At 37.4% G+C, this 72,089-nt stretch overlaps 2 protein-coding genes and 1 long non-coding RNA gene across 4 annotated transcripts; all 3 read left to right on the forward strand.

Annotated features, from left to right (window-relative positions):
• The first annotated feature begins 6,441 nt into the window (after nt 1-6,441).
• On the forward strand, nt 6,442-29,239 carry LOC114824820 (uncharacterized). 2 transcript variants are annotated; one of them, XR_011581315.1, is made up of 5 exons: nt 6,442-6,767; nt 7,323-8,878; nt 9,491-9,570; nt 21,734-21,834; nt 28,852-29,239. It is a non-coding gene; the product is annotated as an uncharacterized lncRNA (long non-coding RNA). The 2 variants fall into 2 exon arrangements; XR_011581314.1 differs by lacking the exons at nt 21,734-21,834; nt 28,852-29,239 and having other exon boundaries at nt 9,491-10,819.
• A 2,459-nt stretch (nt 29,240-31,698) lies between these two features.
• LOC114825089 (UDP-glucose flavonoid 3-O-glucosyltransferase 7-like) lies at nt 31,699-43,467 on the forward strand. The gene is made up of 2 exons (XM_029103429.2): nt 31,699-32,536; nt 42,887-43,467. Exons 1-2 carry the CDS (start codon nt 31,699-31,701, stop codon nt 43,465-43,467), a joined length of 1,419 nt encoding a protein of 472 aa, XP_028959262.2.
• A 20,994-nt stretch (nt 43,468-64,461) lies between these two features.
• On the forward strand, nt 64,462-65,979 carry LOC103436516 (protein IRX15-LIKE-like). Its single transcript, XM_008374949.4, has one exon. It carries the CDS (start codon nt 64,949-64,951, stop codon nt 65,912-65,914), a length of 966 nt encoding a protein of 321 aa, XP_008373171.3. The 5' UTR covers nt 64,462-64,948; the 3' UTR covers nt 65,915-65,979.
• The last annotated feature ends 6,110 nt before the right edge of the window (nt 65,980-72,089 follow it).

Genomic DNA, 72,089 nt, shown 5'->3' on the forward strand with positions numbered 1-72,089 from the left:
AGAGATTGTGATTTTGCACGGATGATGGAGAATAACGAAGATGGGAAATACTTGTGTTGGAAAATTTAATAATAATATTATTATATTAAATTTATTAATTGAATGAAAATTAGAATTGGAGCCTTTTGGAAGAAAGATGTGTCTACTCAAATGAAGAGTTGCAACGTTTTGACTTTTCATGAATAGTCACATGCTTTTCAAAGAGGTATCTCACATTCTATAAATAGAGAAGGCCCCTATAATCACATATGAGAGAGTTTTCAACACAATCGTGGTTCATGGAGAGGTCTCATTGAATTCATATGAGAGAGTTTTCAACACAATCGTGGTTCATGGAGCCTTGTGAATTGGAGTGCTACTATTACAAGGATGTGGTCGTTGTATCTTGGGAGACATGCGCCGATTAACTATGAGTACCGTAGTGGGACGTAAACTTGTCTTAAGCACAAAGTGTCCAAGACTTGCCTCGACCGTATTTTCTAGGTTTTTCTAATCTATTATGTCATGTTCATTTAGCATTGGTTACTCATGTGCATGCATTAATTTTGATATATAATTGCATGAATTATTTCTTAAATTTTTATGTGATTTAATATAGCAATTAGACCCAATTATTCCAACAATCTTAAGACAAGTTTATGGTTTGATTGCTATGCTTGTTTGAGAACAATATTCTATCGTGTACGTTTCTGCGTGGATTTTCCTTTTCATGGTAGAATGTTTTGGTTTCTAATTTTGCATAAAGCAGTACATATGCTAACTGTTTCCAAATGTATTGCAAGTTAAATTTGATTCAAAAGATGCCAACTCGTAACCTTCTTCATTATTTTGTTCGTTTGTCTTATGGTTATAGTTAATTGAACCAATTAACCGTTACATGTTTATTGGTTTACTTTAACGAAAAACCATATTTTTACACTAAAAAGTCAATCCTGGTACTATTCACTTTACCCTTTATTTTGTCCTTATCATTAAAACTCAAAGTTTTCAAGCCCTTTTCATTAGTTTTCCTTTACTTTTATACGTGTTTTAAGTTTGGACAGATAATTTATTTTAGTGCAATGACTGCTGAAAAACACTCTAAATGGAACATATGTCCTGCATATATGTTGAGATATGCATGACACGTGTGTGGTAAATTTTTTGTGTGAAGTGTTCAATTGTATATTATAAAATCTGGGAAATTATTCACATGGGTTCTATATTGGTGATTTGCATATATATCTTTATAACTGATGAAATGACTCACATATTTATAGAAGACTTGTGTTGTGTGTATACACATATTTGTTTAAATTTTAAATTTAAGTTTTTGTGGATTTGTTAACTAACTCATGCATTAAGATTTGGGCCCTGGCTGATAGTAAGCGATATACATGGTGTTCACACAAATCTGTGAATGCACGGTCTCGTGTTCCTTATTGGCAAGCTAACAGCTGCAAGGATTTGAAAGATGGAACTAAAGAGATCCTTGGTCCTGCCTGAAGTCAATCTCTATTTCGAATGGAAAATGACGAAAATTCCAATATTGGATCTAGAGGACCAAAGGACATGACTAAGGTTTTTAAATTTGGTAGAAAGACGTGATCACTTTGCATGGATCATTTAGTCCTTGTCAGGCTGGAACTATTCGGTTACAAAGATGGTGTCATTTGGGAAGAGCTCTGTTGTTTCAGAGTTATGTGAACATCCACTAGAGCAAGCAGGGCAATTAAATAATGCAATGATGCATTCCTTACGAACAGCCATTTTGTTTTTGAAATGAAAATTAAGTCGTTTTGTTATGCATGTGTGTTACTCTAGATCATAGTGCCATCATTTGGCTTTGTTATTTGAGTAGATGCACATATCTCTGGGTGAAAAGTCATGTGATGTTCGTTGCAGAAACTGCAAAGACTTCCACAAATGTTTGAAGCGGTGCTTCATGCATATTACTGTTTCATGTAAGATTATCACAGTGATCACCATTTGGTGGTTGATAGTTATCACAAGGTTATGACTTGGCCAATATCACAGGCATATGCAACTCTTGGTAAAAATGTTACAGTGTTAATTGCCCGCAAGGAAAGAAGCAGAGATTGCATCTTTATTATAGACACTGTCTCCCGCAAAGGGAAGTAAGGTAATGACAACTACTTCCGAGAAGGGAAGTACATGGGAGAATAATGTTTTGACTTCGAGGTGTGACAACTGAAATGGTGTTGTAATTGATCAAAGGAGGTCCTAGCCATGCAAACTTGCTAAGTTTATAGGTTAAAGGCAAAGTGAGAAGACATGTTTCTCCGAAAAGGCTATAGTGATACTTTAGGCCATAACAAGTGAAGATAGATAAAAACAAAATATCTTCATTGATTCCTACTTCTTCAGTATGATGAATGAGTAATTGATAGCATTAAAAAGCAACCACAATGTAAGGGAATTGTGGGGGGTGGCTTAGCTATTTTAAAAAAAAATAATATATACTTAAGAATACTAGAAAAGTAATTTGCGGTGGATTAGTTCACTAGATTGTTTTAAATTATCTCTTAAACTCTTGCAATTTTTTAAAGTATTGAAAGCTTGAAGGCCTTCCTACAAATACCTTAAATGTGGGGGAATGTACCTGAGTATTAGCAAATTACTTTTTAAGTCCTAACATATGTTTTGAAGGACTTAACGTTGGAAAACAACTACTCTCGAATGAAATATAATTTCATAAATGGAAATGCGCACCATAAGTGATAATCATCAACCTAGTGGATCCAATTAATTAAAGGTTTGACTAGAGAGCAAGTTGTATCATGGAGGGAAATGGGTTAAAAGCCTACGTCTTAAGAATCGCCATAATGGCAACCCAACCTAACTGACTGGAGATCCCAAGATCTAGGTTCAATGGGACAACCGAATTGTGGATGATTCAATGGGAGCATTGCGGAGATTACCTCCTACCCATGTCCTATGATGAAACAGTGCTATCTGCAGCGTACTTAGGATAAACTTTGCTCTTAATGATTCCTATACTTGGAAATAACAAGTGGGGTACTGCAGGATACTCTTAAGGAGAAGTCACCTATCTTGAGTGAGGAATGGGGCCGCTCCTGTGAGATTTTTTTGAAGGGCTTAGTTCTCTAAAAGCACTTATGAGAAACCATGAATTGTTCAGAGCCAAAATGAACACAACTGAACAACCACGGGGGTATTTGGAAGGGTATTGTGTGATTATTATTGTCTTGGTTTACAAAAACTACTGAGCAGTTCAAGACATCGCATTTACTAATTAGCCAAGTAAATCCGATAGTAATTCACTATGGAAAGTTCAAAGCCAAAAGCCACCTATCCCCAATGACGTACTTTTCCTACTAAATTCTCTCTCTAGTGTCTGCATTGTCAGTTGCATGGTATTGAGTCAATTTTCATTCATGTGGGCGATTGTTGGAAAATTTAATAATAATATTATTATATTAAATTTATTAATTGAGTGGAAATTAGAATTGGAGCCTTTTGGTAGAAAGATATGTCTACTCAAATGAAGAGTTGCAACTTTTTGACTTTTCATGAATAGTCACATGCTTTCCAAAGTGGTATCTCACATTCTATAAATAGAGAAGCCCCTATAATCACATAATAACTTTTCATCATACATACATATAGTGCATTAAATATTAGAGAGTCTCATTGAGTTCATATGAGAGTTTTCAACACAATCGTGGTTCATGTAACCTTGTGATTTGGAGTGCTACTATTACAAGGACGTGGTCGTTGTATCTTGGGAGACATGCACCGATCAACCATGTGCACCGTAGTAGGGCGTAAACTTGTCTTAAGGACAAAGTGTCCAACACTTGCCTCAATCGTATTTTCTAGGTTTTTCTAATCCATTATGTCATGTTCATTTAGCATTGGTTACTCATGTGCATGCATTAATTTCGATATATAATTGCATGAATTATTTCTTAAATTTTTATGTGATTTAATATAGCAATTAGATCCAATTATTCCAACAAATTAAACCGCCAAGGATTGACTCAAGAAACCGGTTTATAGTGTTGATACATATAAGTACTTGGAAAAAAAAAGTCTATACAATAATTTAATCCGTCAAATTTGACAAAATTGATCTTTGAAATTTTGTGCTCTAAATCTTACATCACTGAATTTTTTAAAAGACTTGGGAGTTGAAAAGAAAAGGCTGATGGAGCTTTATAGAAAATGTGTTCACTTTCTGTCTTGGAGAACTATAATTTTCTGTTTCATTATTCATTTTGATCATTTTTTGCTTCTATTTTTTAGAAGAAATCATTTTGTGAGGTATTTGTCAATTTGCCCCCTGAATTTATATAAAGGTGCCAATTTCTCTCTTAAACTTTAATTTTAACCAATTACCTTCTGAACTTTTTTAATTAGCCAATTTCTCCCCTGAATTTTAACTTTAGCCAATTACAAAATTTTATAAATAACCAATCTCCCCATACAGTTGTCCCCATACAGTTGTCATGTGTTGTCCATATGATCAAAATGGATAAAAAAATGGGATGAAAATTTTTAAAATGGAAAGTTTAGTTGCGATCCCTAGTCCCTAACTGAATAGACTCAAACCTTATGCATTTTAGATTTTTTTCTTGAAGTCTCTCTCCTGCTACATAAATGACATAAAAAAATAATTGCTTATGGGGGGGGGGGGGCATTCTAGATTATAAAAAAAAATGGATTTTATTTTATTTTATAAAATGAGTACATTTATATAATAAAATTTGGCTACATTTTATATATAAAAAATTGGTACATTTACATAAAAACGTGGGTACATTTTATATAGAAAACAATGGCTGCATTTTATATTAAAAAAAACAATGGTACATTTTATATTAAAAAACAAATAGATTTTACATTAAAAAATGGGTACATTTTACATAAAAAAGAGGGACACATTTTACATATAACAAAGTGGTACATTTGTAAAAAAAAATGGGTATATTATAAAAAAAATTAAGGGTACAAAAAAAGTTTAAAAAAATTATGAGTACAAATAAAAGTTTAAAAAATAAGGGACAGAAAAGAAATTAATATATGGGTACAAATTAAAATTTAAAAGAAAATTGGTACAATTTAAAAAAGGTTTGCAAATTAAAAATGGGTACAAATTAGAAATAGAAATATATAATAAAAAGTTTAGCCATAAAAATAATATAGCAATTGTAACGTTTCTAACACTAAATGAATATGTTTAAAAATAAAACTTAATTATCTTGACATGTAAATATTTTTTTTTTGAATAATTAATAGCGTTTATTAAAACCGAAGAACCTTGATCAAAATCTGAAAAGGAAAAAGGTTTTAATCAATGGAGTGTAAAAAATAAGGATGGGAACTTAATTTCTCCTTTTTAAAATCTAGCGTCAGGGGGGAAATTGGCTATTTCTAAAAGTCCAAGGAGGTAATCGGCTAAAATTAAAGTTCAAGGGGGAAATTGGCTAATTATAAATATTCAAGGGGTAATCGGCTAACGTTAAAGTTCAGAATGAAAATTGACAATTCTATACAAGTTTAGGAAGAAAATCGACAAATATGCCCTTTTTATTTTTTCTAATGAAATTAATCTACCATGTTATGAATCTTTGATCACTAGATGTCCAATAACAATCCATCCTACCACCGTTATTATCAAAGTTCTAAAAAACGCTAGGCGCTAGTCAGGCAGCGGGCTGGCACCTAGGCGGCCTAGGCGGATTTAGGTAAATTTCTTGTATATCTTGTAAATAAGTGCATATTGGCACTTACAAAAAATTATACATGTATGAAATCCATGGATAAGATAATAAAATAATGATAAAATGCAAAATGAGCATCCAACAAGTCCAAAATTTAAAAACACATTAAGCATATATGTCAGATAACCATAGTAAGGAGTATTGTAGGATAAACAGATCTCGCAAGATCGTTCTTCACAAGGATTATTAAATAATGCAAAGCAAACCAAATTCTAATTAATTATTGTAAAACAAAAATTTAAGATAATTGATTTTATGTCCTAGTTTAATAAAAACGAACGCCTAAGATAAAGAAACTAAAAGAAAGGAAAAATATAAAATAAACAAATAAATTAAAATAATCAAATAATAAAACAAAAAGAAAAGAAGAAAAAGGAAATGGCTCACCTGGATTGGAAATCAATACCTGGGCGCAGGGTTCGAACTGGAGACCTGGGCGCTTGTAAGGACGCGCTGACCAACACGTCCAAGTCCATACTAGTGAAAAAAAAAAAACCCTAGCATTTGCAACACTCTCTGTCTTGCCTTGAGCCTAGAGCCCCAAACGGCTCTATGTCTCTCTATGTCAGAATGTCCCTTTCAACAGACATGGCATGCCACATGTCATGCATCCATGTGGTGAACTTCTTAAGATTCCAAAATAAAGGCTAAGATGTGCCCCTATTTCTCTCATTTCAGATTGTTTTTAAGAAATCCTAGGCCTCTCTCTCTAGAATATGAGAGATCTCTCTCAATAATAGCAAGACCCCTCTCATTTCACTCGGCCCCCTCTCCCATTTCTCTTAGACCTCTCTCTCCTTAAGATAAAAATAAATAAATAGCTCTCATTTCCCTATAATGAAGAACCCTAGCCGCTCCTCATCTACCATTTTAGCTCTAATGCTTGACCATCCTCTCTCATTTCAAAACACCCACTCACCTTTAGCCGCTCACAATAGTCAATCTTCTCTGCAAAAACCAAAACCAGCGAGTCCTACCATGGAAATGGTGGCACATTGAAGCTCCAATCTTCCCACAGAGGTAAGCATCGCCCTTGCCATTGTTGAATGTGTCCATTTGATGATTTGAGACAGAAAAAGATAAGAAGACTAACACATGCTCTCTTTTTTATTTTTTATTTTATTTTTATGTATGAGGGTGAGGAACCACCTAGGCCGCCTAGCACCGCCTAGAGCCCAGCCAATTTTTCCAATCGATTTGCAAAAAAACGCCTCGGGTCACCACCGTCCAGTGCCTAGGCGGCCGCCTAGGCCGTTTTTTAGAACACTGGTTATTATTATGAAGATTTAGAGAATTTGACAAATTGGATCAAATTACAAGATCACTACCGAGACTAAATTATCCTATTTCTATTTTCTTAACTAATTGCTATCTGTAAGCTAAACCTACAACTGTAGACGGTGACTGAAAATAGTTTTGGCCTTTTGATCGTATTCTTCTTTTCGTTTTTACTTTTTAACCACTCGCTATATCCACCATTTTTCATCTCCGTTTTCCCATGTATAACTTTTCAATATTTGTGTATTTGTATTCTCTCATCACCTAATTTAACTCATCATAATAAATTTTAATTAGGCGTCAACAATCAAGAATCAAAGAATATTAAGTTTAAAAGAGGTGATGTTGCTGCATGTTTAATGCTAGAGGAGTGGGAGAGAGGTTGTATGGTTGCCGATTTCAATTTGGCTCTCTGCAGTATTACTCAAACTGCATATGTTTTTGGTGTAGTAGTGAGGCCTACACTAATTCACAACTTGGTCCAAAACCAAATACATGATGAGGCGCTAAAGGATGTGCTTGCCCAGCTTCGAAGGGGTGAAGAAGTTGATAGGTGGAGCATGCACTTTGATGGAGGGCTTAGATTCCAAGGTTGGTTGGTTGTCCCGAACAATCCACAATTAAAAGAGGAAGTATTGAATGAAGCGCATCGATCGTGGCACTCTATTCATCCAGGAAGTACTAAAATGTACAGAGATTTGAGAAGACATTTCTGGTGGAAAGGTATGAAGAAAGATGTGGCTCAATTTGTGGCCAACTGCACGGTGTATCAACAAGTTAAGGCAGAACATCAAAAACCCGTTGGACCTCTACAATCACTACTTGTTTTTTAGTGGAAGTGGGACAATGTCACCATGGATTTCGTGAGTGGTTTGCCAAAGTCTAAGAAACGGTATGATTCTATTTGGGTGATTGTTGACAGATTAACAAAATCTGCCCATTTCCTTCCAGTGAAAACTACATATTCTTTATCAACCTTGAGTGATCTCTACATAAAGGAAATCATTAAATTGCATGGAATTCCTTTATCAATAATATCTGATAAAGATCCTCAGTTCACGTCTCAATTTTGGAAAAGCTTGCACAACGCGTTGGGAACAAAACTACGGTTTAGTACCGCATACCATCCTCAAACGGATGGACAGTCTGAGAGACTCATCCAGATACTTGAAGATATGCTCAGAGCTTGTGTCTTAGATTTTAAAGGTAACTAGTGTGATTACCTGCCTTTGGTAGAATTTTCGTACAATAATAGTTATCAGTCAAGTATAGGCATGGCTCCTTTTGAGGCTTTGTATGGGAGACCATGTCAATCTCCGTTATGTTGGGCAAAAGTGGAAGATTTAACTCTTCTTGGGCCTGAATTAATTCAAGAAACTTGTGAGAAGATCAAGATTATTAAAGATAGGTTACAATCTGCTCAAAGTAGACAAAAGAGCTATGCTGACCGAAGACGGAGACCGCTGGAATTCCAAGTTGGTGATTTTGTTCTCTTGAAAATCAGTCCTCGCAAGGGAGTTTCAAGATTTGGAAAGAGTGGAAAATTAGCTCCAAGATATATTGGTTCTTTCGAAGTAGTAAAACGAGTTGGCGAAGTTGTCTACGAACTTGCCTTACCTTCTTCGCTAGCACATGTGCACAATGTATTCCATGTGTCGATGCTACGGAAGAGTCAACCCAATGCAGCCCAAGTGATAGAATGGGATGAGGTACCACTTCAAGAGAAAATACCTTGAGAAATCGGGTAATTCCTCTAGTCAAAGTTCTTTGGAAGCATCACGGGATTGAAGATGCCACTTGGGAAGTTGAGTCTGAGATGCTTGGGAAACACCCACATCTATTCCAAAATTAAGGTACTTGCTCTATACAAATTTCAAGGATGAAATTTATTTTAAGGAGGGTGGATTGTAATATCCCCAAAATTTTAGGTGGTGATTAAGAGTGGATTACTTGTGGCCATTAAAAGTTCTCTTACTTTTGAGACCAAGCTTTGGCTTGAAAAGAGAACTAAATGAAAAGAATATAAAAGGAAAAAAAAAAAAAAAGGGAAAGTTGACGTTAGAAAAAGGGAATAAAAGGGGATGGGGTTTCTAGAAAACCCCCTCATATTTGCTGCTTTCCCTTCTAGCCGAAAGGAATGAAAGGGAAATTGTCAAAAAGAAAATTTAAGGAGGAGGAAATTAGCTTTCTTTTCCTCTATTTGTGAAGATTAGAACAAGTGAGGATCTTTCTTTTGTCTCCATTTAAGGTATCTATTTCTTACCTTTGGGATCTAATTGTTATTTGGTTTGATAACCCATGAATTAGTTTGGGTGGGAGTAGGAAACATGAAAGTATCATAGTTCATGTTATAGTTTTAGAGTTGAGCACCAAGTGTTTGATTAAAGTCCCCAATTAACCTTGAATTAGGGTTCATTGTCTGATATTTTGTATAAGTGGTGTATGATGATTTTTCTTACTTATAGATAAGGAGGAGAAGGCCAAGGTGACTACGGAACAAGTTGACGAACACCCTGGGAGTTGAATATCAAGAAATTGTGTTGAGGTAGGGGAGTTTTAATAAAAAATAAAATATTTTGGTTTTTCATTTTTACTTGATCAAGGATTGTTGGCATTTGAGCATTATTGCAAGCTTACTTAAAATGTTTTTCTTTTTTGATTATGTGAAAGAAGTGAAGAAAATATTTCTCTATGGTTTGATCTTAATGATTCGAATTCCGTTGCTACAACTTTGGTGAGTTTAAAGTGATTGAAATGATTTTTCAAGATTTTGTTTTGATGTGCATGCCTCTTATTTTACTCAATGTTGAATTTTGAAGCATCTTGATACGAATGTTCAAATTGTGAAAGTGGATGGAAAGTAGTATAATACCTGTGCATATGTGAATGTTGAGAAATGTATGAATGGGCACAATGACCCGTGAAGTTGTTGATTTTGGGCACAATGACCCAATGTTTCCTTGGGGAGAGCTCCATGTGTGGGCTATGAGAATGAGTTATAAAAGTGATAAATACGTGTGATATGTAAATTGGCCAAGTATTACTACAGTTCTTTCCAATATGCTAGTCATTTGTTTGGGGATCACGGAAAATCTTTGAGATTAGTTGTGTTTGGGTTTCTTTAAATGATAATGGCTCAGTTATCCTTATGAAAAAGGAAGTGACTCTGAACCTGTGTGTTGTATCGTTGTTATCAAAGCTACTAATGTTCTAAAACTTTGGTTTTTCTATCATATGTTACTTCCAAGCATTTTTTTAGAGCATATTTCAGATTGTTGGTTTTCGTGGTAATGAACATAAATGGTTTTGAATCACTCTTATTACTTTCTGGTGTGCACCATAAATTTTAAATGACTGCGGACTTACTGAAAAACCCCCACTAGGCAATTTATGCTCACCCGTTTTTCTAAACATGTACTTTCAAGTGTGTAGAGTCGATTGGTTGATTTTCAAGTGGCAGTTCTAGTGTGGGCTAGTAGAAGGGAGTCCAGACGTACACTTCTTTTGGGTGAGTTGCCAAAGTGTTTGTAGAGTTAGTCTCTGTTTGTAAATGATCCTTTTGTTGTGTAGTAGACTAAAATGACGTCGACCTCGGTGGGTTGGAGATTCTACTTACCTGGGCTATGAAAACCATGTATATATAATTACTCCTCTTTTGGCTTGTATAGTTTTGCTCATGTACATTTTCCTCAAATGGCCTAAAAATGTTTTCTTGTTAGAAGCCCTGAAGGTCTTTTGTGAACTCATTATAATCTATAAGGTTTTATGAATGGCTCTTGAAGAACCACTATGAACTTGGTTATCTGTAAAAATGTGGGTGTGTATCTATTACCTAAGTGTTGCAAAATTTCAGATTTTTGTTCTTTGGAATATAGACAGTTTTTTTTGCAAAGTAATTTGGTGATGCTGAAGTTGTTTTTACAGGAAAACAGTAGCATGCCTGTTTTAGTTTTAAAATTTTCCTATACTTCCCGAACTCGAAAATCAATGAAATTTTGACACAACTTAGTTTCATGTGTCTACTTTGGATATGCAAATTTTCACTCGTTTTGGTTGAACGAGCTATTTTCGGTGAATTTTACGGTTCAGGTTGCTTTTGTAGTTTGTATTACCATGAGATCTTTAACTATATTTCTTTAAATTGACTTTTGTAGTTTGATTTAATGGAATTGTGGAATTTAAATTTTCGTTGACATAATCTTAAGATGAGATTTGTTTTGCACCCTTGAACAATCGCTTTGTTCTAGTTATTTCTCTTAATCTCACGTCTCTAGTTTTGGGATGTGACATAGCCTCTTGTGGATGCTTCTCCCGGAATGTCTTGAGTGCTTATCCTGCTTCAGGATACCTCGTCTGGGGCGTACTGCATCTTGATGCGCTTGAGGAGTTGGTTCACTAAGGTGGTCTACTGCACGAGGGCGTTCGTCAAATTAGTAACCAGCTGGGGTAGGTGGTGCTTGCCATTTGGATTGGAAGAATTTGGATAGTGGGTGTCTCCATGCGTGGTGGAAGTATAGTGGACTACATGTATAAAACTTGAGCCCAAAGCGAGCATTCTTGTAGAAAAGTCAGGTTAAAGTAACCCTGAATCGATCGAAGGACCTGTGGTCGAAATCTGGATCGCTGGAGGTGGCCTTGGAATGGATTAGGCCGCGGGCCGAGTCACGAGGCTCGTTGGACTGGCGCCTGCTCACCTTGAGCCTGTATGGCCATGGGCCTTCTGGCCGTTGGGCTACCACATCATGGCATGCTTGCTGGGTGGCTTGGCATAGGCCTGTTGTGCTGTCGCGTTCTAGGCTCGGGTTTAGGCCTGCAGTTGCAATTACCTGGGCCTCCTGCCTTGGGCCTGCTATGGCAGTTGCCAAGTTTTGGGCCTCCTGCCCATGGGCTTGGAAATGGACCTGGGCCTCCTGCCAAGGGTTTGGTTGGGTGCGGCACTACAAGGGCAACGACAGTGGGAGTTGTGCCATGGCCTGGTGGCCTTGTTGTGGCTGTTGGGTCACAGTGGTGATGGTTGTGGCGCAGCTCCGCGGTGGTGGGGCTTCTCCTGCCGTCACGTTGAGCCTTGATGACCACCATCGTGGGGCTATGTCCTCGTCTCCACTATTCGGTCCAAATCCTTGCACTACGGGGTTCCGTTCGTCGTAGTTTTTGAATTTCCTACCATTGTATCCTTTCTCTAAGATTTGATCAAGAAACTTTTCTAGAAAAAATTAATTGATGCGACGTGTTCGAAATTCAACGTAATAGAAAATTCAAGAGACAAATGCGAGATGCTTCTTCAAGTATTTTGAATCAGCTCTCAATGAAAGCACCAATTTGTCAATGCAAATTTTTGCCGTCTTCAGTCTTGACAAAAATGCACCTGCAAAACAATCAACACCTTTGATTAGAGACCTAAGCCTCACGCGGCCACGAGGTAGTGATGTGAAAATTTCTTGACACACAAATTAAACCCTCTTTTTGACAATTGTAGTATAGATGTAAGTAGGGTATCGTTCTAGGCCGGGGATTAGGAGGGATTGCTAATCTATTCCAAATTAATTTAAAAATATTAAACAAGACTCAAGGACACAAAACTAGGCTAAAAATTCTAATAACTCGAAACACTCTTAAAATGACTCAAAATAATGGAAACACTCAATTTAAACACTAGGAACTGAAATGGACGGAAATTAAATTAAAAGACTAACAATAAAGAAAACTAACTAAATAATATAATTTAATAATGGATGGGTGTTTGGTTTTGACTAGAAGTAAATTAAACTTAAATAAATTACAGAATTGACAAAAACATAAAATTAAGGTAAAATGATAAATGACGGACTAGCTAGAGGGTTCTTCTCCACACATGACACATAAGCAACCTAAATTGATTTTCAGTTGTTCTTTCAATAAATTGTAAATCTCAACGCCCCAAATTAACCGTGAACAGCACTTTTTTAATCTTCAAGTTTTCCTTAAGTTATTGAATTGGACGGAAAAACGCATACAACAATTCAAAACATTCTTCAAAAGTCCCCTACGTGAAAAGCACAATAGCGATACAATCAAAGATCATTAAACTTTGTGAAAACTATAAGCATTGACGAGGCATTCGTAACTATGAAAAGCATGATACTCTTGCCAAGAATTTACTTAACGTGATTGTGACTAGCAACCTTTACTACTTGTGAAAATAAGTTCATAACGATTAGGTGAAATTCACTTATATTCTAGCATCAAATTCATGCATGTAAATTAAGCGTGCACTCTCAACCAACATACACAAATCAGTTTTTATACGAACGGATAAGTAAATTGAAATCACAACTTATGAAATCACAACCGAAGGTAATCAATTCATATTACAAATATATTCATGGTTTCGAATTAACCTCTAGCCAAAATAAAATTAATTACACATTATTAAAACAAAAATAAAATAGAAGTTTGGAAAGATTAAACCGAAAAAGAAGAAGCTTGCTGCTTCTGTCCACGCTGGTTCTCAAACTCCCGAAGGCAGCTTCTATCCTTCACGCTGCCAAAGGGTAGCGTTCTTCCCCAAGCTCTCAGTCAGTCCGCCTCTCCCTATTGCCCACGCTGCCCAAGGGCAGCCCTCCTGCTTTCCCACGCTGATTCTCAAACTGCCCCCGTGTTTCCCTCCTCTCTGACCTCCTGACCTTCCCAAGCTGCCAAAGGCAGCTTTCCTCCTGATTTTTTTCTATTTCTTTCCTATCTCCCCGTCCTGCGTCTCTGCGAGCTGCCCAAAGGGCAGCTCCCTTCTCCCCTTCCAAGACCCCCCCTTCTGTCCCGTACCTCCTTCCTCTATTTTATTTTATTTTTCTCTCTGGCAGACTCCTTTTTAGCTTTTCAAATGACGCTGCCTTTCCGTCCCTCCAGCTCTGCCTCTTATTTTTATTTTCTTATTCTTCTTTCTCTCTGCACTGTTGTCCACTTCCTCTTCTTTTCTTCTTTTAATCCGTCAGTGTGCACTCCACCTTTTTGACCTACTCTCCTTCTTATTCTTTTCTAACCTTTCCCGTGCTCACCTGTCCTCCTGTCCCTCTTAGCTTCCTCACGTTTTCCACTATGTCCGTCTCCCCATGCTCCTTTTCATCTTTTATTCTTTTTGTCTCTCCAGCTGCCAAGCAGCTGTTTTCATTCTCTTTCAGCTGGTCTTCTATTCGCCTGCCCTCCTCCTAATTATCCTCTTTTATTTCTTATTCCATTTTGACCTTTCAAAGCTGCAAGGGCAGCTTACTCCTCTGCCTTGGATTCTTTTTTCGCTGTCCTCACGTCCCCACCTCTCGGTCCTCACTATTTTATTTCTTCTTTTATTCTTTCACTATATAGACATAGAGAGGGACAAACCTTGTTTACACCATTTGGCAATTGTAATAATAACTTGCTTATAAAATGTAAATTAGTATTATCATGTAACAATAAAGGGTAAATTTGCATAACAGATCCTATAACTACAAAAATAATGTAAATAGCTCAAAAATATAAAGAACTAACTAAGAAAAGACGAGTGAATTCGAAGTAAAAATGTATATAAAAATGATCCGATCAAATACCCCCACACTTAACTTTTGCTAGTCCTCGAGCAAAACAAAGAAAACTAGAACAAGAAGTAACAAGAAAAACATTAGCTTCCCTCTATGTGACCCTCATAGAATTTCATTCAAGAAAACAAATCATCAAGAACCATAGCTAGCATCAAGGAACTAATCTAAGTTCATCTTCCTTATTCAAATATTAGCAGTAATCTTTGAATCATCCTTGAAGTGTAGTGTGTGAGATAGCCATGCTAATGTAATTTCAAGTTCTTATTTTTAAAATCATCATATGCAAACTAGCGACCTTCTCACGGGATATACACTCAATCACATATGTGTTTAGTTTAAATGTGTTTCGCTCAAAGAATCAAATGTGAAAGTTCTACCATAAGCTTGCATAAAGATCACTTCTCCACAGTCATAATTGCAAAACTTAAATCAAGAGGACTTTTATTGGATGTAATGAGGCTTAGGGATAGGGTTATTGAAACGAAAGAATAGGAAAACACAAGTTCCAAGCTACATTGCAAGCAATTCTTTTGTTTAGATTTATAAGAACTCAAGCTTTCCCGCGATTCTTCTCGCACCTCCAACCACACCCTTAAACTGAAACTTTAAAAACTTTTTATTTTCTTTGTATACAATCTTTCTTTTTTTTTTTCTTTTTTTTTTTTTTTTTTTTTTTTTACAAACATGAAATACCCCCACACTTATTCTTTTGCCAAACACCTTCAAAGTACTTCACAAACGTTTCTCATAAGACAATCTTGCATTGCTCGCTAGCTTGCTTGGAAAGGGTAAGGAAAAAAAGTTTCAGGCATAAGGGTAGACATATCTGGTGATAAGAAATAAAAGGCTCAACATACACGGCTCAAATTGGCAATCTAATGATATCATTTTTATTTGGGAAACATGGTTATTTGGGCCATAGTGGTAAACCTAATGCCTCTATCATTTCCAAGTTCATGCAATCAATGACAAACATTTCGAAAGATCGTTACGCAAGTTCTAGAGATGTATCTCACATAAGTTCATCACACATGAAAGAATAGGAGTGTATGAAAAATGCACACACTTTCAATAGGCTCAAAAACTCACATAGGAATTATATATGGTCACTAAATTCACATATGAAGCTTTAATTCATACTTTAGTTTCACATCAACAAGGCTATGTGCATTTGGTTTTTCAAAGATGGTCAAACATGTACAAAACTAACAAGAGAATTAGGAATTTCACAAAATACATGTTAACTAAGTTCTTGATGATCATGGTTCAAATTTGATCCAATTATATCATTGGGTAGGGAAACTAACAAAAAATCTAATTCAAAACAATCAGGGAAACAAGACAATATTTTTGGATTTTTTTAAATTTTCCGATTTTTTTTTTTTTTTTTTTTTTTTTTTTTTTAAGAAAACAAAAAGCAAAAACATAGAAACAATAGAAATTCTAGAGATTTCTACCCCCACACTTAAACTTGACATTGTCCCCAATGTCAGAAAACACTATAATGCAAATAAAAAATAAAATAAAATAAATAAATAATAAGAAACAAAATAAAACAATTGGACTGAAAACTTCCCTAATTTGCAGTAAAATCAAGCGATGACCCCCAAGCTAAAATTCTGCAATCAACTTCAAGGGTGGAAATAACCAAAAGTTCCTGCAAAGAAAAGGAAAAATTCAGTTAAGTACGCAAGAAAATTAATTAAAAAAAAAATTGCAAACGAAAAATTGAAAATTACGATAAAAGATAATGAATAAAACTAATAAGTAATCATTGGTCGTGCTTGTTGACTTTCCACAGCTTTCCTCTTGAACAGGGTGACACTTAGCTTTTCACTTGCAAGTGATGATTTTATGCTATTGTACTGCAAGGCTTTGCTCTTTGGGAATGTTGCAGTTCCTTATTTGTTCTCCAAGCAGATGTGGCAGCTTCTCTTGTTCTTCATCTCAGACTCCTTACGCTGGGATGATTGCGCAAGCTGCATTCTTCTCTGCTTGTTTCCTCTGCATGGCGGGCAGGCACGAGGTAGAGGTGTTGGTCTGTTTCTTTCTTCAATCTTTCCAAGTGCCCACCTCTTGCTCTCTTTCTCCTTGTCCTTAGTTGAGGATGAATCAGCACGTTGTCTCCACATGCTTCGAGGTATCATCTTCACTTCCCTTATACGTAAGAGACGAAGAGGAAACACAAGATGATGAGTACTCGAGAGCAAGTGCTGGCTGGAGAAAGGACAGGGAGAAAGCATGATATGAGATACTCTTGCTTTCAACCTTCATGATATGAAATACTTTTGCTTTGAATGGGTTGTTCGCAGGAGTATCCCAAGGAATGAGGAACACAGAGTAACTTAGGAGGATTCTTTGGGAATGCATTTTCGGAGATGAAGAAGTGTTGAGAGGGTGTGCTGAGAGAGTGTGCTTTTGCTGTGGAATGCGAAGGTAGAAACTTATAGGACTTGTCTTCACAACCGGAATTGTTCTCTCACTTAGTGTCGGCAGCCGGTAGATGGATGAATAGTACAAATTACGCGCTTTCTGACAAAGCTGCCCGTAATTTCCGCAAAGCAGATTCCTCATTGATATCTGGAATCGGCGCTTCGAGCTCTGAGCATCGTCGATTGTAGAGGTAGCATGTGACACGTGCGGATAAATCTGGAAAAGAAGATTTGCCCGTGGGTTGAAGCCCAGCTTTTGAGAAAGCTAGCGTGTCATTGACTGTTGAATTTCCCTCTTTGATTTCTGAATTGGTGCTTCGACAAACTACCCGAGAATTTCGCAAAGCAATTTGCGTGTGACAAGTGACGACACGTCTGGACAAATTGATCTTTTGAAATCCGGGGTTCAGCTCGTGGTTTCTGAGCAAGCCCAGCCTTTAAGAAATGAAACGCCTCTTTTGAGAAAAGAATCCGGCTTTTGAGAAAGGAGCCCCGACTCTTCGATTTGCGAGAGGACGCCTCTCTGAGGAACGCCTCTTTGATTTCTTCTTTTTATAGAGGCGTTAAGCTTGTTCCACAACACACTTGAGCACCCTCCTGTAAACACTCCCTTCTTGCACTTGTTTAATCTTGATCATTCCGACTCTCTTCTTTCTTCACCACCTCTGAAAAATGTCTGGCCCTTCCGATCGTCGTTTTGACTTGAACATTGGTGAAGAGGCAGCTCCGCCTTCACCAGACAATATATGGCGCCCATCCTTCATATCCCCTACCGGTCCTCTTACCGTGGGGGATTCGGTGATGAAAAATGACATGACTGCCGCGGTGGTGGCCCGGAACCTTGTCACCCCCAGAGATAACAGACTGCTCGCTAGGCGGTCTGATGAATTGGCGGTTAAGGAGTCTCTGGCTCTTAGCGTGCAGTGCGCCGGTTCCGTATCCAACATGGCCCAACGCCTATTTGCTCGAACCCGTCACGTTGAATCGTTGGTGGCTGAAATACAGAGTCTCAAAGAGGAGATTAGAGGACTCAAGCATGAAAATAAACAATTGCACAAGCTTGCACACAACTATGCCACAACCATGAAGAGGAAGATTGACCAGATGCAGGACACCGATGGTCAAATTTTACTTGATCATCGGAGGTTTGTGGGTTTGTTCCAACCGCATCTGCCTTCGTCTTCTGGAGCGGCACCGCGTAGTGAAGCTCCAACTGATCAACCTCTGCCGCCTCCTCCTTCTGTGGCCCCGCCGACTGCTGAAGCCCCGCCTACTACTGAAGCACCACCCGACCAATGAATACTATTAGTTTACATTATTGTAAAATATTTGTACTTTTTTTTATTTTATTTTTTATTTTTTTTTATTTTTTTTTTTAATTTAATTACTTTTTTTTTTTTTTTTTTTTTATGTAATATTTTTTTTTTTTCATTAATTTTAAATTTTATCTTCTTTTTTTTTTTTTTTTTTTTTTTTTTTTTATATAAGTAAATTAATGTAAAGAGACTTTGGTTAACCTTCCCCCACACTTAAACTAAATAACACAAACTCACAGAAATCAACCAAATAACACAACTAACTAAACAAAACAAAATGAAAGCAGTAAAGATAAGGGTGGAAGAATGCAAAGCTGATTGGGTTAGTGATTCCAAAGTCTCCCTTCGTTGAATGCTTGGGTTGCCTCCCAAGAAGCGCTTGATTTAACGTCTTTAGCCGGGCGCATCTTTCCTTTAAATTTCCCTCGGCACCATTTGAACCTAAAATCAAAGAAAGAAAAATAAATCAAATATCAAAAGTAAAATACACAAACACCAATATAAACATAAACAAAAACAAAAATAAAGGGATTAGCAAAGTTACTAATCCCCGGCAACGGCGCCAAAATTTGATGTGAAAATTTCTTGACACACAAATTAAACCCTCTTTTTGACAATTGTAGTATAGATGTAAGTAGGGTATCGTTCTAGGCCGGGGATTAGGAGGGATTGCTAATCTATTCCAAATTAATTTAAAAATATTAAACAAGACTCAAGGACACAAAACTAGGCTAAAAATTCTAATAACTCGAAACACTCTTAAAATGACTCAAAATAATGGAAACACTCAATTTAAACACTAGGAACTGAAATGGACGGAAATTAAATTAAAAGACTAACAATAAAGAAAACTAACTAAATAATATAATTTAATAATGGATGGGTGTTTGGTTTTGACTAGAAGTAAATTAAACTTAAATAAATTACAGAATTGACAAAAACATAAAATTAAGGTAAAATGATAAATGACGGACTAGCTAGAGGGTTCTTCTCCACACATGACACATAAGCAACCTAAATTGATTTTCAGTTGTTCTTTCAATAAATTGTAAATCTCAACGCCCCAAATTAACCGTGAACAGCACTTTTTTAATCTTCAAGTTTTCCTTAAGTTATTGAATTGGACGGAAAAACGCATACAACAATTCAAAACATTCTTCAAAAGTCCCCTACGTGAAAAGCACAATAGCGATACAATCAAAGATCATTAAACTTTGTGAAAACTATAAGCATTGACGAGGCATTCGTAACTATGAAAAGCATGATACTCTTGCCAAGAATTTACTTAACGTGATTGTGACTAGCAACCTTTACTACTTGTGAAAATAAGTTCATAACGATTAGGTGAAATTCACTTATATTCTAGCATCAAATTCATGCATGTAAATTAAGCGTGCACTCTCAACCAACATACACAAATCAGTTTTTATACGAACGGATAAGTAAATTGAAATCACAACTTATGAAATCACAACCGAAGGTAATCAATTCATATTACAAATATATTCATGGTTTCGAATTAACCTCTAGCCAAAATAAAATTAATTACACATTATTAAAACAAAAATAAAATAGAAGTTTGGAAAGATTAAACCGAAAAAGAAGAAGCTTGCTGCTTCTGTCCACGCTGGTTCTCAAACTCCCGAAGGCAGCTTCTATCCTTCACGCTGCCAAAGGGTAGCGTTCTTCCCCAAGCTCTCAGTCAGTCCGCCTCTCCCTATTGCCCACGCTGCCCAAGGGCAGCCCTCCTGCTTTCCCACGCTGATTCTCAAACTGCCCCCGTGTTTCCCTCCTCTCTGACCTCCTGACCTTCCCAAGCTGCCAAAGGCAGCTTTCCTCCTGATTTTTTTCTATTTCTTTCCTATCTCCCCGTCCTGCGTCTCTGCGAGCTGCCCAAAGGGCAGCTCCCTTCTCCCCTTCCAAGACCCCCCCTTCTGTCCCGTACCTCCTTCCTCTATTTTATTTTATTTTTCTCTCTGGCAGACTCCTTTTTAGCTTTTCAAATGACGCTGCCTTTCCGTCCCTCCAGCTCTGCCTCTTATTTTTATTTTCTTATTCTTCTTTCTCTCTGCACTGTTGTCCACTTCCTCTTCTTTTCTTCTTTTAATCCGTCAGTGTGCACTCCACCTTTTTGACCTACTCTCCTTCTTATTCTTTTCTAACCTTTCCCGTGCTCACCTGTCCTCCTGTCCCTCTTAGCTTCCTCACGTTTTCCACTATGTCCGTCTCCCCATGCTCCTTTTCATCTTTTATTCTTTTTGTCTCTCCAGCTGCCAAGCAGCTGTTTTCATTCTCTTTCAGCTGGTCTTCTATTCGCCTGCCCTCCTCCTAATTATCCTCTTTTATTTCTTATTCCATTTTGACCTTTCAAAGCTGCAAGGGCAGCTTACTCCTCTGCCTTGGATTCTTTTTTCGCTGTCCTCACGTCCCCACCTCTCGGTCCTCACTATTTTATTTCTTCTTTTATTCTTTCACTATATAGACATAGAGAGGGACAAACCTTGTTTACACCATTTGGCAATTGTAATAATAACTTGCTTATAAAATGTAAATTAGTATTATCATGTAACAATAAAGGGTAAATTTGCATAACAGATCCTATAACTACAAAAATAATGTAAATAGCTCAAAAATATAAAGAACTAACTAAGAAAAGACGAGTGAATTCGAAGTAAAAATGTATATAAAAATGATCCGATCAGGTAGAGGGGGTTAGGTCAACGGATCTTTGATGGGTAAGTTAGTTGCTCTGAGAGAGTAAAGTGTTTAGGGCTTTTTTAGGGTTGCAAAAGCTCTGAAAATTTGGTAGAATATGGGGTATTTATAGGGATAGGGCCGGCCATATAGTGTTTAATGGAGAGATATTCTCTAAATATTCTCAAGATATTTAATAGGAAATAATATCTTGAGATAATGGAGTAATTATCCCTAATTGATTTAAATTAGGATTACTTACTTGATTGGAGTCAACCTTCAATTGGGAATGTATTAAAGATAGGATTTGGGTAATTAATCCTTATCTTTAATTCCTTGCCAATGGCAAGTGAGCTGTGGGTAGTTGTGTTTAGCTACAGAGTCCTCCAGGGATGTGAGCTGCGCGTGGTAGCATCTGAGAAGCCTACCCATCTACTGAGGGCAATCTTGTCTTTCTTGAATAAAAGTCCATGTGTCGCCTCTAGAATTTTTGGGATTATTTTAGGCTCCACAATAAATTACCACTGTAGGAGCGATTGGGAGAACCAAAACAAAAATAAAAAGTAATTATTTACTTATGAATTCAGAAGTAAATCTAAAATTAAAATTTAAAAAAATTCCAAAACCACTACTCTTCTCTTGAAAGCTTCTAGTCGAGTTTATGAGGCCAGATATAACTGTTTTTTTGCTGACGGTTTATTTCCTCTTTGTAACAGTTCAACTATGTTTGCAAAGTTAGAGACGTAGAGGAAATACTAATGTGGGAGTGGGAAGTTGGGGGAAAAGGCAATGCTATGCGTGCGAAGGAAACGTTGAGGTTTGAATCCCACATTCAATTTTTTTCCTTTTTTTTTTCTCTTTTATTTATTATATATAGCATTTGCCTACACACTTTGTGTGTATAAACATTTTTTAGAAAAATGAGAAGGAGAGAGGGAGAGTGATAGAACGTGGGGAGTCAGCGGTTTTTTTTTTTTTAAATATCGAAGGTATTTTAACATCACTTGTAGGTGAGGCTTCGATAAAAAATAGTAAAATTTGGACCTGTGAAATGACATTATTGCCCATCATTTTTTTATGTGATAGACGACTAAGTAGTCTTTTGATTAACAGAAAGGGTTTCATTAATTAATGGAGATTTTACCTTTTAGTTTGAGAAAAATAACCATCCTAAAGTATTCATAAATTCCACGTAGCTTTTGTATCTGAGGTAGTTGTATTTATCATTTGTTTTTCTTCTTTATTTTCTATTTGATCATATTATCACTTTTTTTATTTGGACAAATCTATCCCTTATCAAATTTCTTTATAATTTATTGCATGTTGTGGTCTTTTTTTATTTGGACAAATCTATCCCTTATCCCTTATCAAAAGAGAGAGATGTGTTTGTAGAATTGTAAGGGAATGTGTGTGTTGTTATCCCTCCTACATTGTGCCTTTATTTATAGAAGTAAAAGGAGAGAAGATATTCCTTCATCCCCAAGGAATACAAGATACAATAGGAAAAGATAACTAGAATCAAATCTAATCTTGGATTTACACAATCACACTTAAACTAGGAATGTTTACAACACTCCCCCTTGAGTGTGTAAATACTCAAGGTACATTTAGCATCATGTAGAAGTTGAGGAAGTTGACTCATCGGCACTGATTCTAAGGAACAACGCTTATTCTCAATAAGGTAGGAACTTACATAAGTAGTAAGTCTCACTAAAAAACCCTAAGGCTATTGCAAAAACCCGAGGAGGGACAAAATCATAGTCTAAGGAAAATGCGTGAGAAATGAAAAAATCAAAGAAACGTCTACAGGACGTCATTAGGGATATGACCAGCCCAAGGTGGGTGCCTCATTAAAACCTAGTTAGGTAGCAAAAATCCAGTGGGAAAAATGCTCCAAATCGTAAGGAAAAAGAGTACATTAAGATCAAGCAAGTATCTACATGATACTCCCTCTGAGTTTGAAATAATTCCAAAGAGAAATAGCAAAGTTACAACTCAGAAAGTTTACGCATACCAATTCCATGAACAAGCATTTGAAATGTTGTCTTCGGCAAGGATTTGGTGAAAAGATCGGCCAGATTGTCTTGTGAATGGATTTGCGTGACTTTAATCTTTTGATGCTCTTGTTGTTGATATGAAAAGAAAAACTTCAGCGCAATGTGCTTGGTGTTGTCTCCTTTGATGTAACCCTTCTTGAGTTGTTCGATACAAGCTGCGTTGTCTTCAAAGATCGTCATTGAGACATCAATGATGGGATGAAGACCGCAGGAGCTTCGAATATGGGCCATTACTGCTCTCAACCAAAAGCATTCCCAAGTTGCTTCATGTAAGGCGAGAATTTTAGCATGGTTAGATGAAGTGGCAACTAAGGTCTGTTTAGTTGACCTCCAAGATATTGCGGTGCCTCTAACAGTAAAGACATTACCTATTTGAGAGCGTGCCTTGTGCGGATCAGATAAGTATCCTGTTTCGGCATAACCAACAAGGCGAGAATCAACTCGAGAAGCATAGGGGTGCGGCACCATTCGAGGATTAATAGGGATAGAACAAGCCCAAATCCGTAGTACACTTAATGTAACATAATATGTCTTTCAAGCCAGTCCAGTGTCTGTGTGTATGTGCATTACTGTATCTTGCCAAAAGATTAACAGCGAAGGAGATATCGGGTATAGTGCATTGAGCCAAGTATAATAAAGCGCCTATCGCACTTAGATAAGGAACTTCAGGTTCCAGAATCTCTTCATCATCCTCCTTCGGACGAAAGGGATCTCATTTTGCACTTTATCCTCATTAAACGGTGCAACACCTTCTGGGTGTAGTTCGATTGATGTACTAGAATTCCATTCGAACAATGCTTTATCTCGAGATCGAGACATTATCGAGTCTTACCTAGATCTTTCATCTTAAATTCCGACTTTAGGTGTGCGGTAGTTTTCGCGAGCTCTTCAGGAGTTTCGATAAGGTTCATGTCATCGACATATACTGCAACAATCGCAAATCCGGAATGTGACTTCTTAATGAACACACAAGGGCATAGTTCATTGTTCACATATCCCTGACTAGTCAAATACTCACTCAGACAGTTATACCACATTCTTCCAGATTGTTTCAAACCGTAGAGTGAACGCCTCAGCCGAATTAAGAGTGTATTTCGGGGTTTGGAAATATTTGAACCAGTCAATGTAAGTCATTCGGGAACTTTCATATAGATTTTCGTATCAAGATTGCCATAGCGATGCACGGTTACTACATCAATCAGCTGCATATCCAGTTTTTCAGAAACTACCAAACTGATAAGGTAGCAAAAAGTAATCACATCCATAACGGGTGAATAAGTTTCTTCATAGTCAATCCTGGGGCTTTGTGAGAAGCATTGTGCAACAAGATGAGCTTTGTAATGCATAATTTTGTTCTTCTCATTACGCTTCCGAACGAAAACCCACTTATAGCCAACGGGCTTCACATGTGGAGTATGAGCTACAGGTCCAAACACCTTACGTTTCGCAAGCGAATCGAGTTAGACTTGGATTGCTTGTTTTAAGTTTGACCAATTAGTTCTACGTCGACATTAATCAACGGAACGTGGTTCAATGTCATCGCTCAACATGATCTCAGTAGCTACTACAAATGCTAATGCATCGTCGACAATCATCTCATTTCTACGCCACACATCATCTAAGCTAGCATAATAGACTGAAATCTCACGATTCTAGGGAAGAGGATTCGTCTCTTCAAGGACGCTTCCATAATCTAGAATTTCCTCATGAGTTGGGTAGAATAAATAAGCGATAGTCGGATTCACGATAGGCTCTTCATGACCTTGTGCCTGGGTTGTCCACTTCTGAGGTTATGAATCCTTTGAACCAAGGGGTCTGCCATGCTTTTGTGTAGGGGCAGATGATTGGCTAGCCGCTAATGTACGTGGATCACCAAAATTGGTTTCCCGGGCTTCTAGGAGGGCAGTCTGTCGTACATTTGGTACATCCATCTTTGCAGGCGTATTCGTAGATGGAATATGTGATTTTATCACGCGCGCTAGATCGGTGAAAGCATCTGGCATGCTCTGAGCTATGCTCTGGAGATCTAATACCCGTTGCACTTTAGTTTCAGATTGAGCGGTGCGAGGATCTAAATGAGACAAAGTGGGAGTCATCCAAGAATTCGTGTCGTTCTTCAGGAACGTTGGCGTTCTTATCTCCCCCTAACAACGGGAAGACTGTCTCATAGAAGTGACAATCAACGAAACGAGTGGTAAATAGATAGCCTGTCAAAGGTTCTAAGTAACGAATAATCGAAAGAGAATCATATCCGACATAGATTCCCATCCTTCGTCGAGGCCCCATTTTTGTACGTAAGGGCGGCGAGATCGGCACATATACCGCACAACCAAAAATGCGCAGATGCGATATGTCGGGTTCGTATTCGGTAACCAACTGAAGGGCACTAAATGGTTGTGTCGCAATAGTCCTCAGGCAGACCAACTTTGTTGTGTGCAATATTGCATGGCCCTAAGCAGTGATCGGGAGCTTGGTACGTATGACCAACGATCGAGCAATCATTTTTAAGCGCTTAATGAAAGCCTCTGCCAAGCTGTTCTAATGTTTTAGATGTGAATTCTCCAACATTATCCAATCGAATAGATTTGATCGGATAATCAGGGTGGTGAGCCCTAAGCTTGATAACCTGAGCCAACAGTTTGGAGAATGCAGTGTTCCTTCTGGACAACAAACACACTTGTGACCAACGTGTAGAAGCATTAACCAAAACCATAAAGTATCTAAATGGTGTGCAGGGAGGGTGAATCGGTCCACAAATGTCCCCCTGAATCCGTTGTAGAAAAATGGGAGGATTCGAACAAATCTTGTCATAAGAAGGCTTAGTAATACGCTTTCCCATCGAACATGTTTGACATGCGATTCCTTGGATCGAACCTAAACTTCGAGTTAGTGGATGACCGTGTGAGGATTTGAGGATACGGCACATCGCTATCCATCCAGGGTGTCCCAAACGATCATGCCAAAGTGTAATTTCGTGTGCGGTCCTAATAGTAGGGTTGGCCACATAGTGGCATTCAATGGGGCGTATTGTTGTAGTATACAGACCACTCGAGATATGCTCCATCTTCTCTAGAATATGCTTTTGGCCATATTCGTAGGAAGTTATGCACAGAAATTCAACTCTGTTTTCTACGTGGGTTTCAGCGTAGTAATTGTTATCTCCAATGTCCTTGAAACTTAACAACGTTCTTCCAGAACGTGGAGAATAGAGTGCCTTAGAAATGGTCAAGATTGTACCATTTGACAACATGATACGTGCCTTACCGTATCCTTCTATCAAGTTGGATGGGCTTGAGAGGGTTGTCAAAGGTGCATTCTTAGGTATAAAGTTAGTGAAATAGATGCGTTCATGCAAAACTGTGTGTGTGGTTGCACTATCTGCCAGACAACTAACTTTCCCACTAGTCATACCTATAATGAAAAATTAATTTGAATCTGTCACATGCATAAAAGTTTATAAAAAAAATGATCAATTCAAAATAATTTTTATTAATCAAGGATTAAAAACTTAATATCTAAAACAAATCACCAACTAATAATCCAAATATAAAGGAAAATTATTGAAAAATCAACCAAAAACAAAGGAGGAGTTCGGCCACTAGGTGGAATTCGGCCCTAATTGTCTTATTTCAACTTAAAAATAAGTCTATGTCTAAGATTCCAATCTTCCATAGGGGTGGTATCCGCCTGAAAATCAGAAACCTCCATCTTTGTAACCTCTAGTTCGTCCACTTGCATGAAGTTTGATTCAAACTTCTTACGACTAGAATGATATTCATCTACAACCTTCTTGGGAGCTCGGCAAATACGAGACCAATGGTCATTTGAACCACAGCAATAGCACATGTCTGCATCCATGGTTTCAGGTGCTTTGCCTTTATTCTTCAAGTTCGAAGCCTTGGGAGCGAGGTTTGGGCACTTCTGGGCTTTGTTTCCTCCTTTGGATAGACCTTGACTCTGTTGACCTTGGTGGGATGGCTTCTGGCCGCCCCTACCACGCCCCCTTTGGCGTTTTGGGCGTTGGTTATTGTTATAATGTGCTTAAGGAACAACAGTCGCCCCAGTAGATCGAGCTTGATGATTCTTTATCACAGTTGGTTTTGCTTTTTAGCGAGAAGTAAAACAGAGATCAAATCTGAGAACTTAGTGAACTTCTAAGCTCTATATTGTTGCTGCATGACAATATTAGAAGCAAAGAAGGTCGAATAGGTCTTCTCCAGGAGATCCTTTTCAGTCAAAGTTTCATTGCAAAACTTGAGAAGTGATCGGATTCAACAAACTTCAGAATTATATTCATTCACAGACTTAAAGTCTTGGAAGCGCAAATACTGCTAGTCGTGTCTTGCTTCAGGTAAGAATATGTCCTTTTGGTGATCAAAGCGATCAGCCAAAGCGACCCAGAGTGCACGTGGATCCTCCTCAGCAAGATATTCAGTTTGCAGAGCGTCATGAATATGTCTTTGGATAAAGATCATAGCAGTGGCTTTTTCAACTTCGCCAATAGGCTCGTCCGTTGCTTCCTCAATGGTAGGACGCAAGTTCTTTGCAGTGAGGTGGAGCTTCACATCTTGGACCTACTTGAGGTAGTTCCTTCCAGAGACCTCTAAAGCGGTGAAATCGAGTTTATTCAAATTTGACATGTTCCTATCACAAAAAAGATGGACAAGATGTGGTTAATGGAGAAAAATCAATCCATTCACGTAAGAGTAGAACATACAGGTTCTAATAGACATGAAAACTTCATGTTTTCAAACAAGGCATGTTTATAAGAAACTTCAGGTTTCAAAATAATTATGAACTTTAGGTTCATATATTCTTCCAGGCAAATACAAATATATATATATATGCAAACAAATATGCAACAAGAATATGCAAACATATAATTTTAGGTTTACAATTATAATTGAATTTTAATTATTTGGACTTTGGGCCAAATTAAAGTGTGGATAAAAAAATATAAAACCCATTGGGCCTAAAATAATTAGGCAAATAAAATTCGGGGCCCAAAAAAAAATGAAGCCACGGGTGGCTAAAAAAAATGTGTCGTGTATCCCAGGCCCAAGAATTGGGCTGGGGGTCTCGGGTAGGGTTGCAGGCCCACAGTGAGTACTGGGCAGGGATTGGGCTGCTACAAGCAGAAAAAAAAAAACTAAAAAAAAGTCTTTTATTTTATTTTATTTTATTATTATTATTATTATTTTATTATGTGGGCCATGAGAAACTATTTGGGCCGAGGGAGCTCCAAAGCCCAACAGGCTGGAGTAGTATGCCAAAAAAAAGAGGGGCCAAGCCCAGTGACTTGGGGCAGACAAAGGGCCAAGCCCAGTGGTTTCGGCTTGGCACAAGCTGCAAGCTTGGCAGCACATGGGAGACAATAGGAGCCCAAGGTGCTCAACTATATTTGCATGGTGTGGCCCATCACCATGAATGGGGTAGGGCAAGACACGGGTTCAAAGAACCCTAACTGTCCTAATCGCAATTTTTTTTTTCAATTATACGCATATTCAAAACAATAAAATGTTAATTGAATTCAATTTGATGCATATACAAATATATTTGATTCAATTCATAGTAAATATCAAATTCACATAATTTCAACAATTATGGTTATGAGGCATACACAATTTATGTAGAATCTAAAATACGTAAAACGTAAAGTTGGGTCATGCATCAGGGTGAATCTTTATGCTATCAGGGCTCCAAAAATATTGAGTTAAAAACCGTTGTTTTGAAATAACCTGATTCCGTGATGATATGGATGAATTGGTTTGATGCAGAAAAAATCTTCAACGTCAGATTCCTAAGCGCAGCGGTAGGAGCGTGCTGATAACGTATTGTGGTCTATTTTATCTGACAAGTTTAGGGTGGCCAGCGGCAAGGAGCAAAGAGAGGGATGTGTTTGTAGAATTGTAGGGGAATGTGTGTGTTGTTATCCCTCCTACATTGTGCCTTTATTTATAGTAGTAAAAGGAGATAAGATATTCCTTCATCCCCAAGGAATACAAGATACAATAGGAAAGGATAACTAGAATCAAATCTAATCTAGGATTTACACAATCACACTTAAACTAGGAATGTTTACAACATTGCATGAGTTAAGTTTTTTTGTTTAAGGGGCTTTTACGGCCAATTATTTTTATTGAAGTTTTGAGACATCAAAATTCACTTCTGGCTTTCTAATATTAGAGATTAGAGATTTACCAGTCTGGACAAAAGCTGCAGGCTCTGTCCACCAATGAATAATACTCCTTTTTTATTTTTATTTTTTTTATTTCTTTTGGTTTGGCCAGCTCCAGTAAGCATGACTCCAGAAATTCCACTATTCAACCAAGGGCCATGTCAAATGAAAACTGAAAACAAAACAATTTTTTTTTCTTTTTTATTTGTCGAAAAAAACAAAAAATTTATCTTCAAAAAAAAAAAAAACTGAAAAAAAAAAGAACTAAAAGTACTCTTGTAGAGGCATCACTTTATCTTGTAGTCTTGTAGATAGTTGAAAACTTGTCAAGTGTTCGAAAATAACTGAAACACTCGTACATCAGTCTTCTTGTAGATAACAAAAAGAGTAATACTAGGAAGATTAAATTTGTAGGCTAAATTTTGTAAGCTATATAACTTAGAAGTTGGTGAATGGATTATTACTTAATCGTTGATAAACGTGCTCATCTTCTATTCATCACACATAATTTGGTTTGTTAATTTAGTCTCCTAACATTACTCTAATAAAAAATTTAGACACGGACAAACGGACACCTCATTGTATTTTGGTACCGCTCGTTTGTGTCTGGTGTCTTATTCAAGGACAAGGATTGTCTGCCCTCTCACTTCCGGTGCCCTCCCGTGACTTCCTGTTTGTGTGGTCACGGTTAAGCCACGTCAACATTTTATCATTGGCTTAACTGTGGCCACACAAAGCAGGAGGGCACCAAAAGTGGGAGGGCAGACAATCATTGTCCCTTATTCAAATGTTTGGAATGAAAAATGCTCCCTCCCATGCAACTATCAAAGACAACTAATATCCACTTGTACTTAGTGGCGAAGCTACGGGAGGGCGAGAAGTGGCGGCCGCCACTCCCCTTGCCGGAAAACACGCCTAGGAGCGCTGGTTCGGCCCCTTTGCTCTTGTCGGAAATGACAATTCCCGCTCCGGTGGGACGGATCTATTAAGGGATCTGGGTGGTCCCGGGACCAACCGGCAGTTTAGATCAATGGCTGTGAGACCTCCATGGACCATCCAAGTCTAGGTATGTGATAGAGGGAAAGAGCAGCGGCGGCTGCTGTGTTATGGCTGTCTGCAAACCCGAAAAAGAAAAAGAAGACGAAGAAGGAGGCTAACCATTTAAGCAAAACGGTGTGCTTTTGGTATAGGTTTGAAAGCACTCTCCCAAGCTATGTGGGAGGCTGAAAGCCTTAACATTTGTTATTAAAAAATTTCAAAAAAGCCACGTGTTGTGCTTTATACGGTCCACTTCCTAATTAACTATTCAATTTATCAAATTCTAATTTTGTTTCTTTTCTACACAACCTAATAATCCCCTCATTTCCAAAATTTAAGTAAGTGTTTGGGTGGAAAGTATTTCCCGCCATAAATATCATTAAGAGTTCACTCTGCAATAAAATGGAGATTCAATGGTTAAATGATAATTTTGTTGTTATTTTCTTGTATTGACAATAAAATTATCATCACACGTTTCCAAGTATAATCTGGTCGTGGATAAATTTAGTCCTTGTAGCTTCTAATGTTGTTTGTACAAATATTATGAATGAAAAACTATAATTCATTGTTTAATTATTCAATGTTGCTTTCGTTTAATTTTTCTGGCGCTTTATATTAGGACCACCCGATGTTAAAATCCTAAATCCGCCACTGGTTGCAGAGTGGTGAACTTGGGAAGAAGATGAAGGATTATGAGTTTGATATTCCCTGTACAAAACGGTGTCATTTGGCAAAAAAAAAAAGAAAAAAAAATCGATTTCATTATGCTGATCATTTGTTTACATTTTTTCTCTCTTAAAACATTGTACTGACCCTGACCCACCACTTCTCTTCTAGTCTTTACCTTTCTGCCCCACTTGTTTGTTTTCCCATCCCCCCACCCCCTTTTTTTTCTCTTCTAACCCCACTTTGCCCATTTCTCTCTTTATTTTTTTTTTTTAATTTTTTATATTCTTGTATGTATTTTTGTTTTCTCTTCAAACACCCCCACCATATTTATCTTAAACTATCACATTATCTATAAATATTGTATTACTTTTTAAAAAATAATGTAAATATTGTTTAATGCGTATTTTACAATAATTTGAATTCATCTAAGCTCCTGCCTAAATCTCGCCTAGGCGCATAGTTGATTGGCCCCACTCTGCTGCCTGACTAGCGCCTAACATTTTTTCGAATCTAATCCTAACCAGTTTAAGCTGTTTATATTGGCTTTGATATAACCGCTTTGGTGGAGAGATTGTTTTCTGCTATGAATATTGACTCAAAACTTTGTACTTTTCAATGTAAAAGCAACCGCTTCGATTGAATTTTGCACTCTTTTGCATTTCGCCCCTCCCCGAGCCAAATCCTAGCTTCGCCACTGCTTGTACTGGTAGGTCTCATAAGTCAAGAGCTCAGAACCACCATGGGAACCAAAAACCAAGAGCTTCACATTGCTTTCTTCCCTTTCATGGCTCAAGGCCACATAATCCCCTTCATGGACTTGGCCAAACTATTTGTCTCCAGAGGTCTCAAAGCAACCATAATCACCACCTCTCCAGATGCACCCTCCATTCAAAGCGAACTTCAAAATTATTCTAGTTCACAAATACAAATATTCACAATCAGAGTCCCGACTGCAGATGTTGGATTGCCGGAAAATTGCCAGAGCTTGCACTGTGCCACCACCCCAGAAATGCATTTACAATTTTTTACAGCAACCGGCTTGCTTGGTCCGCAGATTGAGCAGTTCTTGCAGCATAAGAAACCCAACTGCCTTATGGCCGACATGTTCTTCCCTTGGGCTACCGACTTGGGTTCTGAATTTGGTGTTCCGGTGCTCCTATTCCAAGGAATCGGTTATTTCCCATTGTGTGCTATCCTATGCGTGCACCTGTACAAGCCTCACCTGTACGTCTCATCGGATGCGGACCACTTCGTGATCCCCATCTTACCAGGTGCGATTAAGCTAACAAGAAAAAAGCTACCGGATTTTGTTACAAACGGGGAAGAAAACGTGTTTTCGAAGTTGTTAGAAGGTGTGAAAGCACAGAAACAGAGCCATGGGGTTCTGGTAAATAGCTTCTATGAGCTCGAAGCTGCTTATGCTGATCACTACAGAAATGATTTGGGGATCATAGCTTGGCATGTGGGCCCACTTTATCTAGTCAATGAGAAGCTGGTTAAAGAGAACAAAAGCTCCATTGAAGAACAACACGAGTGCATCAAATGGCTTGCTTTGAAGAAACCCAATTCAGTTATTTGTGTGTTGTTGATGCATAAAATCAGTGAGGACTTTGGTACAACAGAAAGTGTCAGGTTTTGTGACCTTCGCTTGGTTACTTCGGTCACTAGTGAGGATAAGTATGTAAATGAATAGAGACAGAGAAGCAAACACAAGATATAAGTTGTTCACCCAGATTGGCTACATCCACGGAGTAGAGGAGTTCTCATTAATTGTGAAGGGTTTACACAAATACATAGGTTCAAGCTCTCCTTTTGTGAGTTCTAGTGAATAGTTTAGTACAAAATGACATTAGAGATTATTGTGGGAGAATGATCCCTATTTATAGAAGAGAGTTTCTAGTTTTGTTCTGACATTAACACGTGTCGTGTTGTGATTGGCTTCTGATGTTGACACGTGTCGCGCTGTGATTGGCTTATAATGTCGACACGTGTCGCATTGTGATTGGCCTCCTGGTTGAAGGGAAGCTCTTCTAGGTCCTTGACAGTATAACGTTGACCGGTGCGCAGTAGTTTCGGGATTGGTCAAGTATGGTACAAACAGTGCTCCCCTAAGTTCCCGAGTGAGGGAAACTCCTCGGTTGGGGACTTGCAAGATCCAAGCCGCTGAGTAATCACGAAACTTCTAAGTACCGAGGTGTGGTATCGTCTTCACTTACCTTATCTGTCTCATTTGTAGATGTGGCATCTTCTCTGGAAGTACTTTTCCTCCATCCAAGGGTGATATCTTTAACCGATGAAGATGCACAAGGTAATGTATCAATTTCACTTGAAGCTTACTTGTAGTTTCGGGCTTGGTCAAGTGCGATACAAACCCTATAGTAGAAGTCCCCCAAATCGCCGAGCTAGGAGATTTATCGAAGGAGGTAACAGACAAGGTAAGCAATCAGACTTCCAAGCAAGCAACCTGGATCGGAGGTTCGACTTCGGCTTCTTGTTGATTGTTCTCATTCTCTTTGTGTCGTAAATAGCACCAAGGATAAGGAGAAGCAAATGGAGAAGAGATGATATGAAATACTTTTGCTTTTCTTATTCTTGAACTAGGCTGGATTTGATTGAGGGTGGTGGACACTTGATCTTGAATCGGGCTTATGATATATTCAAGGACCGTTGGTGGCTTGATCTTTAAGGATTTGATTCAAGAGTGGTGAATCGGTACGTGCAGTTCACGACGCCTTAGTAAGTCGACTCAAGAATTTGAGGGTCAAAACAAGTCCATCAAATCTAGAGTATAATCAACCCTGATGATATGGGATACTCTTACTGTTAAGAGAATAGTGAATGTGGTATAGAAAGGTGTCGTGCTATAGTGATCTGTTTCAGCTCATCGTTGAACCCTTTGCTTCAATCTTTTGCATGGCAGAAGTGGTGTGCAACCTTTGCATTTAAATGGTCCTTCAGAACATTCATTCATAGTGACTCATCTACGCTTGGCAGCTTCAGTGTAAAGAGCCAATATCTGATCAACTGTCATGAGGTATTTACCGGAGGAATTCATGACCTTGACATCAGTTGAGGATGAGTACTCGAGAGCAATGCTAAGTAAGCAACCAGGCAAAAGGTCCCAAGCAGTCAGTTCCAGAGTGGAGGTTTGATTTCAGGTTCCGACTGACTGCTCTTTTTCTCCTTGTCCTGCAGGTGTGGACAAGGACAAAGACAAGAACAGGGAGAAAGAATGATATGGGATACTCTTGCTTTTGACCCTGATGATATGAGATACTCTTGTTCTTGGTGTGGCTTATTTGCTGAGGTATTATCTGGGGGAAATAAAGCTGAGTATTTCGAGAGGTTATGTTGAGGGTGCCTTCTCGAACGCGAGAAATGGTTGAGCATTTTTGCAGGTTTGCCTGTCCGTGGAGGAGGGAGGTCGACATATATAGGAATTTCCCAATAGCAAGTAGTAATGCTATTCCTTTACCCTTTTTGGTCATAGCAATGTAGTGGAAGCTGCCAGCTTCACGTGTTTTAACTTTGTCAGAGTACTTTGAAAAAGTGGTATGTGGTATCTGGAAAGCTGATGTTGCGTGTAGAGAGTGGTGATTGAACAGTAAGATTCATGTGTTTTCTACTTCACCAAAAAATTTCGACAGATTATCCGTAATTTCCGCAAAGCTGAGTGTGCATGTGACAGGTGCTGACGAGGTTGAAAAAGCAGGTGCCTCTTCAATTTCTGAGATCGGCCCTCGTGGTCTCTGAGCAGCCCAACTTTTGAGAAAGAAAACGCGTCTTCGATTTCTGAGATCGGCCCTCGTGGTCTCTGAGCAGCCCAACTTTTGAGAAAGCAAACGCCTCTTCGATTTCTGAGCAGGCGCCTCTTCGATTTCTGAAGCTCCGTCGAGTGCAGATTTTTATAGAGGCTGACATTAAGTTCCAAAGCACACTTGAATCTCCACTAGTAGAAGCTCCCTTCTTGCACTTCTAAGATCTTGATTTGTTCGACCTCTTCTTTCTTCAACACCTTTGAAAATGTCTAGCCCCTCCGACCGTCGTTTTGACTTAAACCTTGTTGAAGAGGCAGCCACGCCTTCTCCAGACAACATATGGCGCTCATCCTTCTTGTCCCCTACTGTTTCTCTTACCGTTGGGGATTCCGTGATGAAGAATGATATGACCGCCGCGGTGGTGGCCAGGAACCTTCTCACTCCCAAAGATAACAGACTACTTTCCAAACGGTCTGATGAGTTGGCTGTTAAGGATTCTCTGGCTCTCAGTGTTCAGTGTGCAGGTTCTGTGTCTAATATGGCCCAACGCCTATTTGCTCGAACCCTCCAAGTTGAATCATTGGCGGCTGAAGTGATAAGTCTCAAACAGGAGATCAGAGGGCTCAAGCATGAGAATAAACAGTTGCACAGGCTCGCACATGACTATGCTACAAACATGAAGATGAAGCTCGACCAGCTGCAGGAATCTGATGGTCAGATTTTACTTGATCATCAGAAGTTTGTGAGTTTGTTCCAAAGGCATTTATTGCCTTCATCTTCTGAGGCTGTACCGCGTAATGAAGCTCCAAATGATCAACCTTCGGTGCCTCATCCTTCTGGGGTTCTGCCTAGCACTGAGGCTCCGAATAATCACCCTCTGGTGCCTCTTCGTTCTGGGGCTCTGCCGACTGCTGAGGCTTCCCCTACCTTTGTGAATGCTCCCTCTTGTTTGTTTATTTTGATTCATGTATATGTACTTATTTGTAACTTATCGGAGATATCAATAAACAAGATTTGCTTCATTTCAACGTATTGTGTTAAATACACCAAGGCCTTCTTCACTAAGTTCTTTGAATTTTTTCTTTTGTTGAAGCTTGTATGTTGAAACTTTGTGAGTGAAGTATGTAGGTTGAGGTAGTGCTCCCTTAATTTCATGAGTGAGGAAAACTTCTCGTTTGGAGACTTGAAAAATCCAAGTCACTGAGTGGTCGTGAGACTTCCGAGTATCAAGGTGCAGTAGCATATGGTAGGAGTCCCCCAAGTCTCTGGTCGAGGGAGTTGACGGATGAGGCATTTCCTTTCTAAGTGGTAGCCCAAAACTCCTTCTTCATATATATTTGTTATGAAAGTTGTTAGGCTCAAAGAAGAGGAGGCCTAGGCAATTTTTTTTTTTTTTTTAATTTTCGAATTTTCGAATTTTCAAATTTCCGAATTTTTGAATTTTCGAATTTCCGAAAAAAAAATTAAAAATAATATATATATATATATATATTTTAAACATTTGTAGGTGAAGTTTTGGTGTTGAAGCTTTGTAGGTGAAGCTTTGAGGTTGAAGCTTTGTTGGGCACCATGAATTGATTTTGCTTCACACTATCTTGATGAAGAGTGTGTGAAGCTTTGGGGTTGAAGCTTGATAGGTGAAGCTTTGGTGTTGAAGCTTTATAGGTGAAGCTTTGGTGTTGAAGCTTTATAGGTGAAGCTTTGGTGTTGAAGTTTTATAGGTGAAGCTTTGGTGTTGAAGCTTTATAGGTGAAGCTTTGGTGTTGAAGCTTTATAGGTGAAGCTTTGGTGTTGAAGTTTTATAGGTGAAGCTTTGGTGTTGAAGCTTTATAGGTGAAGCTTTGGTGTTGAAGGGTTGAAGCTTTATAGGTGAAGCTTTTGTTGGCACCATAAATTAATTTTGCTTCACACTATCTTGATGAAGATAGTGCGAAGCTTTTGAGATTGATATTTGTCCTCCATTGATGAAGTTTTTGTTGGCACCATAAATTGATCTTGCTTCACACTATCTTGATGAAGATAGTGCGAAGCTTTTGAGATTGATATTGGTCCTCCATTGATGAAGCTTTTGTTGGCACCATAAATTGATCTTGCTTCACACTATCTTGATGAAGATAGTGCGAAGCTTTTGAGATTGATATTTGTCCTCCATTGATGAAGCTTTTGTTGGCACCATAAATTGATCTTGCTTCACACTATCTTGATGAAGATAGTGCGAAGCTTTTGAGATTGATATTTGTCCTTCATCAAGATAGTGCGAAGTTTTTTAGATTGGTAGTTGAATCCCATTGATGAAGCTGCTGTGTTCCCCCTTCCCTTTTTTTTTTTTTTTTTTTTTGAAGGGGGCAACTTAAACATTTGAAATGTGGAACTCCCTAGTGTTAGAAGTTTGAAGATTTTTCATGTGAGGCTTTCTCATGGTTTGAATTTGAATTTTGAATGTCAATAGCCATGTTGAACTATATATGAGAAGAGTAAGTTTCCATTCTTTACCTTACCTTCATGCGCTCATCTTGTAGTGATTTTTGAAGACATAGTGCTCTTTACTTGAGAGGGATTCCGGCATTGCTTTGTTGTACCATCTTCAGGTTGGTAGTCTTCTCCACTAAATCGGATGTTTTCATTCTTGTTGAATTGTTTGAGTGTTCATGTATTTTGTTAAGAACATAATGAACTGGTTGAGCTTTTCTTCATGCCCTATGAGCTTCTTTATGTTTTGATCCTTCATGTAGTGATTGAGTTTGTTTCTGTTTGTTGTAGATGTCGGAGTCTGGAAGTCTTAGTGATGAGGGCTCCCCTAGCTCTAGCTCTAGGTTTGAGCCTCCAATGTCAGGGTCTTCATGGCCTTTGTTAGAGTCTTGTATGAAAGAAACGTTGGATGATCCTCACAATTGTCAAACCTTAGCCAATATTGGTTCTTCCTCCATGCTAGTGGGTGAAGGGGTTGTTTATGATGCCATACCTATATTTCGCTCTGAGTTCACAGCGGACCATTTAGAAAATAACTTGTTAGATAGCGAAAAGCAGCTTGAGGCCCTAAGGCGATCATGTAGTATCCCCCGTAGTGTAGGAATACGTTTGGTGCGTTGTGAAGAATTGCCTTCTGAGCCACCCAAGGGCCATGTTATGTTCTATACCCAGACATTAGTGACCTTGGGGGTAAATTTACCTTTGCATCCGTGGTTGCAACGGATGCTATCTTTTATTGGTTATGCACCTGGGCAACTCAACCCTTGTTTATAGGATACCTTGATCGGGTTTTATATTATTTGGATGGAGTGTGGATTAGGTGAGCCTTCCTTCCATCAGTGGCACTACTGTTATAAGATGCGCCTGGTGAAAGCATGTACTGGTTATGCCGAATGTGCATGTCGAAGCGAGAGAGAGCGTGTTGTCTTTGATAAGAGAAAGCGTGACCACTTGAATCTGCAAAAATCTGCAGGGAAGGTATTTTCTAAATGTAGTATCCCCATGTGTCATTTACGTTTGGTGCGTAGTGGGAGCTGCCAGCTTCACGTGTTTTAACTTTGTCAGAGCACTTTGAAAAAGTGGTATGTGGTATCTGGAAAGCTGATGTTGTGTGTGAAGATTACAGAGAAGCTTTATCTAAAGAAATCTGGCTCTCGAAGTTCTGAGAGCTATGCCTCTTCAGTTTTTGAACAAGCAATCCCATCGGGGATCTGGCTCTCGAGATTTGGAAAGCGGTGCCGCTTCGGTTTTTGAGAAAGTAATTATGTTGGGAGTCTTTTCTCGAATGTGAGTAAAGGTTGGACGTTCTTGCCAGCCTGTCTTGCCACGGAACACGGAGGTCGACACACATAGGGACTTTCCAGTTGTCAAGCAGTGGTGTTGTTCCTTTACCCTTGTGGGTAATAGTAGGGTAGCTGGAACTTCGAAATTCTCGTGCCTAAACTTTGTCAAATATCTTTGGCAAAGTTATATGTGTGGTACCCGAGGAGTTGATGGTGCGTGTGGAGAGTGGTGATTGAACAGTAAGATTCACGTGCTTTCTACTTCACCAGAAATCTTCGACAGATTGCCCGTAATTTCCGCAAAGCTGAGTGTGCATGTGACAGGTGCTGACGAGGCTGAAAAAGCAGGTGCTTCTTCAATTTCTGAGATCAGCCCTCGTGGTCTCTGAGCAGCCCAGCTTTTGAGAAAGCAAGCGCCTCTTCAAGTTCTTAGATCGGCCCTCGTGGTCTCTGAGCAGCTCAGCTTTTGAGAAAGCAAACGCCTCTTCGATTTCTTAAGCTCCGTCGAGTGCAGATTTTTATAGAGGCTGGCATTAAGTTCCACATCACACTTGAATCTCCACCAGTAGAAACTCCCTTCTTGCACTTCTAAGATCTTGATTTGTCTTACCTCTTCCCTCTTCAACACCTTTGAAAATGTCTGGCCCCTCCGACCGTGGTTTTGACTTGAACCTTGGAGAAGAGACAGCCACGCCTTCTCCAGACAACATATGGCGCCCATCCTTCATATCCCCTACTGGTCCTCTTACCGTTGGGGATTCTATGATGAAGAATGATATGACCGCTGCGGTGGTGGCCAGGAACCCTCTCACTCCCAAAGATAACAGACTACTTTCCAAACGGTCTGATGAGTTGGCTGTTAAAGATTCTCTAGCTCTTAGTGTTTAGTGTGCAGGTTCTGTGTCTAATATGGCCCAACGCCTATTTGCTAGAACCCGCCAAGTTGAATCATTGGCTGCTGAAGTGATGAGTCTCAAATAGGAGATTAGAGGGCTCAAGCATAAGAATAAACAGTTGCACCAGCTCGCACATGACTATGCTACAAACATGAAGAGGAAGCTTGACCAGATGAAGGAATCTGATGGTCAGGTTTTACTTGATCATCAGCGGTTTGTGGGTTTGTTCCAAAGGCATTTATTGCCGTCATCTTCTGGGGCTGTACCGCGTAATGAAGCTCCAAATGATCAACCTCCGATGCCTCCTCCTTCTGGGGTTCTGTCCAGTACTGAGGCTCCGGATAACCACCCTCCAGTGCTTTCTCTTTCTGGGGCTCTACAGACTGCTGAGACTTCCCCTAAGCGACCTTTGTGAAGGCTCCCTCTTGTTTGTTTATTTTGACTCATGTATATGTACATATTTGTAGCTTATCGGAAATATTAATAAATAAGCTTTGCTTCATTTCAACGTATTGTGTTAAATACACCAAAGCCTTCTTCAGAAAGTTCTATGAATTTTTTCTTTTGTTGAAATTTGTATTGTTAAAGCTTTGTGAGTGAAGCATGTAGTTTGAGGTATTGTTCCCTTAATTTCCCGAGTGAGGAAAACTTCTCGGTTGGAGGCTGGAAAAATCCAAGTCATTGAGTGGTTATGAGACTTCCGAGTATCAAGGTGCAGTAGCATATGGTGGGATAGCATATGGTGGGAGTCTTCCAAGTCTTCAGGCGAGGAGAGTTGCCGAATGAGGTGTCTTGCTTGTTACTAATTTGTCAAAGTAACGAAGCCTTGTTTTGATGTCACACCTTCATAAATGCCTTATCTAAAAATATTTCCAACTTTTGTGTGTTTGATGCTGCATGCTGCTGACTAGACAAGATCAAGTGCAATTAGTAGCTTTTCTCTCTTTTTGATGAGCACCCTGTGTCCTACCCAGCTCCCTTTTCTATGTTATTCTTCTTTTTTGTCTTTTCTTTGGTGTATGGGAGCTTGCCCTTGTTGCTGTTTACTTTTTTTTTGTTTGGGTGGAATTGCTTTTTGTTTCCACTAATCAGCCTGAGTTGCTGCAATATAACACCATTCTCTATAGCTCAAATCGCAAAGTCGTCTTCATGAAAGTTGTTCCTTATCTTGTGAACTACAACATATCCAAATTTGAGATCCATCGGAGTAGTACAACTCCATACATTCAGGTATGATTAGTAAATGTTCATCAATTTTCTGTTAACCCGTCAGACTTGTTGTGAGCTTCGAAAATCCATTTTCTCTTGTTCAGCTCAACATACTTTCTTCATAGAAGTTGTTCCACACCTTGTGAACTACAAGATATCCAAATTTGAGATCCATCGGAGTAGTAGAACTCCAGATATTCAGGTATAATGAGTGACTGTTCATCATTTTTCTGTTAACCCGTCAGACTTATTGTGAGCTTCGAAACTTCATTGTCTCTTGTTCAGATCAACATACTTTCTTCATCAAAGTTGTTCCTCATCATCGCTTCCATAACATATCAAAAATGCAAAACAAACTAACGGTTGAATATTTCCAGATCTTCTAAACATCACAGCAGCTTTTAAATTTGCGGGAATCCGACTGTCATGTTTGGAGCCTCAACACTTTAATTTCCGTCGCTCAAACAGAAACGATTCCTTCTTGAAAGTTGTTCATCTGCTCAAGAAATGTAGGGTGTCCAAAATTCAGCTCCATTGGAGAAGAGAAAAGGTTGCAGAAATTTGATAGATGAAAGGAGGCAGAAGAGGAAGAGAGGGAAAGAGGTTGCTTGGGTTGGATTTCTAGTTAAACTTGGAACTTTGGCTTGTTGTTTGATTTATTATAATATGTTTGGAAACATATACATAATTGCCTGTTTTTTTATGACAGGGATGTTGTGGGTGTAGAACAAAATAAATGTTTGCGTTGACCCGTGTTTTTGTACAGGTTCAAGGGAATCTTGGTTTTGTGAACAAAATTTGTTTATTTGCCACAAGGTTTTGTGTCTGGAAAATAGTTTAATAGGTAAGGTTTATTGACTATAGATTTTTGCTTGGGTATATAGCGTGACTAGTTGAAGCTATTTTTAGGATACAAAACTTGAATTAGCTTCGCACTATCTTAATGAAGAGTGTGTGAAGCTTTTATATGTTTTGGTGTTGAAATTTTGTATTGTAGGTGAAGCATAGGGGTTGAAGCTTGATAGATGAAGCTTTGGTGTTGAAGGGTTGAAGCTTTATAGGTGAAGCTTTTGTTGGCACCATAAATTGATCTCGCTTCACACTATCTTCATGAAGATAGTGCGAAGCTTTTGAGATTGATATTTGTCCTCCATTGATGAAGCTTTTGTTGGCACCATAAATTGATCTTGCTTCACACTATCTTGATGAAGATAGTGCGAAGCTTTTGAGATTGATATTTGTCCTCCATTGATGAAGCTTTTGTTGGCACCATAAATTGATTGTGCTTCGCACTATCTTGATAAAGATAGTGCGAAGTTTTTTGAGATTGGTAGTTGAATCCCATTGATGAAGCTGCTATGTTCCCCCTTCCCTTTTTTTTTTTTTTTTTTTTTTTTTTTTTGAAGGGGGGAACTGAAACACTTGAAATTTGAAACTCCCTAGTGTTAGAAGTTTGAAGATTTTCCATGTGGGGCTTTCTCATGGTTTGAATTTGAATTTTGAATGTCAATAGCCATGTTGAACTATATATAAAAAGGATAAGTTTCCATTCTTTACCTTACCTTCATTTGCTCATCTTGTAGTGATTTTTGAAGACAGAGTGCTCTTTACTTGATAGGGATTCTGGCATTGCTTTGCTGCACCATCTTCAGGTTGGTAGTCTTCTCCACTAGATCGGATGTTTTCATTCTTGTTGAATTGTTTGAGTGTTCATGTATTTTGTTAAGAACATAATGAACTGGTTGAGCTTTTCTTCATGCCCTATGAGCTTCCTTATGTTTTGATCCTTCATGTAGTGATAGAGTTTGTTTCTGTTTGTTGTAGATGTCGGAGTCTGGAAGTCTTAGTGATGAGGGCTCCCCTAGCTCTAGCTCTAGGTTTGAGCCTGCCATGTCAGGGTCTTCATGGTTTTTTTTAGAGTCTGGTACGAAAGAAACGTTGGATAATCCTCACAATTGTCAAACCTTAGCCAATATTGGTTCTTCCTCCATGCTAGTGGGTGAGGGGGTTGTTTGTGACGCCATACCCATATTTCGTTTTGATTCTCACAATTGTCAAACCTTAGCCAATATTGGTTCTTCCTCCATGCTAGTGGGTGAGGGGGTTGTTTGTGACGCCATACCCATATTTCGCTCTGAGTTCACAGCGGACCATTTAGAAAATAACTTGTTAGATAGCGAAAAGCAGCTTGAGGCCCTAAGGCAATCATGTAGTATCCCCCGTAGTGTAGTATCCCCCTGTGTCATTTACGTTTATTGTAGATTCACGGTCGGATTTACGTTGTTCCAAGACCTCCAGTTTTGTGCATCAACATGTGTGTTTTGGGAGCTTAGCAAATTTTGTGGATGCCCAGCTGCTGGAAATTGCAGAGGGTCTTGAAGCTTCAGAGAAAAATTTCATTTGGGTTGTGAAGAAACAACCGGGGGAAGATGGTTGGTTGCCTGAAGGGTTCGAAAAGAGGGACGAAGGGAGGGGATTGGTGCTAAGAGGGTGGGCACCACAAGTGAAGATTCTGTCCCACGGGGTGGTGGGAGGGCTTGTGATGCACTGCGGGTTGAACTCAACGCTCAAGGCGGTGGCTGTCGGGGTACCCATGGTGACGTGGCCGATTTTTGTGGAGCAGTTTTACAACGAGAAGCTGATCACGCAGGTGCTTGGTATTGGGGTTGGTGTGGGGGCCAAAGAATGGATGAGGGTTGTGAGGGAGAGTGTAAGGAGGGATGAGATAGAGAAGGCTGTGAGGAGGGCAATGGTGGGTAAGAAGGCAGAGGAAATGAGTACCAGAGCTAGGGCTTATGGAGAGATGGCTAGGAGGGCTGTTGAGGTTAAGGGATCATCTTATGAAGATCTGGATGCTTTGATTCAACAGTTATGGTCTTATGATATTGCTTAAGATTTCTAGAAGAGAACAATTTATATTTTACCAAATTTGGTCCTTTATGTTTCAATTTAAGATTGCATCACCTATCTCACTTACAAGTGAAGAGGAATATCACGGGACCGTAGTACTAAATGACCAGTCAACTGCACTTTAAATTGAATATTTCACAAATCTTTAGGCAAGCAAGAAAAAGTATGTTTCTTTTTTTATGAACAAACGAAATTATCTATACTAAGGAGGTGAGGAGTGGGCTAAGCTTCACAATGGGCTAATAATAATGTAGTTCAAATTTGCCTTTCGTGAGAATCGGACCTAAGACCTTCCTAAAAAAGAATGCGAAACAAAAAAAAAATGTTAATATAATTTGAGGCATGCAAAGATGGACCATCTTCAACTGCCTCAAGTTCCATCTTGTACTCGAAAAATCTCATCATTACCTATTTTAAAGTTGAGAAGGGATTTGATTTATTTACACCAGTACCATGAAAACCTAAAGTTTTCATTAAAAAACACCCATGAAAACCTAAAGTTTTTTCATGCGACTTTAACCAATACATGTTTATTAGAACTTGAATGTTCTATTCCTATGTGAATGATATATTTTTTTTTTCTCCATTGCACTAATCACATCTTCTCCTTTATATGTGATAGGAACATGTCGAATTTGAACAAACTCGACTTCACCGCTTTGGAGGTCTCTGGAAGGAACTACCAAGTAGGTCTAAGATGTGAAGCTCCACCTCACTGCAGAGATTTTGTGTCCCACCATTGAAGATGAGACAGACAACCCTGTTGGCGAAGCTAAGAAAGCCACTGCTATGATCTTCATCCAAAGACACATTCATGATGCACTGCAAACTGAATATCTTGCCGAGGAAGATCCACGAGCACTATGGGTCACTTTGGCTGATTGTTTTGATCACCAAAAGGAATCTTCTTGCCTGAAGTAAGACATGACTAGCAGCATTTTGCGCTTCCAAGACTTTAAATCTATGAATGAATATAATTCTGAAGTTTGTCGAATCCGATCACTTCTCAAGTTTTGTAATGAGACTTTGACCGAAGAGGTGAAGGAAAAATTTTGTCCTAGCTAAGAACATGTGAGAACATTTGAACACATATGCAAACTAATAACACTTTAAAGTAGGCATGCATTCAAAAACAATTCTAAAACCCATGACTTTCAAAGCCTAGTGAATGGTGAACCACAAGACTCTTTAACAACATTAAAGAGAAGAAAGGATTTTGAGATTCATTACCCTTGAAGCTCATCCTTGTTTACACAAGGGATTCCCCCAAGTGGAAGGCCTTCAAGTCACCTCCTAGCTCTTTAGATCTTCCTTGTGATTTTCTTCCTTTTGATACTCCTTTGCTCCTTGAGGATGTGAGGAAAGGATCTCCAAGAACACCAAAGGTTTGGTGTCTCTAAGTCTCCACACCAAGGATGAGATGTGAAGATGAAATGGATGACTTAGAGGAAGAAAGATTGCTAGCTATCCCTCCCCTAAGTGACCGGCCTCTATGGAGAAAAAGAGAGAAAAAGTTTCTCTTCTTTTCCTCAAGAAAACCCTTAGTGAGATAATGGCTATAAAGTTGCCTTTATACCACCTCACATGTGAGTGGCAAACTTGCAATTAAGCCAAGTTTGCATCCACTTACACTAGGCCGGTTTTGACTTTGTTTTTGGGTTAATTTCCATTTAGTTTTAGTTGTCACACAACCTAAACTCAATGGGCCTTGTGGACCAAAAACCTTTTTGGTCCCCGAAACCCAAAACCAACTTAAAAGCCCAATACAAACCTTTCGTAAGATTAATTAACTAATTAATTAATCTTGACCATTCTCAATTAAACTTTTTAATTGCTTATCCATCTCATATATATTTCTTCACTTTCATCCTTACTCGGTGTACGATCCATTAGGTTCCAACTAGCGAGGCAGTGGGCGATTGTTACTCTTAACGATCGATTGTGAATTGAAACTACATTTCAATTCTCCCTTTGATGAAGATTAGTGTTTGTTAATCCTTAGGGCTTCCACAAACCATGAGTGACACCTAACACTATGTCATGGCTACCCATGCTAAGTAGAAGTGGTTGGAGAACCTATCCAGTTACAATTACAATCAATATGGTCATTCTCTAATACAATACTCTTAACCACATTGTTTGAGTGATAGTTTGTTTCATGTCTACTATCCAATGTGATACTTCTCTATATGATTCAATTGAATATGATTTGGAACAAACTTCCTAAGTCATATTCGTATGCTTTGGCCAAAGACTCCCGAATCATAGCTTAGAGTATTCTCCCTCCACCATGGAAAGTTAGAGATCCCTTGTTGTGCATTCATATGCCTACATGACTAGATAGCTTAACCCCAACAATGTCGTGGACACTCTCAATGGAATGCCTTTAACATGATCAAAGATCAAGGATCTAACCATTAGACATCTATGATGAATCAGGTCAAAGGACTACTTTGCATATTGCAACTTAAGAGTTCTTACATGACATGTGTGTTTGAACTCCCTTTTGATCGTTGTTCAGTGTACTCAATTACCTTTTGAGCACCTATGCGTTTGTCCCAGTGTCCAACACTGAATGACTTGAGACTAGTCATACTTACGCTTGAGTTAACATAACACATACTAACCTTAACGGATTGTCAATGCCCAATTGGCAATCCTATGGCTAGGAACATTTTAGGAATGAACATAGGAGAAAGGTCTCGTTAATCTAACTTACTTAGATCACTTCTCTCTTAGATTAAATACATTCCTTGGATTCCCTTATTGCTTAAGCGCATAATACATTAAATAGTGAATAACAATAAGATTTTCCCTTCATTAAACATATAATAGTTTAACACAATAAGTATTCCAAAAGCTATTACATCAAATGAGTGGTTTTGTGGGCATACTTCCAACAAGAGGATCTCCTGGAGAAGACCTATTAGACATTCTCTGCTATTAATATTGTCCTATAGCAACAATATATAGCTCAGAAGTTCACTAAGTTCTCGAATTTGATCTTTGTTTTACTTCTCGTTGAAAAGTAGAACCAATTGTTGGAAATGTGCCCTAAAACCAATCATATGATGATACTTTACTAAAAATTTCACATGTTAAACTAATCTAGTTTAATATAAAGGGCAAAGATTATTGTTTAAAGCCGTCTCATATAAATGTTATATGCTTAAACGATAAGTCCAAGGAATATGTAATTGGGAGAATGTGATCTAAAGAAGTTAGATTCATGAGACCATTATTTTTCTTATACATATCCTAAAGGTTCATGATCATAGGATTGCCAATTTTGACAGTCCATTAAGATCAATACGTGTTATGTTTTCTCTTAGGGAGAGTGACTGGTCTCGAGTCATTGGTGTGATTGATACCAAGACAAGCATGTAGGTGCTTAATAGAGAATGAGTTCATTGAACACAATCAACAAGGAGTTCTCATACTCATGTCACATGAGAACTCATGGTTGGGATAATCCAAAGTAGTCTATTGACCTGAGGCATCATAGTTGTCTTATGGTTAGGTCCTTGATCTTTGATTATGTCAAAGTCGCTCCATCAGAGGGTGTCCACGACATAGTTGGGGTTAAGCCACTTAGTTATGGAGGCAAGTGAATGCACAACAAGGGATCTCAAACCTTCAAACTGTTTGAGGGAGAATACTCTATGATATGATTAACAATCTCTGGCTAGAGTATGAATGAGATTTAGGAAGTCGTTCCAAATCACATTCAAGGTAATCATATAAGTAAATGAATCACATTGGATAGTATACATGAATAAACTATCAAACCAAACAATGTGGTCAAGAGTATTGTATTAGAGAAAGACCGTATTGCATTGTAATCCTAAACTGAATAGGTTCTCCACCTCTTCTTATTAGCTTGGGTAGCCATGACATATTACTAGGTGTCACTCATGGTTTGTGGAATCCTTAAAGGTGTGTAATCACAAAAGAGAGAATTGAAAGTAAGTTTCAATTCGCAATCGATTTGAAGAGTTCTAATCGCCCACTGCCTCGCTAAAAGAAACCTAATGGATCGTACACCATGTAAGGTAGAGATTGAAGAAATAACATAGATGAGTAAGGATAATTACATGGTTTAATTATTTATGGCCAGGATGAATTAATATGTTAATTAATCAAACGAATAAGTTCGTTATAGACCTCGGGTTAGTTTTGGGCTGCAAGGCCCAATGGGATTTGAATGTCAAGCCCATTAATATAAGTTGTATGACAACTTATTGACTTAAGACCCAAAAGGGCCCAAACAGTCCATAGCTCTAAGGAGGTCGGCCATATAGAGAAAGAAAGGGGTTTTGGTTCTTTTAGTCACTTAATTGAAGGGACTATATAAAGGACTTTATAACCATTTCATCATTAGGGTTTTCTTTGAGGAAATTGGAGAGAACACAAGCTCTCCTTTTCTCTCTAAGAGGCCGGCTACCCTAGAGGAAATCAGCTAGCAATCTTACTTCCTCTAGGTCACTCATCTCTTTATCAATGCTCTCCTTGGTGTGGAGACTTAGAGGTTCTCTATTTTGGGAACTTGGAGAATCCATTCTACCATCTTCATCCAAGAAATCCATGGAGCTAAGAAGTAAGGAATGAAGGCCCTATCTCTTGGGTGATTAGCCTTTGCTTATGCAAAGAGGAATCAACCAAGGTATAAGGTTTCTCAACTCACTTTGTTCTTGAGTTGAGTCTTGGTTCACCACACTCACTAGGCCTTGAATTTCATGGGTAAAGTTTTGTTTTTGAGGGCATACAAGCATGATTCCGCCTTTTAATTTTTAATTGCATGCATAGATGTTGCTCAAATGAACTAGTTTTCACAAATATTTCCTTCAAGTGGTATCAGAGCCAGGTTTAGTAGTTGGTGAATCCTTTTGGGTTTTGTATTTTCATAGTTTATGATTTGAATGTTGTAATTGTTACAAGCTTTATCTTGCTTCTTTAAATGCAAATTTTGTTAGAAAATTTGCCATCTCAAATGTTGTAGATGTAGTTCATATGAGCATGAATTTTGGAACTAAAATTTGGTGTCATGTTTATGGGGGAAATTCGGCCAAATCCAAAGGGTGGATTTTTGGGTTCATGTTTGTCTGGTTAAAAGTGTTTTAAAGTGACATTAGGAACCCCTAAGTACCCTAGTATGGTAATATGTTATTTCTCTTAAGTTTGAGAGTTTTTGGGGTGTCTTTGGGTGAAAAATGTTCATGGAGCTTTTATGGGTTTTCATGAATGTTCTTCATTGTTCTTGTTATGTTCTTGCCAAGAACAAAAAGTTTGTTGTTTTGATTCAAAAAGGTGTTGGTTGTTTATTTGCTTTTGTTAGTGATGGATGGTATGAATTTTTCAAACTTCACACATACCTTTTCAACTATTCACAACATACCAATCACTTACAACTTTTAATCACCTTTCAAACCCCAAATCCACTCACTCCCACTACCATGACCGGCCACCCCTATATTGGGGGTACTTTTGGGGCGTTTATGCAATTACATAAAGTTTTGATACTTTTGTGTATTTGTACTTTGACCCAAAAGTTTATGTGTTTACGTAAAGGCCCAAAATCACTAAAGGACAAATTGTTTTGCTCCCTTAATGAAGTTTTTGCATTTGTTGAAATTTTGGGATTCTAGTTGTAATTCCATGAAGTAGTGGACTTTTGTGTTTTTACAAAGTGACCTCAAAAGTTTGTGTTTTGCAATATAGCCCAATAGTTGAGGTTGTTGCATTTTGGCCCAAATTAGTAGAGAACAAAATAGTTTTGTATCTTTAAATGAGAATTGGATTTTCATTTCATTTAGCTTCATCTAAATCAATTCTATGGATACAAAAACCAAATGACAATGTTGCATTCAAGTTTAATTAGTTAAAGCGTTAATTAATTAAAGAAAGGGTGATTATGAACCTAAGGCTACGATAATTGAGCTATATGAAAGACCATCTGTCAAATTTGTTTGAACCATGAGAATTTGTAGATTAGATTTTGGTTGTAATTTGATATGATCAAATGTTGTAAAAGAGCATAAGCTCTTCTTTGCTTCAAAGTAATTTGTTTTGATCAAATGTTGTAAAAGAGCATCAGCTCTTCTTTACTTTGAAGTACTCCTTTTCTTGTTTTATTTGATATGCATGAAATTGGAGTAGTAGGGTCCAACGCCCAATAAGAAAACACGCCTTAATGTGATTAAATGCGTAACTAAAATCAATCACCATCCCTAGACCGAGATTCAACACTAGGCTCGTGTTGGATCGAATCAAAGGTTCATAGTCATCCTAAGGCCCTAAGGCAACTATATAGTCCATCAATGAATGCAATGCTTATGTTAGTAGTACCATATACTCTTGCTTTAAAAACCGTTTTTACAAGCATAATGGGAGTATCATATACTACTAAATCAATCACATGGACCAATAGTTGTAATAGGACCAAATTGTTTTAATAAGATTAAAATGCATACTTATATGTGATGAGACCTAAAACACTAAACCAAACCATTATTAAGTTGACAAGCGTGAGAGTGCTTTGAACACTCTTTTGTGGCCTTCCACCGTGGTAGGCTCCAATTTTGTGACTTGTACACCGACTTCACCCTATCATGGGGGAGTACAAAGTATGTGCTTACACTCATGAGGAGTTCTATACGCATACATGATGTTGTGAAGGTAGGCAACGAGAATGATCAACATCATATCATTGTGAGGTTGTTCTTGAACCCCTACCTAAACTTGCATGGTGGGAATGACTTAACTAAGTGCAATGGAGCTAACATCATATCATTGTGAGGCATCATTCTGTAGAGGCCAAATAAGATGGGTACTTACATGAGATGTAAATGAGTAAGCGTACTCTCTCATTATTATTGTTGCTAGCCAACATCATATCATTGTGAGGTGGGCTTGGTAAAAGTAAGCCTCCCATACCCTACTATGAGTTTTCTCCAAAACTCTCCAATTCCGATGAGGGATATGGAATTTGCCAAAAATAGTGGGTGGTGCTATTTGATTTAAAGACCCGGATAAAATGGCTTAAAATCAATCAATTTATATTCGTTATGTATTTATTTACCGATATATTTGCAAACGTTATCCAAAACTTGACAAAGAAAAGCCGAAGGCTTTAGTTTCCGGACTTGGTACCACAATCCCATAGATTGTCTTGAATGGATTGTATATGTACCTAAGTAGTCTCATCCCCACAATCTTCCTATCGATAATGTATTATTGGAAGAACATGTTAGATAAACCTATCATAAAGAGGACAATACTTTTAGTGTCATAATTCTTCCATTACAAATCGTTGTATGAAGAAATAAGAGTTGATTTGAACAACCCTTAGTTAACGCAAACACTTGTGCTTGTTTCTTTATTACATGAACAAGGAACTTGAGAAGTTAGCACAAGGGCATGGACACTTTATGTGCCATGATTCTTCACTTACAAATTGTTGTATGAAGAAATGAGAGTTGCCTTGAACAACTCTTGAAAGTTTGTAATTATGGTTAGAACATAATGGTTGATTGACAAAAATAGTCCATCAACATGGACTTATGATGATTTTGAATCATTGAGTGTTGAAGTGTTAAACCACTTCAGGAGATGGAAACTAGGCAAGGACTTCACCTTTGAGTCCCTATCCAAATGGTTCACTAAATTTATTGTAAACTATATAGTGAACAATAACCACACGCTCTCCAAATTGTTTGATGTGTATAACACAATTGAAATAAGTTTCAAGAGAGATAGTTGGAGTATAGGGACCATGTCAAAGGAGAAGTCAAATGAAGAAGGCAAAATAACTGCAAGGGGACAAACTTTCTTTATTAAAGGATGGACATTGGAAGGGGTATTTGCAAGAAATGTCTTGCAACTGTCAAGAAAACACCTTTTGAAGGTGTTGTAAATTGTTCTTGAATAAGTTCAAAAGAGTTGGTTCGTCTACTTGAATGCTTGATTCCATATTAGTAACTATGTTTTACAATCGTTGTAAAAGTGTGGCTAATAAGAAGTAGAAGATTAATGAGAGAAGAGAAAGTACTTCACATTTCAAACGTGAATAAAATATAGATATCTGCGAAAGCAAATAGTACTTATTTCCTCATATGAACTACCAAAGAAATTAGAAAAACAAAGATTGTCTTTAGATTCCAATTTGAATAAGGAACTTAATTCCATCACTATAAGAGATGGATGAATGTTTTGTTTGACAAAACATTGTTCTTTATTAATGAATGATTGGATTATTTTACTCTGATTGTATGTCTCTATAATAGAGATGATGCAGTAGTGTTAACTGTTTAGAATATAACGATGCTTAAAACCCAAAAGGTTGCAAGGTGGGGACTAATCCCATTGAGTTGTGACACCTCTAAAACATAAATTACAAGTTGGTCATAGATGGATGATATGGATCGTTAAAATTGTACAGAGGTGAAATGTTCGAATCTTTATTCTTTTGATAAGAAGAAAGAATCACAAAGTTGTTGAGGTTAATTCACTTAGATGTTAGTGGCACCTGTCCATAACAAAATACTACTCATGTTGTATGACATTCACCGAAGATCGCTCTCGGTTGGACTATCGTTTATTTTGAATAAACACAAGTTCGAATACTTTGCAAAAGGTTTCAAAGAATTCAAGAATGTAAGTTGATGAGTAAGACGTCTAAAGTATTTATCTCCTTAGATTTGATCCAAAGAAAAATAACACTTTAGAAGAGTTTCCTTGAAAGATATCAAAGGAAATACCACTTTAGATTTGATCCAAAGAAAAATAACACTTTTGAACGACATAAATTATGTTGGACGACTCCCATTTTGTCTCATTTAGATCCCCACACCGCTCAGTCTGAAACTGAAGTGCAGAGCATATTAGATCTCCAGATCATAGCTCAGAGCATGCTAGATGCTTTCACTGATCTAGCACGAGTGACAAGATCACATATTCCAATTGCGAATGTGCCTACAAAGATGGATGTACCAAATGTACGACGGACTTCCCTCCTGGAAGCCTGGGATGCCAACTTAGGTGATCCACGTACATTAGCAGCTAGCCAATCATCTACCTGTACACAATAACATAGCAGATCTCTTAGTTCAAAGGATTCACACTCCCGAAAAAGGAGACCCACGGCACAGGCACCTGAAGACCTATCGTGAATCCGATTGTCGCTTACTCATTTTATCCAACTCATGAGGAAATTCTATATTATAGAAGTGTCCTTGAAAAGATGAACCCTCCTCCCAAGAATCATGAGATTTTGGTCTATTATGCTAGCTTAGATGATGTGCGGAGTAGAAATTAGATGATCATCGACGATGCATTAGCATATGCAATAGCTACTGAGATCATGTTGAGCAATGACATTGAACCCCATTCCGTTGATGAATGTCGATGTAAAACCGATTGGTCAAACTGGAAACAAGCAATCCAAGTCAAACTCGATTTGCTTGTGAAACCTAAAGTGTTTGGACTTGTAGCTCCAACTCCTCCACATGTGAAGCCATTTGGCTACAAGTGAGTTTTTGTTTGGAAGCGTAATGAGAATAACAAAATTGTGTGTTACAAAACTCATCTTGTTACGTAAGGCTTCTCACAACGCCCTAGGATTGACTATGATGAAACTGATTCACCCATTATGGATGTGATTACCTTTCGCTACCTTATCAGTTTGGTAGTTTTCGAAAAAACTGAGTATGCAGCTGATAGAAGTAGTAACTACGTATCTTTATAGGGATCTTGATACGGAAATCTATATGAAAGTTCCCGAAGGACTTATATTGATTGGATCAAATATTTCTAAACCCCAGAACATGCTCTCAATTCAACTGAGGCGTTCACTTTAAGATTTGAAGAAATTTGGAAGAATGTGGTATAACCGTCTGAGTGAGTATTTGACTAGTCAGGGGTATGTGAACAACGAACTATGCCCTTGTGCGTTCATTAAGAAGTCACATTCCGGTTTTGCGATAGTTGCAGTATATGAAGTCGGAATTTAAGATGAAAGATCTAGGAAAGACTCGATACTGTCTCTATCTCGAGATAGAGCACCGTTCGGATGGAATCTTAGTACATCAAACGAACTACACCCAAAAGGTGTGGTGCCACTTTAAGGAGGATAAACTAAAGCCTTCTCCCCTTAGTCAGATAAAATAAGCTACAACAATTTAGAATTTTACAAATCATGAGTTAATGAACCCGAACCATTTATTCAAAATATGTAAAATAATACATAATATAGTATTAATATAAAGAACACACACACATATAATGTTATATATTGAGTACTTATATCCCCACCCATGTGTCTTATTTCCTCACCTACTTCTTAATAAAAAATTTATTCACAAGTTTACCCTTGATAAAATAACGTATAAGGACTTAGAAGCTGCAACACGTTGATTTTTACTATTCCAAAGAACTACATTGCTCTCTCCAGCTCCTTTTTTCCTCATCTCCCTCATAGTATTATCCTCCTTTTCTATTTCCCCATTTAATTTATTTTTTCTTTCTAATTTCTTTTTTATGCTTGTTAGTCACCAGTTAATTTCTATATTTAGGTTTTTGCTGGTTGTGGCAACAGTGAGGATGGTTATGGCAGGCTGGGTGGTTGTTGTGGTGTTGTGGATTTTGTTTGTCTTGGCTAACAGTAAGAACAGAGCAAGCACTCTTTTGCTGGGTTTTCCCATAAAATCTATATTGCATACAAATCTAAGCTAGTTAGCAAACCATTAGATTGGATGTATAACTTGATTTAGGATTAAGTTTAATTTTCAATTTCAATTTCAAAAGAATCGCTTTCGGATATATGCACTAATTGGAAATCCTTAGTTAAAAGTATCGATTAGTCTTTTTCCAGTATTTGTGATTTATGTCCTCGGAACCACATTCAGCTCAGATGGGGAATTGAGATGCAAATTTGTGTGTGTGAGAGAGAGAGAGAGAGAGAGAGAGAGATTGTTTGTTAGGATACAAGTCTTTCATTTTCAAGTTATAACAACTTCGTATCAAATATGTATAATGAAGCACAAGATTTTAGCTTTAGAGTTTTTGAGGAGTTGTTATTATACGAGGTCATTTTAGGAATAATTGTGGGTGGGGAAATAGGGTTTCAATTTTTTAACTTTTGATGGTGGTGGGGTTATAACATGAGTTGGGAAATAAGACATTAGGGTGAGTCTAGCTAGTAGCACTGTATATATTTTAGTAGTTTACTTAAGATCTTGGAGTAATGAGATTAGAAGTTTGAGACTTTTAGTTGAGTTATGAGATTAAGTATTTTTAAGTCATGGAATTGCAAATTAATTTATGAAGTTGGCAGTTTAACGATGAAATTTTATAAATTGATAGGTTTACAATTGTTTATTTTATAATATTTACTTGTACGTATCTCTAAAATTTTCAATTAGATGCGTGTTAAATTGCAAACCGAACCACACCAAACCACAATATTGGCAAATGATTACATCAATTTGAACTTGATATCAAATTTGCTTGACTTCAATCTTCTAATACTATTGCTGATGAGATAGGAAGAATTTCGACTCAATATGCTTTGTGAATCTCTAAGATATTGCGGTATTCTTAACGTTAAAGACATTACCTCCATGAAACGTGCCTTGCACGGGTTCGACAAGTAACCCGTAGTCCCACTACGTGAGTCTTTTTTTTTTTGTGAATCATTTTTTATAATTTATTTTCTTGAATCCCTAATGAGAGAAGGGCAATTTCAATATTAAGAAGCTTCACCCTTTTTGTCATCTCTCTTTATATATAGATAATTTTTTTAGGGAATTGCTATCGGCATTTTAAATTCTCATTTTCCACTTCAGACTTTTAGAAAGAAAATTACACCTGTGAGGAGTGTAAATTGAAATTTTTGGAGTGCTAATAATTGTTTTTTTTTCTTTAATTGTATGGAATATAGTTTTACCATAGAAAAACAAATTCTAGCCATCCCTACACTGTTTTTTGGTTCACAAATCAAACCAGAGGCAACCCTAGTAGCCAGCATAGTGCAGTGCGATATGGTTAGTTGCAGGATGAGAGTGCGGATTGGAGTTTTGATTTATTTCATAGTGTAGTGCGATATAACATATGGCAAGGACTAAGGTAACAAGTCTATATCGTCTATCTTCGATTTACAGCAATTGAGTGGATGATATTATATATTGTGTGTTGGGATATGATTTTTGCTATTCTCTCGATTTGTTTCTTTGATTTGTATGATAAATGGATTTGTGGGTTTGAGTATTTCGTAGGGTTATAGTATTGGGAGGATGATTTGTATGATAATTGGTTTGCTTTTATGGGTTTGGGTTTGACGTAGGGTTCAGTGGGGAGAAGGAGAGATGGGTCGATGAAGCAATTGGACATACCAACTCCCAAGCAATTAGTCTGGAAATTCTCCATACTATTTTTCTATTTCATCATTGTGCTCCACAGAGAGAAAATTTGAAGTTTGGAATGACATACCACTTATATCAAAGTTAGGATTGTGACCGCTAAAGCTACGGGAACTACAGGATTATATGTAATATGAGCAATTCAGATTCCCCCAGGTACAAGATTGTTGGGAAGGTACAATAATTGCCCACCAGAGCTAATGTAGAGATGTATGGTGTGTAATGGTTGCAGCCGAAAGGAAGATAAAAGTTAATTTACCTGACATGATTACTGCGACATCATTTACTTGCGACTTGTTTGGACATATGGTCGGTTGATTATGCTTTTTTCTTTTTGAGGATCTAAGAATGAAGAAAAATGTGTGTGGGGCTTTACTTACTACTGGAAGTTGCTGAATGATACTACAATCCAATCAAAACTTGTCACATAGAAAATCTTAAATATAATATTTATATTTTTTTTTTATATTTAAAACTTCCATAATTATTTCTCCTACTAATTAATATACACCATAAAATTCAGTTGGTGGTTAATTTTTTTCCTCTTCGCTCTCCTTTTAATTTCTTCCCAAATTTTCTCTATCGTCTTCTTCCCTCCTCTGTGTTTTTTCTTCGTAAAAATATGGTCACAAGGGCAACAAAATGAAGGCAGATGTTTATGCTTGAATCATAGCACAACGGATGAGGGATTTCATTTCCTGCTATAAATGTAATAATTCGATTTACTACGAAAGCATTTATACTTGAATAATTGGAATCAAATATTATGATAGTAGCTAATTTAAGGAACATAACGAAGACGAGCTATCAATTTCCAAATGTCTCGTTGAAATGCCCTTTGGTCAAAATGATCACGGAAACAGTATTTTGCCTCCTCTTGATGTTGTGGGACTCGCCTAACTATGGCGCTTCTTCATAATTGATTGCTTTAAAAGATACTTGAATTATTAGAAAAACTCAGCTACTTAGCAGAGCGTTAAAAGGCATTCCAATTTAAACACTCAAATGCATATCTAAGAGGAAAAAAAAACTTAATTATTACATTAATCTTATGGGGTATAATAATTAGTAAAAATAATAATTATGAGAGTTTTAAATACAAAAAATATATATAAGATTATATATAAGACTGGTCATGTGGCGAGTTTTGAATGGGTTGTAGTGTCACTCAGCAATATCCAATGACAAGCAAAGCTCCGTACAAGTTTTTCTCCAAAAAATGGTGTTTCTTTTGCTGCATTTGTCCTCAGTAATGCACAATTCGAACAAAAATTTCCCGATCATGTACATACATTCCAAAAACAATTTTTTATTTTCGACAAGATTTTTTATGACTAAATATAGTCAGAAGTAAAATATTACCGACAAAGTTTGACTTTCAAAGATATATATTTCCGATGACACTTGACCATCGCAAATACATATCTCCAACAAGGTGGTATATAGTTCCGACAACTTCTTATTGTTGGTAGCGGTATTTACGATGACTTTGAGTTCCTGTAGATGACAATTCATTGTTGGGAAACAAATTTTCCGACACAATGTTCTAGTTGAAAAAAAATCATCGCAAAAAACATACATCATCGTTTGGAAAGCATTTTCGACAGTTATATAAGGTTTTGTGACCACTTTGACATGTCAAAAATCAAATAAGTTTTCCATTTTGCAAACTCATTTCCAACGGAGAGATAACTAGTCGTGATGAGTCAGATGTGTCCGAAATGAAGTATTTCCGACGGCTGGTTAAAACAAAAGTATTTCCAATGAAAGAACTTCCGACGACTAAGGAGGGCTTTTACCTTCGACAATAAGTTTTTACGACGACAAAATGCTTTTTTCAACAGCATTTCGCCCTCGCAAATGACATTTCGTTTTGTAGTGTGAATATTCTTCGCCTAAATATCGTCAAGGCGGTTATTCTGGCAAAGTAGGGTATTTCATGGCTGCTCAAGCCAAGATTGGTTCTAATGAGCTATTCTAGGACTTCCTTGAGACATATATGTATGCAATCCCATTTGAAGTTCGCGTGAGTGTGTGATAGATGGAAGCAGTCATGAACTATGCACCTTCCTAATAAGGAAAAAAGTCATCAAATTTCACCCGTGCTACTTTCTGTTGGGATTAACTTTTCCCATGTCGTGCTTCTTCTAGGAGGCCATCTGCTCCATGAGGTGTGATCATGCTCAATGCTCCCCCATTGCAATTAGTGCAATTGTGAAATTTCCTAATTTAATTAAGTTCTTCAACCTGCGCTTGACTATCAACAAATCCTGGTACTTTTTCGAAATTGGTCACAAGGATGGCGTGGGCCAGCTAAGGTCTCCCGGCCATAAAGGTTTTTGACTCTTCTGCAAGGGTGATCATGAATGGGCCATGGATACTCTAAAAGTCAGTGATGAGTGCAAATCTGAATCCTGGCTTAAGTTTTGTTTCTGATAACATTTACTAAAGGTAAGCGAACTGCTTTATTCTTTGTCTACTTGAAATTTCTGGTGAACTGCTCTTAACTTCGAGTTGTTAAACATCTTCTTTCCGATGAAGATTCAGCGTTTGGATCAACTCCAAGGACCATGACATGAAGAAAGTGCATGTCACCATGGGCATCCCAGCTGAATATCGCGAATGACGCTGGCTGCTTATTCTTGTTTGCATGGAGAAAAATGGGCTTTCTTCTAAAAAAGAGATCAAGCGGAGTAATGAAGATGTGTATACTCGTCTGATCACCGTTGTCGAGCTTACTATCAATGAGAGTGGTAGGAAAGGATCTTCATCATCTGCTAGTGAGTCATCGGTTAAGAAAAAGTCAATGATTTCTTCTATTGTTCGTGGGGGTTCTGCTACTCCTAAGAAACTTGTCATCAATATGTCATCTACCAAGGAAAAGATGGAAGTTGTTAAGTCTGAGCCTTTGAAACCTGCTACTTGGAAGAAAGCTAAAAGTCTAGCTGAGAAGATTGCTCAACACAGAGCTATATCCTGCCCTCGGTGCATGGGTCTAGAGATCGAGTAAGGTGTTCAACTGGGGCTAATTTTGGATAGACTTCCAAGAAGCTCACCTGTATTGTCTGTTGAGAAAAAGGAAAGTGGAAAGTGCTCCCAAGGGTAGTTGTGAGGAATCCGAAGAGTTCGAGCCTAGATTTTTTTTTAGATCCACTCGTTGTTCAATGCTGACCTGCTTGCAGATCCAAATGCTTGCACCAAGTTCGCTAAAAACATTGGGAGAGCAGTAGGCCTTGGTGTCATCAGGAAACGCTTTGCCAATGAATTAAGAGTTTCCCTCATTGCCACCATGTAGAAGATCTTAATCCTAATTGCTGAGACCAAACGTTTTGATAAGGATTTCTGCGCTTGCTTCTTGCCTTGCTCTTATTGTCGAATTGCTTCTCATCCGTCCTTTTCTGAACCTTATTCAAGTCTTTTCAAGGTTGCTTAGGTGCTTTCTAGGCTCGCTTGGCTTCATGCCAGAATGTGATTTTATTACAAAGCATAAGTATTCGCCATGGTTAATTCTTCACCCACAATCAGCTCTCCGAATATAGGGTGCTCAGCTGGGAGTCGCTTCTTGAATGCTACATTGACCATCATGTAATCACATCCGATGATCTTAGCCTTCTTTGCCTTGAACCTCTTCAAATAGTTGCAAAGCATCTCCATTAGGTCCTTCTTGACATTGAACAGGTGGTTGGACTTCTTCTTGTTTGAGCAATACGACGAATACTCCTTGGTGAAATCTAAGGAAAGTTCGTGGAAGTTCTGAATTGACTATAGTGGTAGAGTGTGGAAGTAGTTTTGCACCTTTCCTAGTAAGGTTGTAGTGAAATTTTGCACATGAGCAGATCATTAGTTTTGTAAAGGATCATAGTGCTACAACAGTGCTTAACATGTCTCTATGAATCCTCATCTTCCTTGACAAAGATGAAATAAGGCATGTTGAACTTACGAGGCGGATCCGTCCACTCGATCTCGTCCGTAAAATGTGACATGCTCTTAGAGCCTCGCTAGTGATTTTAATGCGGTGGAAACTATGATACCCTGAAAAATTTAAATATATAAATTAATTATTTATGTTATGAATGTGTGAAGAAAATAGGAAAATAAATCAATAAATGGTTAAGGAAAGTTCAGTGCGAAAAATGTGAAAATCCGTTCCTGGATTTGAATATTAAAATAAGTATTTTGTAGTCATATTCGTAATTACAACATATGTATAATTACGGCAGATATTTGTATCAATAAGTTAAAAAGACGAAAATGCCCTAGTTGGCTTAATGTAATTATACGAGGACGTATTTCATCCTCATATATTTTGTCATATTTCTTGACATATTTGGATAGAGGACAATTCCATAAGCGTGTAGACGAAAACCGTTCGACAAACGGGGTTATAACGAATGAAATAAAAACGAATGAAAGTAGGGGCAAAATAGTCATTTTGCCATGGTTTTGGGAAGGTTCCAGATTGTGTTTTGGATGGAAATAGGCCACGGGAAGGAAAAAATCAAAGGGGCGAAAGAAAGAAAGGGGGAGGAGGTGGCTCTTCCATAGCTTTTGGAAGGAAATTCTTCTTTCTTTGGACAAAAATTGGAGAGAGAGAGTGTTTGGCAAAGAAATTGAGAGTTAGAGAACGTGATTGTGAAGAAAGGATTCAGAGAATTGAAGGGTAAATTCCTTGTTCCTTGATTATCTTGATTTTCAAATTTAATTTCCTTAAGTTGAATTGAAACTGCCATGATATATTTGGAGTTCATAGTTTTATTTATACTATGTTTGGATGAGGGAAATAAACTTAGAATTTGGATAAAGTTAAAATTTGTAAATTGACATTAACCAATTTCCTTGTTTGGATTCATAAACATAGAAATTTAGAATTTCCGCGTGGAAAATTTTTTGGAATTTGGGACCTCTAATTCCCAAGTTTAAATTCCATGTAAATAGGTGTCATTTCCCAATTTCTATGATTGAGAGCTTAAATATAACAAATTTTGTATTCAATTCCATTGTTCTTTTAGGTTAACCAAACAAGAAAATTCACAAATTCTAGAAAATAAAATCTCGTCAATTCAATTTCAGTCATTTTAAAATTCCTTAGTAATCTTAAATTTCTTCATCCAAACATAGTGTTAGGGTTTTCTATCATTCAATGAACCAGTCTAAGCATGAATTAGAGTTGGGTAATTCGGATTGGGTGTGTAGATCAAATTTCTTGATCAAGGGTTTGGTTCAAAAGGTCAATTTCTTGTTAAATTTTGAGTCATGTTAGTTTTGGATGTTGTATACATGACTTCTGGACTACCTGGAAGTATTTTGGTATTTGTTATATGAATTGGCAGTGGGCTGTTACATAAGTTGCAGAAAATTGCCTTGCAAAGAAAACTCAAGTTTCGAGTAGCCTTCTTTGGCTTTTAATTTCTAGGTCTTTATGTGCTTCTTTGAAGAAAATTTTTAGTACGTTGAAAGTACATATGTTCATGATTGTAACCCAATTGTTTTCACCCAGTTCCATTGAGTATTGGTTGATCAAAACCTTATTTATACTTGGGCCGCGAGCTGCCAAACAACAGCAAAAAACTGGGTTTCCAATTTCAAGCCTCCATTTTTCTTTTTGGCATAACTTCCAATTTAGAGCTCCATTTTCTACAAACTTTATATGATTTTAAAGTACAGAACACAAGCTTCAAAACTCATATAATATCACACACTTTGGTTTAGTTTTGAATGTTCCAAAGGGAGCCTAAACTTGGTCCAATAGTACTATTTTCTGCAGATTTTTTGAAAGCAAAGTATTGTTTTTACCACACCTATTTTCTTTTCCAAATTCCTTTCTAATCTTCTTTACTACTATTTGAGTGATATTGTTTTTGAGTTACAAGACTCGTTGATCAAAGTGGCTAGAGAATATTATTGTGCTTCTTCGAATGTTCTTGGAATGTTGTATGCTTGATTTGTGGTATCATGTTAAGACATAATGGTTTATGTGGTGAATGTTCAAGTGTAGTAAATGGTGAACTACGAAAAGCTTGATCATGTTCAAGGGTACATAGGCAGTCTAACAGGGTTAGATAAGCCTTAAATAATCGAGAATTAATCTCTTGTTGGGAATTTGTTTTAAGAAAAGAAATTAGGTGATAAACTTGGAAAATTAAATCTTATGCTTTTGATAAATAAATGTTGGTTATACACTTTGTGAGTGATTAATAAATTTAAATAAAGAATTGTGATTAATGGTAGTTAGTTTCCTTAGAGCTAAATTTTGGCCCATCATCGAAATTAGTTTCCGAAATAAAATTTTCAAGTCGGGGCATTACAAAAACCAAGCACTCGCTTAGTTAAATCCTCTCTACGTCCTCATAGATCTGCCTATGTTAAGGTAGTGGTACCACCGGCTGCCCTAGGCAGTGATCTCTAGGTTTGTCCTGCCTTTTTCGACGGTCTGCTTATCTGTGTCGCAATTGTGGGACACGTCGTTCGTCTCTAGCCAGAGAGTGTGCTACTTGTGGTTGTGCTTGGCGTTGATTACTACTTAAATTTGAGCCAGAACGTTCTTGAGCTTCTTCTCGTTTCCTGTGATGCCTTCTCCAGTGTAAGGTGTGATAGGATTTTTACCACCTGCAAACATAGGGAACAAAACACTTAAAAATACTTGGAAGAGAATAAGGCAATTGTAGTATAAACGGCTCAAGCAAGGTCATTCTCCACAGAAATTGAATGAATCATTTGTATTTAAACCAATTCTTAATTAATTATTTGAAATTTTTTTTGAAAAGATTGATTTTAGGATTTAAAATAATAAAAATGAATTTCAAATAAAAACAATTCAATAATTGGCAAAGTAAGAAAAACTAAAGAAAATGTTCAAATCAATTTAAGCACTATGATTCCGCCGTCATCGCTAATAATCCTATGCAATTTTACCAATTACTTATGAATTTTCACATACACGCTATGAAGGTTAGGTTTTCCTAATGCATATTTTCCTTGTGATGTTCAAGTGAAAATGTATATCTAACATGCAATTCGTTTGTGATGTTCATATCAAATATAAACATGCAACACTCATTAAGCTTTGTGAAAACCCTTTGAAAACCATGCAACCCTTAAGCGCATCATGTTTGCCTTAAGTGAACTTACAATTACTAATCACAAGAAGCCCTCCTCAATTTCAGGGTGATGTTCCAACAGAAATTGCATCAAATTACTTGTCTAATTACCATAATGGTCTTGAATCATTAAGACAATTAGATAGGTTAAACACGGTGAGTAATAATTCAAAGCAAGCATGCATCAATTTATAAGCAAATTAACAAAATCACATATTTATGCTAAGGCTCGTAGCCTTACCCTAGCAGAAGGACACGCGTAAATATTATACAAAATATGATATCACTCAAATAATTTGGGATACAATATTGAATTTCTCTAATTTCCAATTCTGATTTGTATTCGTTTCATTGACCTAAAAAGGATTAGAAATGATTTCTACTCACTTGGAAAACCAAAAAAATATAACGTAACGCAGAGGATTCTTCACCCCACAGTTTCCTTGTTAAATACGTGTTCCCAATTGTCTATAAAATGGGTGTGGCTACTTCTACAAATAAAGGTTTTTTTTTTCCTTTTTTTTTTTGGGTAAACCCTAATAGATATTTATTAATTAATTATGCATCCAATAAAGTGATATTCAAATTGAGTGCTAGAATGCAGGGGCACTACCCTGATAAATTGATCAAACGATTCAAACGATTCAAACCTGCATCTGCTATAAACCTAATAAATTCACGAACTTGTTTTAATCTAATAGAAAGAAAGAGACGAAATATTTGGAACAGCTAATTCAAGTTTGAACCCCGCCAATGCTTATTTGGGGCCACCGACTTTGATTTTGCTTACCATATAACAGGAGGGCCAAAAGTAGGATGTCACCTAATGTGTTACTTGGAATATATGAAGAAATTAATTGGCCTATCATTAATGTGCGGTGGACTACTTTCTATTTAAAAAATAATACTTTGCTTTTCAAATATTTCTTTTAAAATAGCATTTGATTTGGGGGTTCAACCATAAACTTCACATTGGTCATTTTCACCACAAAATTTGGAGATAGCATATATAGATGGGACTGCACAGATACAAAGGTGTAGACACATGTAATGTAACAATATTGTTCAAACTTTAAACTCATAACTCAAAATAAGGTAAGATTGTAGCGCAAAGTAACTGCCATGCACCTTCCAATCCTGCCCTAAATAACTCAACCCGGTTGAGGACATCTTTTCCTACCAAAAGTTGAATCCACTATCCATCTTTGGCGACTTTTACCACCTTTCCTCCAACAAAATACCACAAAATTAAGCAAAGAATATATGCTTTAGCATTAGTGCATTAGCGAACGAGATTTGGTTGGATTCTAATTAATTTACATCACTAAAATACTGTTTTGATTGGAACTCAAAAATATGAAATTTTGACCTACAAGGACAGCTTGCGAAACCCACTCATGGTCCAACCTATGGTATACATGTTACGAACTTTAGCCTACTACAGTTTTACAAGCATTACTCTCTCAACCGGCCGAAGCATTTTTAGTCGGTACAACACTGATATTTCTTTGTTTCGGGCCTTAACCTCGGTTTTAGAAATCTTTTTTGTGAGAATTTTATAAGCATTACTCTCTCTACGAATTCTCTTTGCGAGAATTTTAGAAATTCTCACTTTTTATACATTTATTGTATATCGTATGATTTCGTTAACTAAAATTTATTTTTAATTTTAAATAATATTTTACCATACAATATACGGTAAACTGAATAAAATCCGGATGAGATTCAAAAGCTGCTTTAAGAGGAGACGCCACCTCATGGAAAGCTCAACTGTTCTGTTCCCACATTGGCATTCGTGTCCCACTCAATCCCCTCCGTGATTTCTCTGTCGCGCTCTCTAACTTTCAAGCAAATGAATTATGAAGCCAAGAAAGAGAAATCCCAAGATAATTAAAAAAGACAAAGCAAAGAGCAGCGTCTGACTCTCTCTCTCTCTCTCTCTCTCTCTGTGGAAATGAAGACCACCAACAGCACTACCACCACCGCCAACACAAACACAAAACTCATCCTCCTCCACCCCCAAGCAATCCACAAACCCACCACAAGCGGCGGAAGCCACCGCCTGTGGCTCCTCTTCTTCTTCACCTTCTTTACCCTCGCATTCACCCTCACTCTCATCAGCACCACCATCCCCCAAACCCTCCCCACCTCCTCCCTCACCCCCAGCTCCGTACTCTCCCTCCCGCCCGCCGTCCTCGATGCGCTTCTTCACTACGCCATTTCATCATCAAACACCTCGTCAGCACCCCACATGTCCCCGCCGGAACTCACCTCCATATCCTCCGCCCTCACCCGCCTCTGCGCACCCAACTGCAATTTCCTCGTTTTCGGCCTCACCCACGAGTCCCTTTTCTACCACACGCTCAACCTCAACGGCCGCACCGCTTTCGTCGATGAGAGCGAGTTCCTCGTCTCCCGATTCGAGCAGGCCCACTCCCACCACAGCCTCGAGGCGTACGACGTGTCATACGTGACCCAAGTCAAGGACCACAAACAATTGCTGTCAACGACCAAATCCCAGGTCAAAAACGAGTGCCGGCCGGTCCAGAACTTGTTGTTCTCGGACTGCAAGATCGGGATCAACGACTTGCCGAACCACATATATCAAGTCCCTTGGGATGTGATTCTGGTCGACGGCCCACGTGGGTATTCTCCGTCGTCTCCGGGGCGGATGTCGGCTATTTTCACCGCCGGAGTTTTAGCCCGGAGCAAGAGGGGCGGTGGGGATAAAACTCATGTTTTTGTTCATGATTTTTCAAGAGAGGTTGAGAGGATTTTTAGCGACGAGTTTCTTTGCCGGGAAAACTTGGTGGAGGCTGTGGGTAGTGTAGGGCATTTTGTGGTGGAGAAAATGGAGGATCATAGCTTTGAGTTTTGCAGAAATTCACCATCATCTTCAAAAGGGGACGAAGATGATTAATTGAGCTGGGTTTTGTAAATTATATATTTTTTGTTAATTATTTACATAATATTTCTTGTTCATCATCTTTCTTTCTTTTTAATTTAAACAACAGGGGTAGTAAGATCAACAAAGGAATGATGAATGGGTTTGTGGAAAGTTTGGGGGGTTATGTGTTCAGTTTGGTTTTGCACTGTTTGGTTACTGAGAAAATAGAAGGGGTTGGAAAAAGAATAGAAATTTTGGAGTTTTCCCTTGAATCCATAAATTCTCAAATAGTGGAAATCATTGAAAAGCGGTAGACGTTAAACGCTCCAATCCCACCACCCCCAAAAAGATAAACAACAAAATTCGAATTTAAAATTATGCATCCGTTTCCTCTATAAACTTATTGGCAAGTGCCACCTCGATAGAAGAATTATAGTTATGATTATCTAAACTACGGAGAAAAAAAATTAAAATTGAGCGTTCAAAATTCAGCATAATTTTTGTAAAGTTCTCACTCGATAGAATAATTATACTTACGATTATCTAAATTGTGGAGAAGAAAATTTGAAATTGTGTGTATAGAATTCAGCATAATTTTTGTAGATTAACTATAGAGCAATGCAAATATAATAAACCTTTGTTATTAGTTATGTGACGAGAAAAACCGAGATAAATGAATAGAACCTTAGCTGGATCTCGCTGGTGCCACCTAAACGGTAGGTGCTGCCCTTTGGCTCAGCAATATGGAACCTCTCAACAGCTCCTGTTCCTTTAGGGTGCGTTTGGTACGCAGACGGAACGGAACGGAACGGGACGGGACGGGACGGGACGGAACGGGACGGGACGGAACGAAGGTGTAATTTTTGAAAAAGACATGGGGTATATTTGTCTTAAAATGGTAAAACAGTGTGTTCCACAGACGTGGAACAAACCCGTTCCAGGGGGGGAGGTGGGACGCAAAAACACCCAAAATCTGTCCCGTGGAACAACCCGTTCCACCCATTTTTGGCGCACCAAACGCGGGACGGAACGCCTCGTCCCGTTCCGTCCCATCCCGTCCCACGTACCAAACGCACCCTTATGTATTAGGGTCGTGTATCCAAGCCCTCATTTTTATTTCTCAAACACTTCTCACAATTTTCACAATGGGATCAAATGAATTGAAAAAGTCAATAACAAAAAATTAACAAGAGTATGTAGGAGAGCTGAATGTGGGAACAACATTATTCTTTTTACTATTATCGTTCTTATTATTATTATTATTATTATTGTTATTATTTCTATAGCATTATTGTGTCTTTCATATATAAAATCACAAGAAAAACGAGAAAGAAGGAAAGAAAGAAAGAAAGAAAGAATAGAGAACGTGTCGGTGACCATATGAGTTGCACTAGTGGTATTTATAGCAGCTCCAAATATTTTTTGGAAAAAATAGCAGCTTGATCCCCTCTCTCTTTTGTATTTTAAGATTATATATTGTATCTAAAGGGGGTGTATTTAATTAAGAATTTGATTGAATTCTATTAGAATTATAGACCCCCAAGGAGTCTATGAATTTTAATAAATTCATATAAACTCCTTATGAATATTAATGGGAGTCACAGGCTTCAAGTGGAATTAAAAGGAATTTTACACGAATTTTTTGAGTTTGATGGATATTAATGGAGCTTTTATAACATTTACAGAAGATGCCAAAGGTCACAATGAGGATGCCAAAAGAAAAGTAGAAAAGAAATGAAGATTTCTACGGTGATGAAGGGGAGTGGTGTTGGCAAGTACAACTTATATTGGGTGATTATGAGATACTAAGATCATGCAAGGAAATTGAACAAATAAAAAAAGGATCAAGCAAGGAAATTGATGCTTAGAATTCGATAGAGTTGAATTGAGATTTAAGGTTCTCTAAAACAAATAATAAAAAAAATTGGCCATGAGGAGAAGACAAGGACATTGTTGATTATAGGTTGTCTTCATTGAAGAGAAACGATATAAAGATTTGGCCATACAGAGAAGACAAAAAAATTGAAAAAGAAGGCATCTTACCTTTGCATGTCTGCTTAGAAGAAGAGTTCGTTTATATCCAAGTCGGCTCATATTTGGTAGAGGGAGGAATCACAAAAGAAATCTTACGGTAGAGGCATGATTTGTGAGGGCTTTTGGTATTTATATTTTTCATTCTAGAATCCACCAAAATCTTTCAACCCTTAAATTCCTACAAATTCATTGAATTTTGAATACAACCAGATTTTGAAACATTTTAAAAAACTCGAGATTGAATACCATCAGATTTTGATACTCTTCAAAAATCAAGATTAAATACCACTAGAGTTTGATAGATTCATTTAAACTCTTAATTCTTTCAAAATTCATCAAAATCTTAATTGGATACACCCTCCTAAGTAGGAGGCCCACATGTTTCCTCATTTATGAATAATCTAAAACTACATTAATGAAATCCTCTTTGTGAACCAAAAAATGGTGAAAATATATCTTTGTCTTCTATCACAACAAAAAAAGTTAAGGACAGTAACGTAATTTCACAAAACAAATTTTGCTGTTTTTTTTAAATCTCACCTACATGTAAGTTTGTCATCTCTAATTTTTTTTTAAACAATCTCTCTCCCTCTCTCCTCTCCCTCTCTCCTCACTCTCAAGTTCTCTCTCACTATCTTCCTCTCTCCTTCAATTTTAACAACCAAAGTAAAAAATTTCACACACTTTATGTGTTGGCATATACTAGTATATTTTAACTAAATAAAATTAACAATTAATTTTTTTTAAATTATTATTCTTTATTTGAGAATTAATTATACAAAGAAAAAAACATTTAAAATTAGAGATAGTTAATCTTCTAAGACCATATCCAACTCTTAGGTTAAAACCTAAAATATTTAGCCCAAAAAATTTAGATTTTAACCCAGAAATAGCTTTTATGCTCCAAATCTTGTGGATTAAAATTTTAGCCCAGATTATTAAAGAATGAATTTAGACTAATTTTTTTTATAAAGTAACTTTTTTTGAAGAAAAATTATGTAGACTATCTTAATTTAATTTTATGAACATTTTAAGCAAAAAATTATTTAGATTCCGACAAATATTGAAAAATCACTAACCAACACCATGAAACTCATGAAAACTATGAAACAATATCAAAGACATAAAAGAATTTTTTAAATTACTTTAGTCATTGGATTTAAATTTGGACCAATGGATCTTTTTTTTTACTGTTGGATTTGATAATATTAGAGATTAACCGTTCGATTCAATAAATTTATAAATATAAGATGAAAAAAAAGTACACAAATATGGTGGGTTAGCCCCACTAACCCGAGAGAATCCTAGGCTAAATTTGTCCCATAAATGAGTTTTGTGTTAAAACTCATACTTGCTCTAAGAGTTAGGTTGAAGTAAGTTGTGGTAAGTTTAGAACCTAAAATTTGAGAGGAGGTCTAAACGCATGAAATAAATGGACAGTTTATTATGAATATAATACTTGAAACTTATATTTTTATTTTTTTGTACAAAATAATAGAAACAAAAATTGATACTTACACTATTAATTTGTTATATACATTTGAACGACAAAATAATTTTCAAATTGAAATAATTTTTTGTAGTTTAAGAAATGAAAATGCTTGATTTTGAAATTTATATTCTCAACAAGACAAGGAAGGAGATCATTTGACAACGAGAAATGCAAGTATTATTCTTTTAAAATTTATAACGTGCTACTAAATCTTATTGTCCCAGTCATACGCGCCCGATCCAACGCGTGCAACCATTGGGCGACGTGCGACGGTGTAAACAAGAAGCTTCGGGAAATATAGCGATTAGTGAAGGACTAGGCGACAAGCTAGAGACATAACAAGTACGTAAGTTCCGTTGACGTGAAGTATTCTTTTTTTTATTTTTATTTTTCCGGTCACGTGACTCCTCGTGACCAATGCTTACATTATGGCAAAGGGATCTTTCGAGGGAAAGTGTCGGTGTGTGAGTGTATGGTCGTGGACTGCCAAAAATAAAATATTTAGAAAACTTCCTAAATTTTCTAGTTACCAATTAAAAAAAATAACTGTAGAAATTAAATGATATGCTTACTTGTAAAAAAAAAGTAACCAATTTTAATTTAGAATCAATTATACTACTTAGTACTACGGTCTCGTAGTATTCCTCTTCATTCGTAAGTGAGAGGTCTTAGGTGTAAATCTCGTTGATGATGAATTCGATACTTAATTAGGTTGTTCATTATGTAGCTTAACCGAATTCTCTCTCCCCATAATGTATAATATATCTTGTACTAAAAAAAATAAAAAATTTAGAATCAATCCTATTTATAGAAAATTTCTAGATAGATTTAGAGTTTGGATAGGAGGATCCTCTTCGGATTCTATTTGTGAGGATCCTGGAGATCTTCAAATCGTGTTTATTAATTATACATCATGCGGCCAGTTTTCGTCAAGTACTATTTATGTTTAATTTTAAATAAAAATATTTAAAATAATTTATGACTTCACGATTTACGATAAACAGACATGATTTGAGGATATTCAGGATCCTCATTCAACTATTATATATATATATATATATATGTTCTTTATAAATAAATAATCATTATAAGATAAACTTTATTCAAACCTATTTGTTTTATCTAAAGCTGGACATTTAAAAAAAAAAAACAGGACTGAACCGCCCGACCGCACCGGGGGCTTGGTTTGATTTGGTTTTTTTTGTTTTTTTAATTTTCAGCGATTAAACCAAACCACACCGACGTTAATCGGTTCCCAAAATTCTTAAGGTGCGGTTAACCGAATTGACCCGCATATATATAATTTTAGCTTTTTAATTGTAATTAATACGTGTAGTAACATAAATGGTTAGTTATTTACGAGTTACCATTAGGGATAGACAACTGTTATGGCAGGCGGGTAATTGCGGTTATTTACCCATAACCGTTTACTCGTTGAATAATTGTATAAACGGTTATACCTATATCCATAACCGTTTATAAACAGTTAACCATACACATAACCATGTATTTAACCATAACCGTGTAATCGTTTTTAACCTGTTTATCATTTTTTACCCATTTACTCTTTTTTTACCCGTCTACATGTTTTTTCTAACAACTTTAAAATTAAAATAGAAATTTGTTATATTTTAACACTAAAACACCGTTATAGGTACATTTCACATGCATTTTCATATTTTAATTTCTAAGTACTAAAAAAAACTTACACATATTATTGTATCATTGATGATAAATGTTACGATTACCGTATGCTCATGTCATGCAAATCGTTCTTGTTATGAAACTTGTGTGGTTGACAATTGATTAATATCATAAGAAGAAGAGAAAATAAAACAAATACTGAGGCATCAAAATAAGAACTAGTGCATCCATGAAAATAAATTAGGAAGCAGCTTGGGACTCTGGCCTGGATATTGGTCAGCAGCACCACGAACAATTGCTTCTCCTTCCTCAATTATTTACCACATGTCAGACCAATCCAAACCTCCATTCCAATTAATCCAAAATAAAAATCATTGAATTAATTTTTGAAAAATAAAAAGAGAAGAGAAGTGGGTGTTGTGGTTGTTGGAAGTCAAAATGAGGTGCCGCCATCATCGATGACTAAAAATGGGCAACGAATCCACTGTTTTGCTGGAGATGAGAGAGAGAGAGGCGGAGATGAGAGAGAGGGCGGAGATGAGAGAGATGAGCGGCGGGAGACGGAAGAGGTCAAACAATTTTAGAGTCATTTATTTATTTATTTTTTTTTATTTTTAAGTTTTACATATATTAAAATAAACGGTTAAATAGGTACCCATTTATAACTGTGGGTAATAATTATAACCGTCCATTTAAATTTCACGAGTAAACGGTTATGCCCATCACCGTTTATTTGTTTAAACTGTTATTTATAACCGTAACCGTGAGTTTTAAATGGACGGGTAACTGCAGTTACCTGTACGCGTGGGTATTTTGCCCATCCCTAGTTATCATGTTTCCACCACATGAAAACAAAACTTGATTAATTTAAGAGTCCCTTTGGAGAAAAACAGAGGGCACCATTTGGAGAAGGCATCTGTTGTTGTTTTGGTGCCCTCTTTAGGCTCCTTCATTTATATTTTTCTTTGAGCAATCATTTATATTGGTGCTATGTTCTATAGCTTTTGTGAGAGAAATTTTTTAGGGATTTTCATCTTC

This window comes from Malus domestica, chromosome 05 (genome assembly GCF_042453785.1).
Source record: "Malus domestica chromosome 05, GDT2T_hap1".
Classification (NCBI taxonomy): Eukaryota; Viridiplantae; Streptophyta; class Magnoliopsida; order Rosales; family Rosaceae; genus Malus; species Malus domestica.

Excerpts from the sequence above, each read along its gene's own strand:
- LOC114825089 (XM_029103429.2), top strand. The coding sequence starts at position 31,699 with ATGGGAACCAAAAACCAAGAGCTTCACATTGCTTTCTTCCCTTTCATG. Across the intron at positions 32,537-42,886 it reads GAAACCCAATTCAGTTATTT|ATGTGTGTTTTGGGAGCTTA; the intron begins GTGTGTTGTTGA and ends TTGTGCATCAAC.
- LOC103436516 (XM_008374949.4), top strand. The coding sequence starts at position 64,949 with ATGAAGACCACCAACAGCACTACCACCACCGCCAACACAAACACAAAA.